This window comes from Arachis stenosperma, chromosome 10 (genome assembly GCF_014773155.1).
Source record: "Arachis stenosperma cultivar V10309 chromosome 10, arast.V10309.gnm1.PFL2, whole genome shotgun sequence".
In the NCBI taxonomy this organism is placed as follows: Eukaryota; Viridiplantae; Streptophyta; class Magnoliopsida; order Fabales; family Fabaceae; genus Arachis; species Arachis stenosperma.
In genome coordinates this window covers 24,518,188-24,590,276 of record NC_080386.1, presented here as the reverse complement: position 1 = coordinate 24,590,276, position 72,089 = coordinate 24,518,188, and the positions used below count along the sequence as shown (strand labels likewise).

Here is a 72,089-nt window from a genome sequence, read left to right as displayed (position 1 = left end):
TAGAGGATGGTTGGAGTTCATTCAACGCTCCATCATTCCCACTAGCAACTGATCTGAAGTTACTGTGGATCGGGCCATCATGATTCATAGCATCATGATTGGAGAGGAAGTAGAAGTTCATGAAGTCATCTCCAATGAATTCTATAAAATAGCCGAAAAGCCCTCCACCATGGCAAGGCTAGCTTTTCCACACCTTATTTGCCATCTATGTTACTCAGCTGGAGTTATCATAGAAGGAGACATATCCATTGAAGAGGATAAGCCCATCACCAAAAAGAGGATGGAGCAAGCAAGAGAGACCCTCCACGGTTCTCAAGAGATGCATGAGGAAGCTCATCATCAAGAAATCCCTGAGATGCCTCAAGGGATGCACTTTCCTCCCAACAACTATTGGGAACAACTCAACACTTCCTTAGAAGATTTGAGCTACAATGTGGAACAATTAAAGGTGGAACATCATGAGCACTCCATCATTCTCCATGAAATAAGAGAAGACCAAAGAGCAATGAGGGAGGAGCAACAAAGGCAAGGAAGGGACATAGAAGAGCTTAAGGACATTGTTGGTCCTTCAAGAAGAAGACGCCACTAAGGTGGATTCATTCCTTGTTCTTATTTCTTTCTGTTTTTCGGTTTCTATGTTATGTTTATCTATATTTTGTGTCTCTACTTCATGATCATTAGTATGTAGTAACCATGTCTTAAAGCTATGAATAAAATCCATTAATCCTTCACCTCTCTTAAATGAAATATGCTTTAATTCAAAAGAACAAGAAGTACATGAATTTCGAATTTATCCTTGAATTTAGTTTAATTATATTGATGTGGTGACAATACTTTTTGTTTTCTGAATGAATGCTTGAACAGTGCATATTTTTTATTTTGTTGTTTATGGATGTTAAAACTGTTGGCTCTTGAAAGAATGATGAACAAAGAGAAATGTTATTGATGATCTGAAAAATCATGAAATTGATTCTTGAAGCAAGAAAAAGTAGTGAAAAACAAAAGCTTGCGAAAAAAAAAGAGAAAGGTGGCGAAAAAAAATATAGAAAAAAAAGAGAAAAAGCAAGCAGAAAAAGCCAATAGCCCTTAAAACCAAAAGGCAAGGGTAAAAAGGATCCAAAGCAAAAGAGTGTGCCTAAGAGCTCTGGACACCACTAACTGGGGACTCTAGCAAAGCTGAGTCACAATCCGAAAAGGTTCACCCAGTCATGTGTCTGTGGCATTTATGTATCCGGTGGTAATACTGGAAAAACAAAGTGCTTAGGGCCACGGCCAAGACTCATAAGTAGCTGTGTTCAAGAATCAACATGCTTAACTAGGAAAGTCAATAACACTATCCAAAATTCTAAGTTCCTAGAGAAGCCAATCATTCTAAACTTCAAAGGAAAAAGTGAGATGCCAAAACTGTTCAGAAGCAAAAAGCTACAAGTCCCGCTCATCTAATTAGAATTAATATTCATTGATATTCTGGAATTTATAGTATATTCTCTTCTTTTTATCCTATTTGATTTTCAGTTGCTTGGGGACAAGCAACATTTTAAGTTTGGTGTTGTGATGAGCGGATAATTTATACGCTTTTTGGCATTGTTTTTAGGTAGTTTTTAGTAAGTTCAAGCTACTTTTAGGGATATTTTCATTAGTTTTTATGTTAAATTCACATTTCAAGACTTTACTATGAGTTTGTGTATTTTTCTGTAATTTCAAGTAATTTCTGGCTGAAATTGAGGGACTTGAGCAAAACTCTGAAAAAGGCTGACAAAAGGACTGCTGATGCTGTTAGAATTTGACCTCCCTGCACTCGAAATGGATTTTCTGGAGCTACAGAACTCCAAATGGCGCGCTCTCAACGGCGTTGGAAAGTAGACATCCAGAGCTTTCCAGCAATATATAATAGTCCATACTTTATTCGGGAATTGATGACTTAAAGTGGCGCTCAACGCCAAGTACATGCTGCTGTCTGGAGTTAAACGCTAGAAACACGTCAGAACCCGGAGTTGAACGCCAGAAACACGCTATAACTCGGCGTTCAACTCCAAGAAAAGCCTCAGCTCATGGATAGATCAAGCTCAGCCCAAGCACACACCAAGTGGGCCCCGGAAGTGGATTTATGCATCAATTACTTACTCATGTAAACCCTAGTAGCTAGTCTAGTATATATAGGACATTTAACTATTGTATTAGACATCTTTTGATCACTTTAGATCTAAGGAACATCTGGGGGCGCATAGTCCTTAGACCATGGGGCTGGCCATTCGGCCATGTCTGAACCTTTCACTTATGTATTTTCAACGGTGGAGTTTCTGCACACCATAGATTAAGGGTGTGGAGCTCTGCTGTACCTCAAGTTTCAATACAATTACCATTACTTTATATTCAATTCTCTTTTATTCTTATTCCAAGATATACGTTGCACTTCAACTTGATGAATGTGATGATCCGTGACACTCATCATCATTCTCACCTATGAACGCGCGTGACTGACAACCACTTCCGTTCTACTTTAGGCCGGGCGCATATCTCTTAGATTCCCCAACAGAATCTTCATGGTATAAGCTAGATAGATGGCGGCATTCATGGGGATCCGAAAAGTCTAACCTTGTCTGTGGTATTCCGAGTAGGATTCCGGTATTGAATGACTGTGACGAATTTCAAACTCTTGAAGGCTGGGCGTTAGTGGCAGACGCAAAAGAATCAAGGGATTCTATTCCAACCTGATTGAGAACCGACAGATGATTAGCCGTGCCGTGACAGGGCATTTGGACCATTTCACTGAGAGGATGGGATGTAGCCATCAACAAGGGTGATGCCTCCAGACGATTAGCCATGCAGTGACAGCGCATAGGACCATTTTCCCGAGAGGATGAAAAGTAGCCATTGAAGACAGTGATGCCCTACATACAGCTTGCAATGGAAAGGAGTAAGAAGGATTGGATGAATGTAATAAGAAAGTAGAGATTCGAGAGGATTCTAGCATCTCCACACGCCTATCTGAAATTCCCACCATTAATTTACATAAGTATTTCTATCCTATTTTATTTTCTGTTTATTATTAATTTTCGAACTCATCATAAACCAATTTAATCTGCCTAACTGACAAATACAAGGTGACCATAGCTTGCTTCATACCAACAATCTATGTGGGATCGATCCTTACTCACGTAAGGTATTACTTGGATGACCCAGTACACTTGCTGGTTAAGTTGAACGGAGTTGTGTCCACACATAGCCAATAGCCATTAAATAAATCTCATGCAAATACAAAGAGGGTCACAATTTCGTCCACCAGGAAGATTCTTCTATCTCAAAGAATTCACTTGCGGATGCAAGTTCATTACTAGGAAAACTTGACTTGTGATTATCATCATCAAGGAAACTTGCTTCTTGAGTTGTTCCGTCCAGTTTTTCATAAGATACCTGCTTTTGGGGTTATGCACTCTCCTCCTTAGCATCGATCGCAAATTTCTTGACGAAATTCTCCTCAATTCTGGATTCCCATGGAGGTTCAGCGTCTCCTAAGTCTTCAACCAACTCTTCTTCTTTTATAGTGACAACTTTCTCCACTTGTTCCAGTACAAAGTCATGCTCCGTACTGTCTACTGGAGTTTCTAGTATCTCCTTCATGCTACGTTCTTCATAGATTGTCCATATGGAGCCATGGGAGTTCCTTGAGTGTCTGAATATTGGGGTGGTAATCGATTTATCGCTTGATTCAATTGGTTAAGGGTTGCATGAAATTTTTCTACTATTTCCTTGAGACGTTCCTTGATAGATTCCTGGGTTGATGGATATGGATATGGTGCATAGGGAAGTGGTGGTTCTTAGGAGTAATTGGATTGGAATTGGTGTGGATATGGGTTAGGGTCATACGGAGGTGAATGCTGGTAGGGGGCTTGTGAGTGTGGTGGTTCAAAGCTGTGTTGAGAAGGTGTTTCATAGGCATATGATGGGGCTTGTTGGTAGCCACAGGGGGTCCATTATATCTGTCATCTTGGTATACACCTCGGAATAGCTCTTGACCATAGTAATTTGGTGGGTGTTGGTTGTCACAAAAGGGTCCACCATAGCTATTGTCTTGACATGCATTCTGAAATGGTCGTGGTCCATGGTATCTTGGAGGGTGTTGTTGCCTAAAGGGTTGATTAGATCCTCGTGGCTCCGTCCATCTTTGATTGTTTTGACCTTGATGCATGTTCTTGTTATAGCTTCCATTCCTTTCAACACTATTAGAACCAAACTCAAAGCGATGGGGGTGAGAACTCATAGTAACTAATAAAAATTAAAAATAAAAACAAAAGTAATTAAACAAGAAAAAGAAAATATTTACAATAACCAATAATAAGGCACACGTTTGTAATTCCCCGGCAACGACACCATTTTGACGATCAGATTTTCCATCAGTAAAGAATTCACAAATAAGTTCGCGTTGTAAGTATAGCTTCTAAACCAACGGAGAATCCTTTCGTGCAAAAGTTTTGATTGTCACAAGTAACAAACCCAGTAAAATTTATAAACCGAAGTATTCAAACCTCGGGTCGTCTTCTTAAGGAATTCCAGGGAGGTGTGTTTTATTATTAGTTATGGAAAATAGTATTTTTGGATTTTTGAAAGGTTTGAACAAGAGAAATAAATTGCAGGAATTAATAAATCAACAGCTAAGAAAACTCTTGGCAAGGTATGAAAATTAGAAGTCCTATCCTAGTTATCCTTATCAATTGTGATGAGAATTGCTCGTTGCTCCCACTTAGTCAACCTCTAACTATGAAGGTAAGTCAAGTGGATAAATCAATATGAATTCTCAAGTCCTAGTCAATTCTCAAAGAAAGACTAGAGTTAGTGGAATTCAAGCCAATTAGCAACTTTCAATTATCAATCAACAAAATAGTTTGATAACTCAAGAGTCTCTAATTACTCAACCAAAGCCAAGAATATAGAAAGCTAAATAAAAATCATTTATCTGAAATACCTCAAATTGTATTAATAAAAGAAATCAAATCTAACATGCAAAAGTTCATAAATTAAATTAGGAAAATAAATAAAAGGAACATTGAACCTGAAAATTGAGAAGTAGAAATCCTAATCCTAAAAGAAATCCTAAATCCTAAAACCTAAGAGAGAGAGGAGAGAACCGCTCTCTCTAAAAACTACATCTAAAAACTAAAATTGTGAATTATGAATGAATTCTCAGTATCCCTTGAGTCTCTGCATGTTTCGTAGCTTTATTCTGTGTTTCTAGGCCAAAAACTGGGTCAAAATGCGGCCCAAAATTGCTCCCAGCGTATTCTGTTAATTCTGTAGATCGTGCATGTCACGCGTACGCATCATTCATGCTTGCGTGTCATTCAGTGTTTTTCCGTGTCACGCGTACGCGTCGTCCACGTGTTCGCGTCATTCGTGCAGACTCCAATCCACGCGTTCGCGTCAAGCACGCGAACGCGTCACTGCAATTTTCTCCAATTCGCGCGATCACGTAAGCCATGCGTCCGCGTCAGTGTTCGCTGGTCATCTCCTTAGTTTCTTATGTTCCTTCCATTTTTGCAAGCTTCCTCTCCATTATCTAAGCCATTCCTGCCCTATGAAGCCTGAAACACTTAACACACGGATCATGGCATCGAATGGTATAAAGGAGAATTAAAATATGTAATTAAAAGATCTCTAGGAAGCAAGTTTTCAACCATAGAACTAAACTAGGAAGGAATTGTAAAATCATGCAAATTATATGAATAAGTGGGCAAGAATTTGATAAAAACCACTCAATTAAACACAATATAAACCATAAAATAGTGGTTTGTCAAAGATCCAGCAAGTCCGTAGTTTTTGCATCCTGGTGAAAGTCCTAGTAATCATTTAATTCCAGTTACATTGAATGCACATAACTACAACTCTTGGAGCAGAGCCATGTTGTTAGCCTTGAAATCAAAGAACAAACTGAAGTTCATTGATGGTTCGATAACAAAACCAAATGAGAATGATCTCTTATTCGAACCCTGGGAGAGGTGCAACACGTACATTGTGTCATGGATAAATCTGTTTTTGAGTCCAGATATTGCAGGAAGTGTCATATGGAATAACAATGCCTCAAATCATTGGAGAGATTTAAGACGCAGATACTATGAATTACAAGAGGAACTCTTTTAATTGAAGCAAGGAGATGCTAGTATAACAGCTTACTACACAAAGCTGAAATCGATTTGGGAGGATTTGGACAATTTCAGGCCCATTCCTAACTGTGAATCTTGTGATTCAATTTGCTCTTGTGGATTGAAAGTCATGAGGGAGTATAAACGTGAAGATCACACAACCAGATTTCTCAGGGGACTTAGTGAACAATATTCTGTTCCTAGATCACAATTGATGCTTATGGATCCTCTGCCTGACATCGACACTCCCTTTTCCATGCTCACACAGCAGGAGCGACAATTTAATGAATCTCAAGAAACCAAAATCTCCCTCAACAAAGCAACACCAAACTTCAATGATGATAGAAATAAAGGAAGAGGCAGAGGAAGAGGAAGATCTAATCCAACTGGAAGAGGAAGAGGCAATAGGATGCAGTGCACCTTCTGCGACAAACCAGGACACACAATTGACACATGTTATAAGAAGCATGGTTTGCCACCTCATTTGAGGCAAAGGCAGTTTAGCAGCATCAATTACATGGCTGCTGAGGCACCTGCTGAGAAGAAAAGTGATGATCTCAGCCAATGCAGTCTAATCGATTGCCAGGAGGAAGTTAATGACTCGTCAAGCCTCGATCTCACTCTACACCAAAGGGAAGCTATCATCAAAATTCTCAAAGGACATGAAGCTCAGCCACAATCTCAAGTCACACCTCAGGTTCAATTTTCTTCAGCCAATCCTCAAATGAGTCAAGGTAAAACCATCATTTTAAAGTACAGTAGCAATATTTCATCCTTTGTTACTGTCAAATCACACCTCTGGGTCATTGACACAGGGGACACTGACCATGTCACATTCAATTTAAATGATTTTGAAACTTACCAACAGGTCAGCCCCATAATTGTTAGAATGCCAAATGGTAACCAAACCATCAGTAACATCATTGGTACCATTAGGTTCTCTAATCAATTATATCTTTCAAATGTGTTGTTCATTGCAGAATTTGACTTCAAACTAATTTCTGTTTCAAAATTAACAAATGGATTAAAGTGCCAAATGCTTATTGATAATAAAATCTGTGAGATCCAGGACCAAACTACTTTGAAGAGGATTGGAGTAGCTAAATGTGGTGATGGCCTCTATACAATGGATAGTCAGTCTTTTAATCATGCAGCACACACAAACAACCATTTCATGCATAATTCACATCACCCACATCTGACTGTTGCAGCAACTGTAACAAGAAATAAAGCACCTGCATATGATGCTCATTCACATACTGCAGCGCATGCACTTTGGCATTTTAGATTATGACACATTCCCCAACACAGATTAGAAATAATGCATAAAACTCATCCTGTTATTGCTTGTAATGAACAAATAAACCCATGTAATTCGTGCCACTTGGCAAAGCAAAAACGATTACCTTTTTCTTACAGCATTACTGAATCCCTCAATTGTTTTGATCTGTTACATGTCGATATATGGGGACCTATTTCAACTCCTTCAATACATGGTCATAAATTCTTTTTAACCATAGTTGATGATAAGAGCAGATATACATGGATTTTTTGCATGAAAACAAAATCGAAAATTGCGGAACTTCTTAAGATTTTTGTAAAATTGGTTCAAACTCAATTTAAAAAGGTTGTAAAATGCATAAGAAGTGATAATGGTCCTGAATTTTCTCTAAAATCCTTCTATGCATCAAATGGCATCATACATCACACATCATGTGTTGAAACTCCCCAACAGAATGGGATAGTGGAGAGAAAACATCAACACATTTTGGGGGTAACTAGAGCACTACTTTTTCATTCATCCATGCCAAAATATTTTTGGAACTTTGCCACAACACTTGCTGTGCACTTAATTAATATACAACCTAATCAATTTCTCAACAATACATCCCCTTTTGAAGTTCTTTTCAACAAAATTCCAAGCTTATCAAATTTAAGGGTTTTTGGATGCCTGGCATATGCATCAACACTTACAAATGGCAGGACCAAACTAGACCCAAGGGCTAGAAAATGTGTTTTCTTGGGATTTAAAGAAGGCACCAAAGGCTTTACTCTCATGGATTTGAAGTCTAAAACCATTTTCACATCTAGAAATGTGATCTTTTATGAAAACCATTTTCCATATTCCACACAAGAAACTGATTTACACAATGCAAATAATGACCAAAAGCATAATGCTCAAGTGCATAATTTTGATCCATTTGCATATAACTTTCCTTTTGTTGATAGTAATTTCTCATCTTCAATGCATGAAACACGCAGCACTGCTCATCACACTCCACAACTGTCTTTTCATCAAAACTTTGACACAAACACTTACACACCCAAACACATAGCATATACTGATCACAACAGTCAAGAACCATGCATTCATGCACCTACACTAGATAACAACATCAATGGTCATTCATTACATGCATCACCGACACCAGATACTAATGCCCAAATTGAACTTAGAAAATCATCTAGGGTCAAACGAATACCAACTTACTTAAAGGACTACCATTGTAAGATAAATAGCACTGTTTCCACTTCCAATGCTCCTAGTAGGTATCCGATCTCACAACACATTTTCTATGATGCACTTAATCCAAAGTACAAAGCTTTTTCTCTGGCCATCACTACCAATGTTATTCCTCGTGACTATGAGGAAGCTGTTGGTCACCCCTGCTGGAGAAAAGCAATCCAAAGTGAACTGGAGGCGTTGGACAAAAATTAAACTTGGCGAGTTGTGAAACTTCCTCATGGCAAGAGAGCCATAGGATGCAAGTGGGTGTTCCGTATCAAATTCAACCCTGATGGGACAATTGAACACTACAAGGCCCGGTTAGTGGCCAAAGGTTTCACTCAAATTGAAGGAGTAGATTTCATTGACACATTCAGCCCAGTGGTTCGCATGACAACATTGAGAGTAGTATTGGCTCTAGCTGCGGCCAAGAATTGGCACATCAAACAATTGGATGTAAACACGACCTTTTTGCATGGAGACCTCAATGAAGAAGTCTATATGAAGCTGCCACCAGGTCTACAACATCCACATGTTGATTCGAATTCAGTTTGCAAATTAGAAAAGTCTCTCTATGGATTGCGGCAGGCGAGCAAACAATGGAATCTAAAATTAACAGAAACTCTGAGCTCAGCTGGCTTCAACAAATCAGAATCAGATCACTCCCTGTACACCAAAATCACTGCTCAAAGTGTCACGATCATCATGGTCTATGTCGATGACTTAGTCCTAACCGGCAACAACCTTAATGAGATTAAATCCATTAAAAGACTGTTGGACCAGAAATTCAAGATTAAAGACCTGGGTGATCTCAAATACTTTTTGGGTATGGAAGTGGCAAGATCCTCAAAAGGAATTCACTTGTGCCAGCACAAATATGCAGTCGACATTCTAAAGGATCACGGTTTTTTGGAATGCAAGCTAGCCAGCACACCCATGGACTACACCTCTGCCTCTAAGTTGTCTCGGAACAGTGGTACAGCGCTTGAAGACAAAACTCATTACAGACAACTAGTTGGGAGGCTGTTTTATCTAACCAACACCATACCAGACATAGCCTATGCTGTGGGGAGGCTTAGCCAGTTCATTGATTGTCCCACCGATGTTCACATGCAAGTAGCTCAGAAGGTGTTAAGGTACTTGAAAGGATGCCCATCAGTTGGCCTTTTCTTTGCAGTAGACAATGATCTCAAAATCACTGGTTTTTCATATACGGATTGGGCAATGTGTGCTGACTCTCGAAGATCCATCACTGGCCACTGTTTTTATCTTGGAAGATCCTTAATCAGTTGGAAAAGTAAGAAATAGAGCACCATTGCTAGATCATCTTCAGAAGCGGAATATCGTGCGTTGGCTCTTGCAACTTGCCAAGCTCAATGGCTATCGTATATCATGCGGGACTTGGGAATGCCAGTCATAGAACCTATTACCAAGGTTGCGAGAACCGGACCGGTCATTGAACCGGTTAAGTAATTGGTTCAATGGTTTAATGGTTTAACCGGAGTTCAATCGGGGTTCAACCGTTTTAATTAAATATATAATAAATTTTTTAAAAAATTAACTTCCCCATATGTGAACTTCTGTAAGTTAATCAAGTCACTTTCCAGAACATCCCAAACATGTACCCAACCTAAGAATCATACTCAACCAAATCATATGAAGCCATATAATAATTTCAATCCAGAATTGTGGCAATGTTTTTATTTTGAATCAATAACAGTAAAACAGCAATTCACCAAAACAAATATAAAATATTAGATTTAAAAATCAATCTCAGCAGAATTAATAAATTATACAATTGAATTTATAACTCAATCTCAGCAGAATTAGTTCAAGATCAACGGACTGAATTCAAATAAAAATTCAAAATATTAATATCTCAAAATTCAGCAGAATCATCAATAATACATCATATGCATGTTCATATAAATTTTAAATTTCAGAGTTATAGAGTTAGGGAGATAGAATCAGGGAGAGTTAGAGACTGAGACTAAGACTTGAGACCTGAGAGGGTTGAAGACTTGAAGTAGAGAAGAAGAGATTTGAGACCTGAGAGGGTTGTAGCAGAGACTAGAGACTCCACGCAAAGAAGAGAAGCAACGACGGCGAGACACGGTGCAGAGCAGAGAAGCAGAAACGATGCCAGAGAGAAGCAGAAACGAAGAGGAGGGAAGAAGCAAAAACCACGCACGAGAAGGAGGGGAGAAGCAGCAATGAACCACGGCGAGAAGCAGAGAAGCGGCGAGGAGCAGAGAAGCAGCGAGGAGCAGAGAAGCGGCGACGACCCACGGCGAGGAGCAGCAACAGAGAGAGCTCAGACAGAGATGGCGACAGAGAGAGAGAGAAGGGAGAGAAAGGTTCGGCGATGAATTTTAGCTCTGAAGTGGAATGGTGGGTAGTGGCTATTCTTCAAGGAGAAGAGAGGATTATGGGTGGTGGCTGTTCTTCGAATTCAAAGAGAGGTTCTTCGAATTCAAAGAGGATTAGGGTTTTCTGCTGGGTGAGGGTAGGGTGGGGGATGTGTTATGCGCTGGGTGAGAGAGAGAAAAGGGTGGGGTGGGAGGTGTTATGCGCTGGGTTTTCATTTTTCCTTTTTTTTTTTGGATGTAAACGGCGCCGTTTTGACTTGGAGGAGTGAACCGGCCTTATTAAAAACCGGTTCACCGGTTAACTACCGGTTCGACCGATTTTTTGTCCGGTTTTTGCAAGACGGTTTTATAGCTTAATCGGATCGGCCAGATGACCGGTTCTCGATTTTTCCAGTTGAACCGGCCGGTCCGGTCCGGTTCTCAGAACATTGCCTATTACATTGTTCTGTGATAACAAATCTGCCATCCACATTGCCACAAACCCCATCTTTCATGAGAGAACAAAGCATATAGAAGTAGACTGCCATACCACGCGCAACCAACACCTCTCTGGACTCACCCACTTAATGCCAGTGTCCTCTTCGAACCAATTAGCTGATTTTCTCACAAAAGCTTTGGCACCTGGCCCCTTTGCAACCAATATTTCTAAACTAGGACTCTTAGATATTCATAGTCCTAGTTTAAGGGAGGCTGTAACTTAAGTGCAAGGAACAAATGCTGAAATTGTGAAGTAATTATTAGTGCCAACTGTTAAGAAATGTAGTTAGTTGTAGTTAGCTTGCTGCACGTGTTAATATGTATAAATGGCTTGTGAAACCCTTACTGTAATAGTTAATTCATTTTCATCAATTAGAGAACTGCACAATGCTAATTCTCATTTCTCTTCCAATTTTACATTCTTTGTAAACACAGCTCCTCCATTTTCAACTTCTTAGTTTTCTTCTCAATTTGATTTCTGCTTCACTTTTGGACTCATACAACAGAGTCTAATGAAAATTTGATCCTCTCTTCCATGAAATTTTACAGTGAACAACTAAAACATGTGAATAATAAATTTATTCTTTTTTTACTAGTAAGAACAGTACTTTTGGAATATCATTTTTTATATTTTAAATTAATTTGTATTAGAATTAATAGATGAAATAATAAAATCAGTCTTATATTAGAGAAATAGTATTATTTTGATAAATAACTATTAAAATTTTGCTATTTATATAATTATTTTGATAATTAAATAATTAAATAGTAAGTTAATCTCAAATCACTATTTATAATATACGATTTTACAAATGTCAATATGATATTTTTTGAAATTCAAAATGAAAACTAGTAGTATTGAAGTTGTATTTTTTTTTTGGTGACCGTATTGAAGTTGTTTTAAGTTTTCAGCTAAAAAAAATTAGCCATGGCATAGCCACGTCATGGCTAACGAAAAGAAAAAGGCTACAATATCGATCAATTGCAAACTCTTTAGTGATTACGTGAAAAATTAAACATTCTATTTTATCTAAAAGGGTATTTTTTTTTTCCATACAAATACAATAATAATCTTCAATTTATTTAATTTTTATTTTATAGGGATTTTTTCCATACAAAATACAATAATAATCTTCAATTTATTTATTTCTTATTCATAGGGATTTGTCTTCTCATACAATAATAACCCCCTTGATCATATGAAAATGATTTATTTCTTCAACTATGGATGTTAGCAACAAACTTAAGTGTCCCTGCCAACGCAATGAGGTTGTTCAGTTTGTGTAGGATGTTCAATTTTGCATCTTTTCTGGCGCACTTCATTTTTGCAAAACCAGATTCGAATAATTGGAGGTTTTTTCGAGTTACATGCTCCTGATAATAAGTTTGTCCCTGTCGCATCCTTAAACAAAAAATTAAATCAAATTAAATACCAATTAAAATGCCATAATAGACACGTCTCATATATGTATAAATATATTGACCATTAATACTCTTTTTTCCTGGACAAGGATCTTTTATATATATAATGTCTATAACTCTAAAGAGTAGTTCTAGAGTTATATTATCTCGTCTGGTTGAATATCATTTTTTAATTTTTATCATTCTAAAATATAAAATAATTAAATTTTATCTTATAGTATTTAAAATCTTTTCATAAATAATATATTTATTTTTTGGATAAAGTATTAAATTGGTCCTCTACATATGGATGTAATCCTGTTTTGGTCCTTAAGGTTTAAAGTGTCTTATTTGAATTCAAAAATGTTTCATTTAACTTCAATGTAATCTCACGTGAGGTCAAAGTTAAATAATTAACGGAATGCCCTACATACCAGCAGTACAAGAATAAGGTCGATAATCTGGAAAACAAGTATAAGCTTCAGATGCACAAAATCAACCATAGATACATCAATACATTTATTTATCATCATTCTCTTTAGTTCTATAGAAAATATTTCATTTAAATTGTAAGAAGAATGATAAATAAATGTATTGATACATCCACAATTAATTTTGTGCCTCTGGAGCTTGTACTTATTCTCCAAATTATCGACCTTGTTCTTGTACTGCTGTCATGTAGGACATTACGTTAATTATTTAACTTTGACCACATGATAGGACTACATTAAAGCTAAATAAATTTTTTTTTAATTCAAATATGACACTTTAAATATTAAGGACTAAAACAAGATTACGTTCAAATGTAGGGACCAATTTAATACTTTTTTCTTATTTTTTTATTTTTTTAAAGAAATTGACAGTAATTTAAAGCATGATTTGACTTGTTTATGAATTTTATTGGGGTTAAAATTAGAAAAAAAATTAACTACTGTTAGCTGGTAAAAATTTGATGGCATGAGTAAAATTAAAATTATTTCAAATGTTAGGGTGTATTTAGTTTAGCATTTGGAGCAATGTTTTGGAAATTGGTTTTGATCGGTCGGTCAAACCGGTTGAACCACAACAAACGAATCGGACAAATGTTAAAATTACCAATTTCAAAAAGCGCAATTGAACCGTCAAATCAATCGGGAATCGGTCGGTCGAACGGAACCGTAATCTGGCCAGTTTTTTGAATAAGGAATAAAATGTCATTGTTTCATTGTACTACACACTAACTAGCCTTAACCAGAATTGAATCCAGATTCAGAGCACACCTCTGCCTCAGTGCCTCTCTCACACTCAGTCTAGGGCTCCTCTCATCGAGCTCCTGGTCGTCCGTCCAGCCACCGCTTGCTACTACCGCCGTCGGAACTTTGAACAGCCACCGTCTGCTCCCTCACTTCCCTTCCATCGTGCAGCAGCCAAGCAACCTTCCTTCCCTTCCATCGCGCCGCCACCGCCGCCGACGCTAGCTCTGTTCCACCGTAGCCACTGTCCCGTTTGAAGGTGCGCCTTGTCTCAGTGTCTCCCTCTTGCGTGCTTTGTTGAAGGCTTCTTCTAACTTCTAGGTAATTTTTTTAACTATAATTGAATAACTTTTTTATCCTGTGAAGTTCTGTGAGCTGTGAATTGTGATTTGTGATTTCTTATATTTTTGTAAATTGTGAACTAAAGTTACTGAACTGAACTGTGAACTTTGTTGAATAATTGTGAATAATTATTGTTAGTTAAGCTGTGAGCTTTATTGTTGTTACTTCACTTACTTGTTACCATCATTGGCATTAGCTCTGTTCCACCGGTCAGTGCTGTTTTCCCGCTTGCTCAGGATCTGCTCTACTCTATTCTAGGTTTTTAGATTTTTTTAACCTTCTTGACCTCTTTCCTAATTGATTTTGAAATTGTTCCAACCAATTCATCATCATTGCTAGAGTTGGCCTGTTGCACTAGGACATAAAATGTATCCTCTAAACTATCATCATCACTTATTGATTCATTTGTAGTTAAATACACATGAAGAGTTTGCTTACCTTTGTTAGCACTCCAACATCTTTTTGCCTGAGATCTTGTAATTCTTTTAGGTAGGTTAAATTTGGGTTTGGGTTTTGGTTTTAGAAGTGAACTTGGGTTTGGGATTTGGTTAAGTTTTGTTGAGCTTCATATTCTGGTTAGGCTTTGGAGTTGGCTTTTGATTATGCTTGACAATGAAAGTTGGGTTGGGCTTCCTATTGGGTTTTGGTATGGGTTTATGATTAGGTTTGGGGTTCACTTGATCACCCATAGAGTTCGAGTCATCATTGGTAGGAGGTTAGCAGTAGATTTGTTTGGGATAGGGTTTGGAGTAGGAGGAATCGGGTTTGCAGTTGATTTGTCATCTAGGATTTGGTTTGAGGTATCCTTAGGGGTGTACTTGTTAGTCTTTAAGTCACCATTAGAAACCTCTTGTGCTTATAATCCAAACACATCACAGCTTATGTCCCCTCCAACAGTTCAGGTGTGAAAACTCTATGTTCAAAATAAACATCGACTACTCCATCATTCTTCTGTGCATGAAAGCACATCTCCTTTATTCATCATTACTGGTTAAAGTTCTCAATCTAATCTCCAAGTTCCTGTCTGCAACCGGCTACCAGCACTCAACTACCTTGTCCTACCCCGGCTCTTGAAATAGTTTCTCACGAAGAAAATATCAAGTGTATCCTCATCTAAATCTCCTAAGCAACTTCTATTGTCAAGTGAGTAAACCAATATTTTATCATCATTCTTCTTAAATGTTCCACCATGATCGAACATAATATCTAGCAATTTTTTCATCTACACCAAAAAAAGTATAACATTTTATCTAATGTAGGCTATTAATAATAGAATCAGCAAACCACAATAGAACACATAATCCAAAATTGTTTATAAATAGCTACTTCATTGACATTGCTATTATAGAAATACCCTTATTTCCTGTGTGAAAATAGAACATTCTGAAAACTCCTACCCACACCACCCATTACAAAAAAATCCTAGCTAATAATATAGTCTCAATAGTTTTTTATCAATCTACATGAAATTTCCAAGTAAAATCCATAATGATGGATACCTCAACACTATAAAAAATAAAACAAAAATATTTTATATACTACATGTCTACTTCTGTGTCAGGGGGTTTCACAAAGAAGCTTTGCTCCTTCCTTCACCAATTTTGAGCCAACGATGACCATGTTCCGACGAACTCGAAATTGCTTCACCATAAAAACCCTCACTAGGAATTGCGAATGCTAGGACTTGGAGCAACGTCTTTTCAGTTCAAAGAATATGAAATGATCTCTTTGAATATAGGGGTTCAGTTTTGTAATTCCTTCATATTTGAAATAATACCATTTTGTTATGGGTTTAGCGTCAAAACTAATACGACGACGTTTCCTATTATCCAGCGTGGTAATTATTTGCCAGGTCACTCCCGTCGGGAAGAAAGATGAACGAAAAATTGGGAAGGGACTAGATTGGTGCATTTTATTGAATCTCGAGGATATAAGTAGTGTAATTGAAAAGTCAGGGACAAAATCGACACATTTTGTGAATTTTAGGGACTACTTTATGGTTCAATTTTACTTTATCTATAATAAAAGTTATATATTATTCTCTCTTAGTTTGCTTATCTATTTTTTATTCTATTGAATTTCTGAATTAATAATACATATTTTGTCTATAATAAAAGTTTGAATATTATTGCATTATTTTATTTATTTATTTATTTATTTATTTTGAGAGATAGAGATAAAAAACAAAATAAAGAAAAAAATGATGCATGATAATGATGATGAAGAGAATGAAGAGAAGATGTAAAAGAACAAGAAGGAAAAAAAATAGATAAAGAAGGAAAAGATAATATACATACGAAGAAAAAAAACGTGTATTTAATTGGACTTAATTTAAAAAGTGCTTAACTAGTTAGCGTTTTTATAAAAAGAATAATTATGTTATAATATGTTTGATTATTTTATGATATCAAATTTGATTATTTTAGATTTAATTATTTTATTAAAAATATATAATACATAATAATTAATTTAGACCCTCAATTTTCACGTTAGTGGAGCAATATTTTACTATGAAATCATGTATGACTTCCGTAAATATATAGTGGCTAAACACAAAGTTTCCGGTGTTGGTGTAACACAACCAGTGAGTAAAAGTTAAATTAGCATTTTAATTTTAGAGAAAAAGATAGATATGTCTCTAATTTTTAAAATTTTTGACAAATATATTCTTGACAAAATTTAAATATAAAAAAAGTTCCTGTCTTTAATAAATGAAAAATAATTTAGTCCTTTCGTCTATTTGTTTTTCATACACCAAACGGAACTGGCTGACGTGACTAAAACGGAATTCAGGTGTCTGTTACGGTGTCACGCTGAAAGGGGAATAAAGTTCGAAGGACAAATAAGTTTTTGACGTCATTTTGCAAATAATGTTCAAAGGACAAATAGGTCCTTGAGAATTTAATTCATTATGCTTCTATATGTATCATATATTACTATCTAATTGAAATATACATATATTATGTATCATATATTACTATCTAATTTAATAAACAAATGTGTCACATGACACTCTTATTAAAATTGAGAGAAATTTTTTTTTCAAAATTAATAACCTCCTTTCTTAAATTCTCTCATCTACCTCTCACCATTTTTCTATTTCTCTCTACTATTTTTACTCTATATATAATTATATTTTATATTAGTAATTTGATAAATCAAAATATGTCATCCGATATTTTTTTACAATTAAAATATTTTAAATGTAAAAGTATATACATTAAATTATTTTAAATTTTAGATAACGAATGTTAAAATTAATTATTAATAAAAAAATTAGACTTTTTCATATAAAAATAATAACTAAAAATCTTATTATTTAATTTTTTATCTACATATATCTTTGTCTTCTTAGCCAGAGACTTTTGTCAACTTACGACTTTTTTGTAAAAGTAGTTTGATTTTATAAATCTTTTGTGTCATGCATAATGTATACTATTAGAACAAAGTCAACTATAATTTTTTTAAAAAAAAATTATTCTCGTAATGTTATTATGGATAAAAATACTAGTTCTAATATAATACACAAATGCACTAATGCTAACTTAATACATGAATGATGCACAAATAAACTAATGCTAACTTGATGCATAAATGAACTGATGCTAACTAATGCTACTAGTATGATGAAAACTGAACTAATGCAATTTAATAAATTCTAATATAATACACAAATGCACTAAAATTGAATTAATGTAATTTAAGAAAAAAAAAGTAGAAACAGAAAAAGCGCAATTTCTGTAATTTTAATACAAATAATTTAAATTGAAGAATACAACAAGTTAACTAGATTTCAAAATACAAGCATAATTTTATAAACTAAATTCTCATAATAGAAGTATAATAGAAGTATAATGAACTAAATTCTCAAAGACCTATTTGTCATTCGAACTTTATTTACAAAGTGACGTCAAGGACTTATTTGTCCTTCGAACTTTATTCCCCTTCTAGCGTGGCACCATAACGGAACCTGAACATCGTTTCAGCCACGTCAGCCAGTTCCATTTGGTGTATGAGAGACAAATAAACGGAAGAACTAAATTGTCCTCCGTTTATTAAAATCATAGACTTTTATGTATTTAAATTTTGTTAGAAATGTATTTGTCAAAAATTTAAAAAATCAAGACCTATCTCTCTTTTTCCCGTAATTTTAATGATGAAGTTCTTCTCCCCTTTAAATCCTTTTCTTTGCGTCTTTCTTGATTTGCCCATCAACCAGTAAGTTTCTTCTCTTCTCTTCCATATTATTGTTGCTCTTTGCTTTTTTTTTTATTTGTACTCTGAACTATGAATTAACAACTTGCAACGTAGATATTATAATTCACACTTATATTATTATGTTTGTAAATCATATTAAAGTTCTTGCAGTAATTTATGTACAACTAACATATTTTAGACCTTAATTGCGCTACTTACATCAAAATCTACCTAGGCCATTTTGAAGATTATGGTATTTAATTTGATTTAATTTTTTGTTTAGGCATGACGACAGGGACAAACTTATTATCAGGACTCTCAGGAGCATGTAACCCGGAGGACCCTCCAATTATCCGAATCTGGTTTGCAAAAATGAAGTGTGCCAGAAAAGATGCAAAATTGAACATCTTACACAAACTGAACAACCTCATTGCATTGGCAGAGACACTGTGTTTGTTGCTATCATCCATAGTTAAAGAAATAAATCATTTTCATATGATCAAGGGGGTTATTATTGTATGGGTGGACAAATCCGTATGAATAAGAAATAAATAAATTGAAGATTATTATTGTATTTGTATGGGAAAAAATCCCTATAAAATAAAAATTAAATAAATTGAAGATTATTATTGTATTTGTATGGAAAAACTACCCCTTTAGATAACAAAAAATGTTTAATTTTCTACGTGATTACCAAAGAGTTTGTAATTTTTTTTCGAGTATATACTCATTTTGCTTCTCAAAGAATTTCAGACTGGACACTTTAGTTTTCAACTAAAATTAATTATTCGATTGGTCCGTAATAATTAATTCTGTCAATCACTTAGGTCCTTTACTCCGTTAATTCTAATGGAGAACAAAATAGTCCCTGACAACTCTAATAGGGGACAAAATGGTCCCTAATCTCCTCTGTTCGAAAACGACACTGTTCTCTCCCAATTTCTATCATATCTCGCATAACACTAACAGTCTAACACTGTAACTTTAAACTACACAATGCACACTCTATAAATTTAATGTTCACAAGAAAAAAATTCTCAACTCGTTGTCGTCATTGCCATCTCCCTCTTCCTCTGCCCTGACATCTCTATGACCACATTGTCGACCACTCCGATCGCTTCTTTCAACTTCTTCTCCGAACCAATGTTCAATAATTGCTTTAGTTTTCATATGAACGGCAACGACGACATTGCTCGTTGTAATAGCTTGGATGCGAGGTCGAAGCTGTCTGCCAACTTGAACTCTGGAAAAGAAGGAATGAAGCACTCGGTGTCTTATTTCAAATGAGAATTTGCATATGATGTCGAAGAAGAATCTTCTCATGATGTCCTAATGTCCAACAATCTATATTACTTGCCGGAGAGTGGAGAAAGGCGTGTCCTTGGAGTATTTGTGGAACTTGGTCTTGAGGATGTCGTGGACGTTATCGGGATTGGAGGTGATGTTATCAAAGACATGGAAGTGGATGCTTTTGGTGGGTGAAGTGTGGAGGATGTGGATGTATCAATCACAAAGATTTAGGAAGTGTGTGGTCCATGACATGTTGAGATAGGTGCGACACGTGTGACAATTACACCATGGCTTAATCTTGGAGTTAAAGAAGAAGAAGGAAAAGATGGAAAAGAAGACTTTGAAGGTGAAGAAGGAGAGTATGAATGTTAGGGTTATGCGAGATATGATAAAAATTGGAGAAGAATAGTGTCGTTTCGAATAAAGGGGTCAGTGATCATTTTGTCCCTTGTTAGAGTTGTCAGGGATCATTTTGTCCCATGTTAGAGTTTTCAGGGACCATTTTGTCTTCTATTAAAGTTGACGGAGCTAAGGACCTAAGTGACTGACGAAATTAATTGTTAGGGACCAATCGAGTAATTAATTTTAGTTAGAGACTAAAATGTCTGATTTAAAATTCTTTAAGAACCAAAATAGATATATACTTTTTTTTTCTTTTTGTTAGTCATGGCATGGCTAACTTTTTTTTAACCGAAAACTTAAAACAACTTTAATACTAGTTTTCATTTCAATTTATTTTAAATTTCAAAAAATATTTTGTCGACATTTGTGGGATCATTGTCATAATTCATAAATAATTATTTAAGACTAATGCATTATTTAATTATTCCATCATTAAGATAATTATATACAGGACGGATCCAAAAAATTTAGTATGGAGGGCTGAATTTTAGATAATTTTTTTTCATTCCATAAAAATAATTAACATATAGTTATTAGAGTTAGTTTTTCAAAAAATTTATTAAAATATATATATATATATAATTATAATTTTTTTTCACAATTTTATTTTTAATATGATAGTTACATAAAAAATATAACAATATCAATAGTACATTATAAAATTATAAAGTACCAATAATTTATAGCGTGTTTAGTTAAAATGATCACATATCTTATTAATTAAAATTATTTCTTTCAAAAATTTTTTAAAATTTGAAAATAAATGATAAATTATTAATTATTCGAAAGACACAATACCTTTATAGAATATAAGATATAAGATATTTTTATAAAAGTTTTTCTTTCAACAATGTTGTTGAGTTAAGAAATTAACTAAATTAATTAGTGATAACAAACATTATTTTTGGGCAAAATAAATAATTAGTGTTGAGTGTTAATAATTATATGTTGCTAATTATTTGTAAATTGTTGCAGGCCAAAATTCAATCAAACAGCCCAAATTGGAATGAAAATAAAAGCATCAAGGCTAATGGGATGGTTAATCAAGTGGAGCCCAAAAGAAACAAATAAAGGAACTAACAGGCCAAACGGATTGCTAAATGGAAACCGATCCAGGCCCGTGTCCATCCCACAAAGCTTCTCATATAAGATTGAATCCTTCATTCCCTCTCACTTGCTTTTACCAAAGCAACGTTCTTCTCTTCTCTGTCCCAGTCAAATCACTGAACTTAGAAAAAGTAAGAAAGAGAGCTTAGTCCCTAAGCTAGTCATGAAAGAAGAAGGAAAGAGAAGGTTAAGCAAAGAAGGGTGAGGTCTAATCAACCATATCAAGAAAAGATCAGAAAGCTCAAGGTAATCCATTTCCTCTTACATGCAACACACTTTCTTCTCTTCATCTTCAACCCTCTGTATCTCTGTTTCGAGCTATATGGAAAAGAGGATTTCTGTTCCTCTCTGCTGTATATCCACGGTCTCAAACATGTCTTGGGAACCAAGTTAGTTTTCAAGGGCTCAGATTAAGTTGACCACTAGAAGACATTTGTGGTTGCTGCTTTATGGCTTTCGGCCAAGATGAAGGAGTCAGAAGCAAAGTTTCTACTCTAAGGTTTAATGAGAAAAAGTAAATCTGTGGGTTGGTGAAGTTCAAGGCTCAAGGTGTTGACTTTGGAAGAAGAACCCAGCAACATGCAAGGAGATAAAAGAGGTTTGCTGTTCATTCAAAAATTAAGGAGAGATAACCAGAGTATTGAGGTTTTGTTCTGAGAAGTGTTCCCTGAAGAAGTTCATCTACTTGGACAGTGCTTTCTTTCAAAGAAGCATTCCGCCAAAAATGAAGAACTGAATCAGAAACATGCAAATATGGTTTATCACATAGCAAAGAGGCTGTTGAAGAGTCAATCTCCTTCATGTTTTACAGATTGTACTTTACTTTTCAATGTTTATCTTTCTGTAATTTCTTGAGTGAAAAGGCATATTGAGAGAGTTAAAGTAAAAGCCATGAGTAGAAAAAGGTTGAGTGATACACTTAAGAGAAAAGTTTAGAGTTATTTTCAGATTTCTTTAGGTTGGTTAAGTGTCTTGTATCTTGTACCTATTAGGTATCCCTTTCTTAGTTGGGTTAGCACTAAGAGTGAATAGTTAGGTGTTAGCATAGCCAATGTCAAGTTAGGTTAGAACTTGAGTGTGAAATTGGTGTATGTAATACTTTTAACTATAGGGAAAATTTCTCCATTGTTGTGGAGGAGACTGGACGTAGGTTGCATAGCACAAGACAACTGAACCAGGATATATGCTGGTGTTAGCTTTTCTCTTCTCTGCTGTGTTCTATTTTCTGATATTCATGAGACAAAAATAAATTGTCTCATAAATTTCTACTGCTGACTACAAACAGAATCAGAATTGAAATTTTTGATTTAAAAGGTTATAACAGCAACTTAAAAGGAAGGCATATATTCAACCCCCTTTCTCTAAGCCTACCACAACCTTCAATTGGTATCAAGAGCTAAGGTCTCAAGAATCAAGCCTAACATCTTGGAGCAAAGATCTAATGGCGAACAACTTGGGCACAACCACAGTTGCCTACACTCTCACTAAAGGCCAGTCCAACAACCGGCCACCTTTCTTCAATGGAAAGAACTATGCCTACTGGAAAGAAAGGATAAGGATCTTCATCCAATCCATTGACTACAACATATGGAAGATCATTGTGAACGGTCCAAAGATCCCAACAAAAATAAGTGCTGATGGAGTGGTGACTCCAAAAGAGGAAGCTGAATGGAATGAAGATGACAAGAAGAAGATAGAGCTGAATGCAAAAGCAATCAACCTTCTTCATTGTGCTATCAGCTTTAAAGAGTACCAGAAGGTGTCTAGATGCAAAATAGCCAAAGAAATCTGGGAAAAACTCCAGGTTACACACGAAGGCACTAAACAAGTCAAAGAAACGAGGATTGATATGCTGCGAAAAGAGTACGAGATGTTCAACATGAAGGATGGAGAAAGCATTGATGAAGCGTTTGAGAGATTCTCAATCATAATCAACAACCTTGATGCTATGGGTACAAACTATGCAGAACAAACCTTGGTGAGAAAACTCCTTAGAAACCTCACAAAAGAATGGGAAACCACTGCCACTGTCCTAACCGAGAGCAACAACCTAAGCCCCATAACCTATGATGAGCTGAGAGGAAAACTCCTTGCCTATGAAACCACACACACAAACACCGACTCAAAGAAAAAGGGAATAGCTTTTAAATCAGAAGTAGAACCAAAAGAGAGTGAGTCTAGTGATGGTATTTCAGATGATGAACTATTATTTTTTGCTAGGAGATTTAGAAGGATGATGAAGAACAAGGGCAAGTATAAGGGTTCAAGCTCAAAGGAACACAAGATGGACTTAAGCAAGGTGACTTGTCATCATTGCAAGGAGGCTGGACACTTCAAGCTAAACTGTCCAAAGCTCAAGAAGGAGGACAAAGCCAAGAAAGAAAGGAAAAGAGTGCTCATGGTAGCTTGGGAGTATCTTGAGAACGACTCAAATGAGGAAGAAGATTCTGAAGGTGAAGACAAAGACTGTCTCATGGCTGGAAACAATAACTTTGATGAGGTAAATTACTTTGACTTGTCTATGGATGATTTACATGCTATTATTGATGATCTCACTTCAAACACCTCAAAACTGCTTGACAAGTACAATGAGTGCAGATCTGAAAGAGATGTGTTAAGAGTTGAAAATAATTTTTTTAAAAGAAAAAGTGAAGGAAACTGAATGTGCTTTGGACATTATTAAAGAAAACAGATTTCTAAAATCTGAACTGGAAAAACTAAAAGGAAAGCACATTGTGGATCCTTCTCATGAGTTAATTGCTGAAAATGAAAGATTAAATGATATGATTAAAAGGTTGAATGGTGACTTAGCAAAATTTGCTCAAAGTTCTAGTAATTTGGACAAATTACTTGCAAGCCAAAGACCATTATTTGAAAAATCTGGTTTAGGTTATATAGCCAAGGAAGATGCAGTTTTTAATGATTCCTCTATAAAATTTGTGGCTTCTTCATCAAATATTAAATTCACACCAATCAAATATGGTCTTGGACATGTTCCAACAGTTGAAGAAAAATTTGATGAAGTATACACAAGTGAAACTGAACCTTCACCAAGAACCGAACCTAGTTCGAATAGACCAGGTTTGGGGTACATTTTGAAAAATGAGGTTGCTTTCAAGAAACCACTTTTTTACAACAAAACCTCACATTCGAGAAGTCCAAAAGTTCAAAAAAATTCTGGTGAAAATGTTTTTGTAAAAAGGAACAATTTTAATAAAAATCAATTTGTTAAAAGAAATGCACCTCCTCCAAAAACCAAAAAATTTCAACCTTTCTATCATTTCTAGCAAAGCAACTCACCTCAATTTCAACGATACACATCAGAAAATCATTGTGTAAATTGCAAGAAATTTGGTCACTCATATGCACAATGTTTCATTGAAAAGAGAGTTGTAGGAAATAAAATTTACAATGTTGTTTGTGATTGCAATGCACTTGGGCAACCAAGATGGATTAACTTCAAAGGATCCAAATTAATTTGGATACCTAAGGCTGCTTGAAACTCTTCATGCAGATTTGTCTAGCATCCAAAAATAAAAAAGGACATGTGGTACATGGATAGTGGATACTCAAGGCACATGACTGGAAGGTCAACTTATTTCATCAAACTAAACAAGTATGATGGAGGTTTTGTGACCTTAGGAGATGATGGTAAATGTAAAATCATTGCTTTTGAAAAAGTAGGTAATGAACAATCTACTTTCATTGATGATATGTTTTTGGTATGTGGCATGAAACACAATCTTTTGAGCATAAGTCAGCTGTGTGATTTAGGATATTTAGTGATTTTTAAAAGACTTGAATGTTGTATTGTTGATGAGAAAACAAATGAAGTATTTTTTGTTGCCAAGCATTTTAATAATGTGTATGGACTTACTCTTGATGAGCTAAAGGATCAAAATGTAGCTTGTTTTCACTCTAAAGAATCTGAAAAGTGGTTAAAATAAACAAACTTGTAAAGAAAGAATTAGTAAGAGGTCTTCCTTTGATAAAATTTGACAAAGACATCACATGTGATGCTTGCCAAATGGGAAAACAAACAAAAAGTTTTTTTAAACCTAAGGAAGACATCTCTACTAAAAGACCACTTGAGTTGCTACACATTGATTTATTTGGTCCAACAAGAACTCAAAGCCTAGGTGGTAAACACTATAGTTTAGTGATTGTGGATGACTATACTAGGTTTGGTTGGGTTTTATTTCTTGCACACAAAAATGAAGCATTTTCGGCCTTTGAACCTTTTTGCAAGAAAATTCAAAATAAAAAGGATTTAAAAATCTCTTCTAAAAGAAGTGATCATGGAACTGAATTTGAAAATAATTTATTTGAATCCTTTTGTGAGAAATTTAGAATATCTCACAACTTCTCTTGTCCAAGGACACCACAACAAAATGGTGTTGTAGAAAGAAGAAATAGAAGCATATAAGAGATGACAAGAGCTATGCTTTGTGAGAGTAATGTTCCAAAATTCCTTTGGGCTGAAGCAGTTAACACGGCTTGCCACATTTTGAATAGAACTATCATAAGAAATTTTTGGAAAAAAATCCCTTATGAACTTTGGAAAGGCTACCCACCAAACTTAGACTACTTACACATCTTTGGATGCAAATGTTTTATTTTAAATAACAAAGATAATTTGGATAAATTTGATCCAAAGGCGTATGAGTGTTTGTTTGTAGGATATTCCACAACTAGTAAAGCATATAGGGTTTATCATCAAGATGCTAGAATTATTGAAGAGTCCATACATGTTACATTTTGTGATACTAACTTGGTGCAAAGTATTTTGGAAGATTGTGATGCAGAGAATCAAGTTCAAAAGGATAATGAAACCGCTCAGAATAAAGAAATTGGAAATTTTGGACTAGCTGAACCAGATGCTGCAGCTACTGAAAATTCGAGAGACAATTCCATTTTGTCTCATGAATCTGAAGAAAATCCTGAAACCAGCAGTATCCAGAATCCCTTGGTGACTGAATTTGCCTCCAAGTCCACCAGACCTTGTGAATGGAGATTCTTGAAGAATTATCCTGAGGAATTTGTCATTTGGGACGTAACTCATGGAGTGCAAACTCGGTCTTCCACTAGAAAGACAAATGAAGGATCAAACATTGCCCTTCTTTCTCAAATAGAGCCTCAAAATGTTAATGAAGCCCTTAGTGACCCTTCTTGGGTTTAAGCAATGGAGGATGAGCTTCTTGAGTTTGAGAAGAACCAAGTGTGGACTTTGATTCCAAGGCCAAGTGGAAAGAAAGTGACCGACACCAAGTGGATATTTCGGAACAAGTTAGGAGAAGATGACAACATTGTAAGAAACAAAGCAAGGCTGGTGGCACAAAGATATGACCAAGAAGAAAGAATAGACTTTGATGAATCATTTGCTCATGTTGCCCGAATGGAAGCAATAAGACTTCTCTTAGCTTATGCTGCATTTTGTGGTTTTAAATTATATCAAATGGATGTGAAATGTGCATTTTTGAATGGTGTAATAGATAGAGAAGTGTATGTGGAGCAGCCACCTGGTTTTGAAAATAAACAGCATTCTAATCATGTTTTCAAATTATCTAAAGCTCTCTATGGTTTAAGATAAGCTCCTAGAGCTTCATATAAGAGACTTAGCTCTTTTCTTTTGAAAAATGGTTTTCAAAGAGGCACCACAGACACAACTCTATTTATCAAGAATTCTAATGATTCTTTTATTTTAGTCCAAATATATGTTGATGACATTATTTTTAGATCAGCCAATGAATCCCTTTGTTCTGAATTTGGAAAACTCATGACAAGTGAATTGACATGAGTATGATGGGTGAACTTAATTTTTTTCTTGGGCTGCAAATTAAACAAACTAAAAATGGTATTTTCATTCATGAAGAGAAGTATGCCAAGGAATTAGTTAAAAAATTTGGTATGAAAAATACCAAACCCATGGAAACTCCCATTCACCCTAATTCTAAATTAGATTAGGGAGAAACTGAGAAAGATGTATATGAGACTAGGTATAGAGGTATGATTGGTTCTCTTATGTACTTAACTTCCTCTAGACCCGACATCGTGCAAAGTGTTGGATTGTGTTCAAGGTTCCAATCCAAACCTAAAGAGTCACATCTTTCAGCAGTTAAAAGGATCATTAGATATGTTCATGGCACATCCAATTTTGGTCTTTGGTATCCTAAGATTGATAATTTTTCTGCAGTTGGTTATTGTGATGCAGATTTTACTGGTGATAGAGTTGATAGAAGGAGCACTTTATGCCTATGTTGTTTCCTTGGAAAGTCCTTAAATGTTTGATCAAGTAAGAAGCAACCAACAGTGGCCTTATATATGGCAGAGGCAGAGTATATAGCTGCTTCTTCTTGTTGTTCTCAGCTTTTATGGTTAAAAACACAACTTGCTGATTACAAATTAAATGCTGAAAATATTCCCTTGATGTGTGACAATATGAGTGCCATCAATATTTCTAAAAATCCAGTTCTACACTCTAGGACTAAGCATATTGAAGTGAAATTTCACTCAATAAGAGAACATGTCCAAAAGGGGGATATTAGTATTCAATTTGTTAAATCAGAGGAGCAATTAGCAGATATTTTCACAAAACCTTTAGCTGAGGATAGATTCTGCATGCTTAGGACTTGTCTAGGAATTTTGAGTTATGATTCTTTATTTGAAAAATGCTGATGTATTTGCTGGAGCTTTTTGTCTCATAAACAGGTATGAGACAATTATGGGCAGGTGATGAACGTTTTCTTTAAATCAGCATGTTCTGGGCTTGTTTCAAGTGAAAGTTAATCTGGGCCAACCTCAAAATCAGATCTAGAGTGGTCCAATGTGTTTTCTTAAATCCAACCATCTCAGGGTCCATATATGTATGTTACAATTTTTGTTTGGTTGTTGTGTTTGTTGGGCTGTGTGCTTAATTTTTTTGAAAAGATTTTCATTTAATGTTCTTGATCCAAAAAGATTTTCAGTTTGATTTATTTTTTTAAAAGCTTTTCAAAATTTAAAATTAATTTCCTGTTTTAATTTTCAAATCAAATAAAATCTTTCTTTTATGAGGTTAGGTCTTTTCATGTCATTTCAAAAGGTGATACAGTTGCATGGCTTTGGAAATCTACTTTTGGGTACGGTTACCAACACTCCCTCTCCTCCCTCCATAACTTCTCCTCAAACCCTTCGGTTTCTTTCCACTCACTCTACTGTTTCTCTTCCCTCAAAAGCCTAAATCTAACCAAATGGGGAAGAAAGTTATTGCTAAAAGAGCACCGCGAGAAAAGATCCATAAGCTTCCAGGATATCTTAGACCATCAACTCGCTCTCAAGACCCTACTTTCACTCCCTCACCTTCTCCTCCTACGTCTCCTCCTTGCTTTGCTCCCATGGCGCGGACCAAGACCACGCCTCGATTCCTAGTCCCTACCAAGCCGACGCCACCACTTAAGGCAACGCCATCCAAACCAAGCTCCTCGAAACCTAGTTCATCCAAGGGTAAGCATCCTGCTGTTGAAGAACATGTTCCTGAGACAACAAAACTTAAGCCAAGGTCTGTTCTTGTGCGTTCACAAAGAGGTAACCCTCATTTCCCTCTCAAATCTGTTAGAGAACCAGACATTGATCCTTTTGCTCACAAATCACACTTCATGACATCTCACTCAAACTATAACCTCCATCGTTTCAAATCTGTCATGAACCACGATTTTTATGAGGGAGTTATTCAGTATCGTACTCTGTGTCCCTCTTTTCTTGTGGATTTACCTACTTTAAAAAATAAAGGTTTTCCTTTTGTTGAAAATTTGGAATTCTTAGACTGGAATTACCTTTTCAAAATCAAAAAACATGTGTATCCTCTGTTAGTCAAAGAATTTTATGCAAACATGACTTACCATGAAGGAAGTGTGCACTCTTATGTTAAGGGCAGAGACATTATTTTAAATAATGAAACTATCAGTGATTCTTTGAAGTACACTAATGTTGGGTCGTGTGCTTATACGTCTGTAAAGTGGGATGAAGAAGTTGGTATCTCTTACCATGATGCTTTGGCTCACATTTGTGAACGTGTTTCCTTAATTGATGGCATCACACCCACTCACAAAGTCGTAGGATATGAATGTGCTCAGTTGCACTGAATTGTCAACCACATCTAACTTCCTCAAAGTGGTTCATATCAAAGAGTTTCTTACACAGACACACTTGTTTTGTATGCCCTAATCACTAAAACAGAAATCTCTTTTGCCTATTTGATGGCTAGATACATGTTTGATTCTGTGAGAAGTGAGAAAGATAAAGCACTACCTTATGGCATGTTTTTAACTTGCATATTTGAGCATTTTGGTGTTGACCTATCAAATGAGGATTATGAAAATAGACATTCATACCTAAAAGAGGGTGGTTCAGTGAAACAGCAAAAAGTACCAACTCGATCTAAGAGAGTGGTTCTAGATGATGATGATGAAGAGTTCATTCCGGATGACTCTCCTCCTCTTTCCACCGAGGGTACTTCCATCTCTACTGGGAAGCAATCCGCTCTCTGCTGAATGTTGTCAAGGATGTCGTCCAGGAGTTTATCTTCTAATCCAATCATATGATTGCCATGAGCAAGGAACAAAGGAAGCTAGCTAGCAAGCATGAGAATTTTCTTCGAAAATCAAGGGATAGAGTGACTGTATTTATGAAGTTCATTGATAATCTGAACCAGGATGAAGATCAGGCCACTGAGGATGAAGAAGAAGCTGGTTCGGAGGGGAATGGTTCTGATGCCTAGGATTTGTCTCATGAAAACTGCTGCTACTGCTCTCTTTTTGTCTCATGAATTTGTTTAGTTTGCTACTATTGAACTGTTTTATCTTGGATGACTGTAATAACTCTAAATACTGCTGCCCTTTTGTTAATTTAGTTAGAACTTTAGACTATGATCTAACCTTTTCTTGCAGGGTTTATTTTGATGATTTTGTTGATCGAGCTTATTATCCGCCCTTGATGACAAAAGGGGCAGTAATAGCACTAAGATAATAGGATGATAAATGTGTCCTAGGAATTTTTTGGCATTTGCTACAGCTACTAGTATTTTTTTGGGATTTTAGTCTGATTGCTGCATTAAAACTTGATTTCACATGCTGAATCCTTTTGCTACTGATATTAGCTTGATGTTGGGCTGATTATGTGGTGTTGCTTATTTGATATCCCTTAGACAAGATAAATGTGTATAGCCCTTTATTATGCTCTCTTTTAAGTACAATGTAAAACAGGAACAAAGAGGAAAGCATAAATCCAGGGGGAGCTAATCTTGAAAAGGAAAGGGGGAGCAACATAAAAGCAAATGACAAAAATCAAAGGGAGTTTCTAAACCTTACTCAAACTCAGTTCCTTTTGATTCTTGCTTAAATATGTTTGTCATCAAGGGAGAGATTGTTGAGTTAAGAAATTAATTAAATTAATTAGTGATGACAAACATTATTTTTGGGCAAAATAAATAATTAGTGTTGAGTGTTAATAATTATATGTTGCTAATTATTTGTAAATTGTTGCAGGCCAAAATTCAATCAAACAGCCCAAATTGGAATGAAAATAAAAATATCAAGGCTAATGGGCTGGTTAATCAAGTGGAGCCCAAAAGAAACAAATAAAGGAACCAACAGGCCAAACAGATTGCTAAATGGAAACCTGATCCAAGCACGTGTCCATCCCACAAAGCTTCTCATACAAGATTGAATCCTTCATTCCCTCTCACTTACTTTTAACAAAGCAACGTTCTTCTCTTCTCTGTCCTAGTCAAATCACTGGACTTAGAAAAAGTAAGAAAGAGAGCTTAGTCCCTAAGCTAGTCATGAAAGAATAAGGAAAGAGAAGGTTAAGCAAAGAAGGGTGAGGTCTAATCAACCATATCAAGAAAAGATCAGAAAGCTCAAGATAATCCATTTCCTCTTCCATGCAACACACTTTCTTCTCTTCATCTTCAACCCTCTGTATCTCCGTTTCGAGCTATATAGAAAAGAGGATTTATGTTCCTCTCTGCTCTATATCCATGGTCTCAAACATGTCTTGGGGACCAAGTTGGTTTTCAAGGGCTCATATTAAGTTGACCACTAGAAAACTTTTGTGGTTGCTGCTTTATGGCTTTCGGCCAAGATGAAGGAGTCAGAAGCAAAGTTTCTACTCTAAGGTTTAATGAGAAAAAGTGAATCTGTGGGTTGGTGAAGCTCAAGGCTCAAAGTGTTGACCTTGGAAGAAGAACCCAACAACATGCAAGGAGATAAAAGAGGTTTGCTGTTCATTCAGAAACTAAGGAGAGATAACCAGAGTATTGAGGTTTTATTCTGAGAAGTGTTCCCTGAAGAAGTTCATCTACTTGGACAGTGCTTTCTTTCAAAGAAGCATTTCGCCAAAAATGAAGAACTGAATCAGAAACATGCAAATATGGTTTATCACATAACAAAGAGGCTGTTGAAGAGTCAATCTCTTTCATGTTTTACAGTTTGTACTTTACTTTCAATGTTTATCTTTCTGTAATTTCTTGAGTGAAAAGGCATATTGAGAGAGTTAAAGTAAAAGCCATGAGTGGAAAAAGGCTGAGTGATACACTTGAGAGAAAGCCTAGAGTTATTTTCTGATTTCTTTAGGTTGGTTAAGTATCTTGTATCTTGTACCTATTAGGTGTCCCTTTCTTAGTTGGGTTAGCACTAAGAGTGAATAGTTAGGTGTTAGCATAGCCAATGTCAAGTTAGGTTAGAACTTGAGTGTGAAATTGGTGTATGTAATACTTTTAACTATAGTGGAAATTCCTCCATTGTTGTGGAGGAGACTGGACGTAGATTGCATAGCACAAGGCAACCGAACCAGGATATATGCTGGTGTTAGCTTTTCTCTTCTCTGATGTATTCTGTTTTCTGATATTCATGAGACAAAAATAAATTGTCTCATAAATTTTCGCTGCTGAGTACAAACAGAATCAGAATTGAAAGTTTTGATTTAAAAGATTATAACAACAACTTAAAAGGAAGACATAGATTCAAACCCCCTTCTCTAAGCCTACCACAACCTTCAAATATAAATTTAGAAGAAAAATAAGTATTTTTTGTAAAAAAAGAATACCTAAAGTATATAATGTGATTACCAAAATATAACTACGTAAGTTATTATTAATATAATAATATAAAATTTAAATATGTTAATATAAAATAAACAAATGTTTTTTTAAATAAATATAGAGATTATTATGTAAAAATTAATTTGAAAGTTACAAAGACTTGAGGGTATAATATTAAATTAGTTAAGTGAAAAATATTAATAAATTAAACAATTATGACATAAATCTATCACATAATAAAAAATAATACATATATAAATACTAAATTATATAATATTTTTTAATTTTTTAAATACATATCTCATATATAAATATAGTTTCTAAAAATTTTGGGAGGGCCGAAGCCACTACTCGCCCCCCTCTAGGTTCGTCCCTGATTGTATAAGTGGCAAGACTTTAATAGTTATCTATCAAGATAATACTATCTCTCTGATATAAGACTGATTTTATTATTTCATCTATCAATTCTAATATAAATCAATTCAAAATTAATTTACTTCTTGTAAGTATAAAAAAAGGTTAAGTACGATGTTGGTCTCTAAATAGGGGTTAAAAATTTTTTTCATTCCCAATCTTTTTTTGCTTAAAAAATCGTCCCTAAGGTTTAACTTAGTTTTAAATCGTTCTACCAAAATTTTTATTTTTATTACCCAACTACCCTTAACTAAAAAAATATATATATAAAAAAAGAAAAAACAAAAAAGGGATTAAAGGGAATCATGCTTTGGGGGAGGGGTTCAGGGAAGAAGAGGAGGAAGGGAAGGTAGGGAAGGGGAAGAGAATTTGCCGCCGCTGCTCCTCGTCATTCGGTCTTTGCCGCTGGATATCGCCGCAAAATCTCGCTGCTACTCCTCTTCCTCGCTCGGCATCGACGCCAACAGATCTGCGAGGGTGGACGTTGTGCACCGCTTGCCGTTTTTGCTCCTCCTCCTCGTTCGGTCACCAGTCGTCACTACTCCCTCGTTGGCCGTTTCTTCTCCTCGGCAGTTTCTGCTCCTTGCTGTTGCTATTAATTATATTGTTGAATTTGTTTGTTTGTTAATTACATTATTTCTGATTTTGATTCTATTATTGTTTTTAATTCTAATTTCATTATGCTTCTGGTTGCTCTGCTTCTGCTTCTGGTTGCTTGTGCTTCAGGTTCTAATTTTGCTTCTAATTATATTATTTTTGCTTCTGCTTCTGATTGATTGTGTTTTTGGTTCTGGTTTTGCTTTTAATTTCATATTTCTGCTTCTGTTTCTAGTTGCTTTTTTAAAATGTATATTACATTGTTTTATTATTGTTGTTGCTGATGCTTTGATGAAAAAGAAGAAAAAAGAGGAAGAGATAATGCTGGGATGGAAAAGAAGAAAAAGAAGAATAGAAAATGAGGATTTTGGGGAAGAAGAGGAAGGGTATTTTGGTCCGAAAAATGATTTTAAAATTAAGTTAAACTTTAGGGACGATTTTGTAAGCTAAAAGAGGTTGAGGACGAAAAAATCTTTTATCCCCTACTTTAAAAACCAGAGTCGTACTTAACTCTATAAAAAATAATACTCCAAAAGCACTCTATTGAATTAGTCTTATTAGTAAAAAAAGAATAAATTTATTACTCGCATGTTTTAGTTGTCCACCATTAATTAAATTTACAAAAAAACACAGATATGATATATTTATTAGCTTTAGTTATCCTAATTATTTTCTACAGAGTTTGGTGGATATTATAATACTATTGTTTGGAGTTTTAAAATTTCATCAATTTTAAAACTAAATATTTTTAAAATGAAAAGACTATTAATATAAAATATTTTTAAAAAGTATCATTTTAACATTACTAATTTTTATTATTATTTAATGAATTTTTTAATAAAAGAGTCGTATTATCCTAAAATAAAAAGATTGAGGACTGAAATATTCATTCTTTTGGAAAGAGCGTCTTGTCCTATTTAAAAATGGACAAAAACAGAGTTGGGTCTTTACTTTTTTTTTAATTGTATATGAATCTGATTGCTTTCTCTTTTACCAGCTTATGTGAGCTTTATTGTATATTAATCATTTAATTTTCTTGAATTGTATATTAATATGTAATTAGGGGTGTTCAAATTCAAACTAATCCAAATTAAACCGTTTATCCAATCCAATTCAAACAAAAAAATGATTAAAACCACACAAATTCGGATTTGATTGGATTCTATTTTTTGCAAACAGTTGGATCGGATCGGATTTCGAATCTTTTTTCATAACCGATCAAATCTAATCCAATCGCACAATTAGCTATAATATTATTATTTTATTATTATATTTACAATTATACTTATAACATGTTTAATTTGTCATATATTTTTATATTATTCATGTATTATTATTATTTAATAAATATTTTATGTTTAAAATGTGATTTATTTATTTTTTTAACTAACCTATAATTTTATTTCTACTGTTATGTTATCGTTGACTTTTTAAGATATTGTTGAAACTTGTTATGTCATTGTTAATTATTTAAAATTTGATATTGAAACTTATTATATGTATTTAATTTTTTAATTTATAAAATCGCAAATCCAATCTAATCCAATACACTTAAAATTGGATAGGATTTTTTTAAAAAACCATCCAATCGAAATCGTACTACAAATAAAATTAGTGTTCGGATCGGATGAGTTTTAGATTCAAAACCGATCCAAACCGTACTGCGACACCCTTATTTGTAATGAGTAATTTCTCTCAATTGAATTTTTGACTATTTATCATTTTATTGTATATTGATCTGTTTGGATTAATGTTTTGAAAATCGAACCAGATTGACCAATTCGATCACCGATTAAAGTATAAAACTATTCTGCAAAAAATTGATCAGGAAACTGGGTAAATCATGGTTAATCAGTGAACCGTCAGAACCAGCCGGATATTTTCGTGGTTCCCGCTTCGGTGCATCAATGAAAAACGACGCTGTGTTGCAATCAGAAGGAAGAAGAACGAAGAAATACCCCACTTCCTTTCTCTCACTTTCTGAAACCTAACCCTAAGCCCAGCCAGCCACCATCACCGTCCCTCATCGCCAAACTCTTCTCCTTCGGTACAGGGTGCTGTTGCCGCCGGTGGGGACAAAGCGTGGGTGCCGTCGCACTCTTCTTATCGCAGAACTCTTCTCATCGCATCGCCGAACTGTTCTTAGTTCTCATCGCTCCTCTTCTCGTCGCGGTCGCACGAAGGACGCGTTGATCCGGTGGCGTTGCCGTCGCGAAGGTTGATCGGTCGGTCGCCGTCTCTTCGTGCGCTCTCTCTGTGTCCGAGGCCAGCATCCCTCTTGGAGCTGTCTGTTACTCTCTGTCCGAGCTCAATCCTCCTCGTCTGTTGCCGTCACTTCCCATTCCTCCCTCGCCGTCACTTGCCTTCCTCCGTGGCTGCCAGTAAGCACTGCTGCTCCAATTTATTTTTGCTTGTTTTTGTACTTTTGTTTGGTTTTCTGATTTCTGGTTAATTTCTGCTCATTTTGAGTTAGTGAATTTCTGAGTTTGTAAGCCTCCATCCCTCCACTGCTTCTTCAGTTTCATTTTGGGAGTTAATTGCTATTTTTTTGGATTTAATTATGTTGATTGTTGATTGCTGTTTTCCTGGGTTACTTGTTTTCTGAGTTATTTTTCTTCCTTGTTCATTGTTATTAACAGGGCTGGGTTGTTGTTATTTTGTTCTGACTTCTGGTTTAATTATAGTTGGCTTGTTCGTGACTAAAATTAGTTAAACTTAAAAACTTGTTTTTATTGTTGTTTCTTCTGGTGGCGGATAAGTGTTATCCTTTATGTGCTTCACTGCATTGTTAAGTTTTGTTATTTTTCTGATTTTGACTTGTTGATGGTGCTTTCCTGGGAATGAGTGTGTCAATATGTAATTGAGATACTTGTGCTCTTCAATTGGATTCGGCTCTGATTGATGCTGGAAAAAGAGTTTTCAGTTGAAATCCCGGATGAGAAAACTGATAAGCTTGTTTGCTCTGCCAATGTTGCAAAATACATAGCCTCATCTAAAGCTGACCAGAAAATTGTTGAAAGCCCTGAAATTTCACTGTGTTATTTTCTTGGGGATGTGGCATTCTAAGTTATATGAACCTGTGTTAAGTATGTTTAGTAGTATATATGACTTGATGTTAGTTTCCTTAATAGTGTACTTTATATGGGAATGCCTTAATTAGTCTGAAGAATACCAAATAATTTGCTCTTAACCAATATTGATCACTTGCGTTAGTTTACTTTGTGATGATTATGATTTGTGATGAGGAGCGTACATGTGCATTTTGATTTTTTTTAATTATAAACTTTGATGTTTGAAGTTGTTTGTAAAATTTTAATGGTAAATTATAGATAATTTATTATGTGACATTTTGAATTTTATTAGCTTACAATTCATTGAATTTAAATATTTGAAATTATATAAAATTTTCAATAATTTTATTTTATATTTAATTAAACTGGTTGAATTTCGATTGAACCTCGGTTGAACTATTAAACCATTGAACCAGTCACTTTATTGGTTTATTGACCGGTTCGGTTTGCGTAACCATAGTTTTGATCAATTTTATGAAAACTAGACAGGACAGGCCGGTCGAACTGGTCCAACTGCGAACTGGCAGCATTAACGGTCCGGCCAGCCATGTAAAACTGTGATAAAAAATCGGTGGAGAGCTGCTGAACCGACCTAGAGCTGGCTGGTTGGACCGGACCGGCAACCTGCCGGTTTGAAGGAAATGGCGCCGTGTTGAAGTTTAATGGGGGAAGAAAAATGTGAACCTTATCTTCTCCTTCTCTTCAGTTCAGACTTAAGAGTGTTGCCACCGAAACCCTAGTTTCTCCACCACCTACTACTCATGGTTAATATTAGAAAAAGTTTATTAGCCTTTGTTAAAATTATGCTGAAAATTATGCTAAAATTATACTCATTGATACTGCCCATTGTTAATTTTTTTTGTTCTGTGCTGTGCAAAAAATAATTTAGCTGAAATTATGCTCATTGCCACCACTAATTGTTTAATATTTGAAAAATTTTATTAGCTTTTTTTAAAATTATGCTGAAAATTATGCTGAAATTATGCTCATTGTTACTGTTCATTGTTAATCTTAGAAAAAGTTTATGCTGAAACCTTGTTAACTTGTTAATCTTTAGATATATTTTTTTGATATTTGACTTTTGAATTTGTATTTTGATAAGATCATAAGACTTTAGTTGATATAGTGTTTTAAATTTGAATGACATTTTAAGATTTATATTAGACTATAGTTATGTTTCAGTATGCTTATTTATATTTTATTTATTAGTTTATTATAAAACGATTTTTCCGGTTGGACCAGTAAAGTAGTGAACCAATAATTATAACAGTTCGATGACCGATTCGGTTTTCAGAACTATGGTTTTGATGCTAGTATTCTTGTGACCAAGGTTATGTGATTGTTCTTTATTGTATATTAATCTGTCATTGGCAATTGCTGTCAATTGGAATTTCTTTTTTAGTTATTATATATTGATCTATTTTGATGCTGGCATTGTGAAGGTTAGGCTCCCTCATCTCATGCCACTCTTGGCTCCTCTGTATGTGTTCACTTCTCAAATTGGTGTCCATTTCCAAACTCAACCTCGTCTCGTTTCCAAGGTTCTTTCATTGCAGAGATGGCTTCACCATGCACATGCAACTCCCATACACTTCCACAAGAGCAACAAACTTGGCACTTCCACTTCCGGTTTTGATTTCGATTTCGACATTCTAATCCGAGTTTGCAGGGACATCAACATCGCTAAGAGGCTTCACACTCTTCTTGTTGTGTTGGGAAAAGCTCAAGATGTTGTTTTGTCAACAAAGCTGGTTAATTTGTATGCATCTCTTGGGGACATCACATTCTCTCGCTCCACCTTCAACCAGCTTCAGAGAAAGAATATCTTTGCCTGGAATTCAATGGTGGCTGCTTATGTTCGCAGCTGCCGGCGCCATGAGGCATTGAGCTGTTTCAATGAATTCTTGTTAGTATCTGGTTTAAGGCCTGATTTTTATACCTTTCCACCTGTGTTGAAGGCTTGTGTGAATCTAATTGATGGCAAGAAGATACATTGCTATGTTGTGAAGTTGGGTTTTGAACGGGATGTATTTGTGGCTGCCTCATTGATCAACTTGTATTCGCGGTTTGGTGCTTTGGATGTTGCATATGAGCTGTTTGATGAAATGCCTGATCGAGATGTGGGTATGTGGAATGCAATGATTTCTGCGTTTTGTCAGAATGGGAACGCTGACGAGGCATTGCATGTCTTGAATAGGATGAGAAGTGAGGGGCTGAAGATGGATCCTGTTACTGTGTCGAGCGTACTTCCTGTTTGTGTGCAGTCGGGTGATATTGTTAGCGGTATGTTGATTCACTTGTATGTGATAAAGCATGGTTTGGAGATGGACGTGTTTGTATCAAATGCTTTGATCAATGTGTATTCAAAGTTTGGAAGGCTTGGGGATGTGCAGAGGGTTTTTGATCACATGGAAGTTAGGGATCTGGTATCTTGGAATTCTATAATTGCTGCATACGAGCAGAATGATGATCCAACTAGTGCACTCAGGTTGTTTAAAGAGATGCAGTTTGTTGGAATTCAGCCTGACTTGTTGACAATTGTGAGTTTGGCTTCAATCTTTGGTAAGTTAAGTGATCGAAGGATAAGCAGTTCAATTCATGGATTCATTATTAGGCATGAATGGCTTGAAAAGGATGTTGTGATTGGAAATGCACTTGTGAATATGTATGCAAAATTGGGAGCTATGGATTGTGCTTGCACGGTTTTTGAACAACTTCCTGTTAAAGATATAATATCATGGAACACTTTGATCACAGGTTACACGCAGAATGGTCTTGCAAGTGAGGCAATTGATGCTTTCAACATGATGGAAGAGTGTACAAAGATAATCCCCACCCAAGGGACATGGGTGAGCATTCTCCCAGCATATTCACATGTTGGAGCTTTGCAACAAGGAAGGAAAATTCATGGAAGGTTAATTAAGAACTGGCTCTACAAGGATGTCTTTGTGGCTACCAGCCTAATTGACATGTACGGAAAATGTGGGAGGTTAGTTGATGGCATGTCATTATTCAATGAAATTCCACGGGAAACTTCAGTTCCTTGGAATGCCATAATATCGTCTCTTGGGATTCATGGGGATGGAGAAGTAGCACTCCAACTTTTTAAGGATATGCTAGCTGAAGGGGTAGAGCCAGATCATATCACATTCGTATCTTTGTTGTCGGCATGTAGTCATTCTGGGTTAGTGAATGAGGGTGAACGCTGTTTTGATTTGATGCAGAAAGAGTATGGAATCAAGCCAAATTTGAGACATTATGGTTGCATGGTTGATTTGCTTGGAAGAGCTGGATATTTGGAGAAGGCGTATAATTTAGTGAGTAGCATGTCGATGCAGCCTGATGCGTCGATCTGGGGTGCTCTTCTAAGTGCTTGTAGAATACATGGAAATGTAGATTTGGGTACCTTTGCTTCAAGTCGTTTGTTGGAAGTTGATTCTGAAAATGTTGGCTATTATGTTTTGCTATCAAATATGTATGCAAATGTTGGCAAATGGGAAGGAGTGACTAAAGTAAGATCATTGGCCAGAGATCGTGGTCTGAGGAAGATTCCTGGATGGAGTTCTGTTGTAGTGGGAAATATAGTTGAAGTCTTCTACACTGGGAACCAAACCCATCCTAAATGCACAGAGATATACGAGGAATTAAGGGTTTTGGCGTCCAAAATGAAGAGCCTCGGTTATGTTCCGGACTACAGTTTTGTCCTGCAAGATGTTGAGGATGACGAGAAAGAGCAGATTTTGATGAGTCATTGCGAGAGATTGGCAATGGCATTTGGTATTATCAGCACCCCACCAAGAAGTCCCATTAGGATATTCAAGAACTTGCGTGTCTGTGGTGATTGCCATAATGCAGCTAAGTTCATATCCAAAATTACTGAGAGGGACATTATTATGAGGGATTCAAATCGCTTCCATCACTTCAAACATGGGATTTGCTCATGCAGTGATTACTGGTAGTGTCGCTAAAGTTTGGGAGTTTGAGAAGGATGTCCTTAAATTAAGACCTTGTATGACAAAGCAGGCTTTGGTTGCTCATTGCATTGTAAACTTGATTTTTATTGGTGACGATCTACTTTGATGTAAGAGTATGGTCTTTTAGGATTGAAAGAGAATTGAAGCAGTGGTGAAGCCTAATGAAGTCTTTTCTTTGCTCACACAGCAAGACATCTGCATGATAGAGTTGCTCCAAATCTACAAAATTTGTTGGCTGCTACAAATAGTGATAACTCCAACAACCGAGATGGCACTACGAGAAACACTTCACTTGGGAGAGGTGGCTTTGGTAGAGGAGCATGCGACAGAGGCTGTGGTAATTCTAGTAGAGGAGGTTACACCAAAATCTGTTCCTTCTGCAACAAGGTCGGTCACTTGGTAGATGTATGCTACCAAAAGCATGGGTTTCCTCCCCATATGAAGCAACAATCCAAAGAAGTCAGCATCAATAATATGACTCCCAAAGAGAAATGTGATGATAAAGGCAGCCTAACCTCATCTCAGTTTGCAGATAATAACAACTCCAAAGTTTCATTATCACTAGAACAAAGGCAACTCTTAATGTCCCTCCTTCAACAAGATGACACACAGCTTCAAGGTGCCAATCCAATTGAAGAGTGGCATGAGATGAGGGAGTCTAATCTTCACAACACCAGCATCAAAATAGATCAATATACAATAAAAAAAAAATCCAATTGACTTGCCTATTACAGATGAATATACAATAAAGAACAATCACATAACCTTGGTGACAACTCAAAACACTAGAATCAAAACATATCAATATAAAATAAATAGTCAAAAATCCAAATGATAGAAATTATAAATTAACAGTGCGGTTTGTCTCTTTCTTCTCATAGTTGATGCAAAGCATTGCTTGCAGCCACTATAGCCACTCCCAATTCCCAAGGAGTCAAGAACTCACTATACTCTACTGGTGTGTGGTTCTCTCTGTACCTTCTAACACCAGAAGCAAAATAAAAGCTGGAAGAAGCTTTGGTTTGGGGAAATGGCTTCTGGATTGGTACTATCACGTCCTGTTACTTTTGTAACTGGCAATGCCGAAAAGCTTGATGAAGTTCGTGCCATCTTGGGCCAGTCCATACCATTTCAGTCCCTCAAACTTGATTGTAATACTTCACTCTTTCCCTCTAGTTCTTTTAATTTAACCCTTTCTTCTGTTTGTTTTTTGTTTTGTTTTTGAGTTGCAAGGAGAGCCTGAAGATATCTCCAAAGAGAAGGCTCGTTTGGCTGCTCTTCAGGTATTCACTCACAATCTGGCTTTCACTGATTCCATTATGTGTTATTTTAGGGTCGAATTTTCTTTTTTTCCTCAATTTTTTAACCTTTCTGATGGCTTTTCAAATGTATGTTAAGGTTAATGGACCTGTGTTGGTTGAAGATACTTGCCTTTGTTTCAATGCCATGAAAGGTCTTCCAGGATGGTATAATTATCTTATTTTACATGATTCTAAGTTGGGAATACTATTCAACCTGACACTGCTTTTGTTTGAATGTTTTTAATTTTTTTACAGGGCCTTACATGTAAGTTCTATTTCACATTTTATCATCATCTTGAGGTACTCTCCTTTTGGGTTCACGAAAAGTGTTGTTTATTTTATGTCTGTTCTATAAGACTAGTACCTTGATACTATGAAAATAAAAAAATAAGGAAAAGGACAATTTCTCAAAATTGGTTGATAATATGGTGGTAGATCGACAAATGAAAGCAGGGGGTCATTCTATAACATTTTAGGAATGGGTTCCCTTGTATATAAGGATAGTTGCTGAATAAGCACTGTGTCACATTGTTCATATCAAAATTTAAACCCACTTTTATTTGTTGATCATAAATCTGTGATGGTAGTACTGTCTTGGTAGTGGAAATCACTATATGCTACCAATTTATATTTGATTCACCATTTGGGTATGATTCATTTGTTCTAGTAAGATTATGACCATATACATCATCCAAATGGTTAAGAAAATGTTTTATCTTGTTAAGAAAATATTTTACAAGAGTGCTATGCTTTATTATTCACTGTGTGTTGTAGAAATGCATTTTCACTGCAACAACAAACTCATCTTCCTACAAACTCGGGTTTGTTACATGGATTTTCGTTTGGCTTTGGGCTTGATATTGTATCATAAATCCACTTATATCTTTCTATCCACTAATGTCAGTTTTAGACTCCACCTAGGGAATGCATAGCTAATCCAATCCTTTCCACATTTTTGACATTTCTAATCATATTCATCCCAGTTTCTCTGCCCATCGATTATGATTGTCTTTGCACATGATTAGAATTCTGCAGTCCAACATTCTTTGATTGTAATTCAGTAAAAGTTTACCTTCTAGGACCTATTCGAATCAAATATACCAGCCAATAAGAGTGATATAGATAATAAGGCAGCAAGAATAAGAATAACCTTGGCAGGAAAAGCTGTTAACAAAGGTTGAACATTTACAGATCAATAGAAAGGGGGTGGAAGAGTCGGTTAGGGCCTATTTGTGTAAAAAGAATTTAAGCGCTTGTGTGTGATGCGTTATTTTACAACCCACAAACTAACCGGCAAGTACATCGGGTCGTACCAAGTAATACTTTACGTGAGTAAGGGTCGATCTTCAGAGTCGATCCCACCGAGGATTGATGGATCAAGTAACAATAGCGTTTGATAGGATTAGTTAGGCAAGCAGAAAATGGTTTTGAGATATTCAAAGAGCATTAAACAGTACTTTAAAAATTTCAGAATGCAAGCAACAATGAGTTGGGAATAAAATATTTGAGAAAGCAGTTAAGGTTTCAGAGTTATCTATTTTTCGGATTAACTTTTATTACTAATTAATTTAATCATGCAAGATTTAATTTCATGGCAAACTATATGTGACTAGACCTTAATTCCTTAGACCTTCCTAGTCTCCTCTAAAATTCATTAACTGCCAATTCCTTGGTCAATTAATTCCAATTAGAGGGTGATGATCAATTTCTAGTTTATATGCCAAAAGAATCCTAATTATCCAAAAATAAGGGGATTATATGTCACGTATCCCATTAAATACAAACAATTAGAAATTCAGTATAATATGTTTTCAAGCTGTTGTTCAAGTAAAGAGCTTTTTCAAGTTTTACAAGAACTCAATTAGAACATGGGTCATACTTCCGTTCCACCCATATTCATAGAATAAAGAATGAAAACAATTATTGAAATATAAATCTAAACATGAGTTAAATTAAAAAGATCAAACGAATTAATTCATGAAAATAGACAGAGCTCCTAACCTTAACAATGAAGGATTAGTTGCTCATGGTTCAGAGAGAAAAAAATAAGGGTTCTGGTAACAATGTACTGTGTTTTTTTCTGATGGCATTTAAATTCCTATTTATAACTAATCCTAATAAATTTAAAATCTAATTATCTAAAATTAAAAATAATATCTTTTCCTGAAAATAAGATTTGAATTTAAATTCAAATTAATTAACAAGTATTCAGCTGATGGGTGGGGACCACTTGATTTGTCCATTCTGCAGCTTTTAATCTGTGTTTTCTGCGCTGAAAACTGGGTCAAAACAGCCTAGAAATTGCTCTCCAGCATTTTCTGGGCTTTTCTGCACGTGGCGCATGTCACGCGTACGCATCGATGGTCTTTTCTGCGAGTCACGCGGACGCGTCGGTCACGCGGACGCGTCGCTGAGCAAATCTTCAATTCACGCGTACGCGTCAGTCACGCGTACGCGTCGCCATGGATACTTCCAGATCACGCGTCGCTTCTCGCAGCCATCTCCTTTGATTCTTGTGCTGCAGAAACTCCATCAAGTCTAGCCGAATGCTACCTAAAATAAATAGTATTGCACAAAACTCAAAATAGCATCCATTGTGGCTAAAATATAATTAATTCTTGATTAAACTCAACAAATTAGATGCAAATTCATTAGGAAAAGATAGAAAAAATGCTCACGCATCAGTGTGTAAAGAACTAAATTTGCAACTGAGTTCTTTTGTGTTTGGATATGCAGTGACAGCCGCTTCTTTTTAGTGTTTTAAATACTTCTTAAGAAGCTAAATATTCTACTACTAAAAAATCACTAGAAGAGTTTTTGGGAGGGTTAAGATGTATAATCGAACATGGAAAAATGTTAGAAATGTGAATTTTAACTTTTAAGTTATAACAACTATTGAATGTATAGCTAGCTGAACAACGTAAGTCTTAGACTTAGTCAATACCAAAACTAGTTTTTGATCACTAAGATGTTGGATTATTTTAATATATTATTCATATGTGAATCTATGCTGACGTCACCTAGTGGGATAAGACTTTGTTGTTGTTGTATTCATATGTGGATCTACCTGAGGTTATATGCAATCTTTTGTCATAGTCTAACGAGTTTAATAAATCATGCAGCAAATGGTTTTTGCAGAAGATTGGTCATGAAGGTTGTCCGTAAGCTGATTTATTCTGATTTAACTTTTACTTCTTTGAGTGCCTTTCTTCAGGATATCTCAGAATCTGATCTACTCATTTCCAACTTATTTTCCAGGTCTCAACAATTTGTTGAGGGCATATGATGATAAATCAGCTTATGCCTTATGTGTATTTTCCTTTGCGATTGGCCCAAATAGGGAACCTATCACATTTGCTGGAAAAACTCCGGTATCTCTCTGAAATCCCATGTGGTGTTTTTGTCTACCATATATTATACACATTTTCTTTAAATTGACCGTCATGTTTTAGTAAACAAACATGAATCTAATTATTTCTTGAAGTTGCAAAAGTAAATAAATTCAGTTACGGAGTTCCCATGCGTGACTTGATGTTTTGCTAACTCATGTTTTGCTGTCATGATAGGGGAAGATTGTTCCTCCAAGAGGACCCACTGATTTTTTATGGGATCCAATTTTTCAACCTGATGGCTATGAGCAAACGTAATTCAAATTATTCTCTTGTTTTTAATTCTTTTTTATAACAAAGGTCATAGAGCTAGAAATTTCTCTGAGGAAGCATGTGGTTCGTGAAAAAGTTTTAAATTCCTGGGAATCTTACGTTGTAAAATCATTTCGATGCAAGGGTTTTGTGTAAAATTTCCATAAATGTAAAAACATTCTTCTAACCACACGTCCTATTTGGGGGAGAGGGATGGAAGTCAAGACACCCTAAGCTCAAATAAGATATGCAAAAGATAACCGTTGTGTTCAAATTTCACTAGTCTGCTTAAGCAAGAGTCGGGGGTTCGAATCCTGCCTTGTGCATGCAGCAACCCATTCGTCAGCAGCAAACCCTTAAATGGAGCTCAGTACTTCGGCAAATTAGTCCTTGGCCTGTCGGGTTGAGAAATACCTTGGGAAACAAAAAAAAAAAAAATAAAAAAAACTGTGTTCAAACTTCAAACTCCTTTTTATCATTCTTCTTTGTTACAAAATGCTAATCTTTTAAAATTTGTCCCTTGTAGGTATGCAGAGATACCCAAGGAGGAGAAGAATAAAATTTCCCACCGTTTCAAATCTCTTGAATTAGTGAAGCTGGATGTGCATTTCAGATCAATAATGTCTGGCAGAGCTTTTGTTGCCATTGAGGTTAGACTATAGGTGCAAGAAATTTTTGAAATTTGGTTTAGTTTTTGGCTAGTTGCCATTTCTTTGTTAGACTTGAATATGGAAAATGATATTTGAGTTCAACAATAGAAGAATCAACGATCTCTGAAATTGACAGAAAACTTGGATCTCTAGCAACTTGGAAATCATTTGAACGTATTAAAAGGTAGCTTTCTTATCTTTAAAAGAAAAAAAATTCTAAACTTTCAATGTAAATTAGGCACATTGTATAATTTTTAAAAACTTGTGAGGCTTTAGATTGTCAAGTTTTATCCCTTTTGGTCATGTAACACAAACCACTCACTACAGTGCACATCCCAGCAGTGCCAGGGTGTGGCTGCTTCAAGAGGCAATGTGTAAGGGATAGAGCTCCTAATGGATCTAAATTTTATAAAAGGAAGAAGTTGAGTAATACTCCAAATTTTAATTACCAAATTGGCCTCTAAATTTTTATTGTTCGATAAATCAGTGTATATCAGATTGTTCATTTATATAGATCGATTAATTTGAGAATTTTAAAATTAATTTAATTTATTTCCTCAACATATTAATTTAATTTAATTTAATTTATTTCCTCAACATATTATTTATGTCTGACTTATTTACTTCACATGGTCCTTTCAAAAAGACATGAATCCTTTTTACAAGCTTAGTCTAATCTAATGATAATTGATCAATTAGGCCTTTTAAATAAAAAGATAGATCTGTCACTAGATCAGTCAACAACCTTTATAGAGGTTAAGACAAGGGACCCTGAAATATATATATATATATATACAAGATACGAATAAGAAGTTTACGTCTTTAGTTTGTTGAAGTAAATAAATATATCTGTAAAAGTTAATAATCATGCCTATCAATTGACCATTTTCTTTTATCAAACATGTATAATAGTAATAAAAAAATATTAATTGTATACTAAAATTAGTCATTTATAATAATTATTATATATTTATGTATAAATACATGTGTAGTTTAATTTATTTTTAATATGTATTTTGTATTTTAATTTATATTCTATATTAGTAGCTGATTTGGTCTATATCTAATATAGTTGATAATAATATACTTTACGTATAATAATAGCATATATAGCATTATTCAAGATAATAAATAGTTTTTAACTCAACCAATTATCTTAGGTTAAATTTTAGAAATAGAAAAAATATTTTTGGGATTCTAATAATTGAAAATAGATATTTTAAAGGAAAAAAATTAGAAACTAACCTTTTTTCTGTCTCCTTTATCTATAGTAGATTATTTATTTGACTTTTGCTAACAATATGTTTGATTTTGTTTTATGTATATATTTATTTGTCTAATTTACCGTATTTTGTGAAATTTTTTGTGAAACGTATTATTTAGGCTTTTTTAACGGTACATTGAAAAGAGTGATAATACTATTATGAGAAGAAATTATGTATTAGAATTGAAAGGCAAATATTAGTTTGATTCAGAAAATTGCTACTATACTGTTATTCATAGTTATTAGAATTGGATTCGACCGACTGATTCGATCGAAAATTATAGGTGGATTTGTGCGCTTCTATTGTGCTACAGCTGATTGCTTCACCATCCATGGACCCATGCGGGTTGAAGAGCGATTTGATATGAACCGGACAGTTTTTAACGGATTTGATCACTATTGACTGACCTAATTGTAAGTGTGATTAAGATATTAATTTAAATCGATCAGACTATCAGTTTATTGATTTTTTTAGTTAAATCGATCGATCCAGTCCGATTTTAATAATTATGATTAGCAGTATAGTTGATAGTTTTCTAAATCAAACTAATGTGTACCTGCAATATAAAGATTAACAAGCATAAATTGACCTTTGAACCAACTTTGCATTTGTTATTATATGCGCATATTAAGATATGCTAGTGTATGCTTTTGTACACTGTACGAGATAATTAATAAAAATATATAAAGTTTTTTATTAAAGTGTTGAGTTAAGAAATTAACTAACATAATTAATGATGACAAATATTAATTTTATTGGGCTAATTACTCAATTAGTTTTGATCATTTTGTTTAAGTGATGCAGGTCAAAACTCAATGTAGCAATAGCCCAATATGAAACAAATTGAATCGGCTGATGGGCTATCCAAACAAGAAGCCCAAGGAAAAACAAAGCTAAGAGATGATTTAGTTGGGCCAAATAAATTAAAGCCAACCCAAGCTCGAATTGAATTCTCTCAAGCTGATCTCTCCAAGTTGTTGCCTCCAAAGCAACGTTCACTTTTTCACTTCGGTCAGAACTCAGAGGAAAGAGAGAGAAAGCTTTGTTCTTCAACTATTCACCAAAGAAGAAAGAAAGAGAAGGATTAAGCAAGAAAGGTTGAGGTCAAATCACCAAAATCAAATGATATCAAGCTAAGTCAGAGGCTAAAGGTGATTCATTTTCTTTTACGTGCATCTTACTTTCTTCCCTCCTTCTCCAACTCTCTGCTACTTCATTTTGAGATATATGGAGAAAGTGATTTCCGAAACACACTGCTGTGAATCAAAGGCCAAGATTGTTTCTTGGAGACCAAGTAGTATCTCAAGGGTTCAGATGTTGGATTGCCATTAAAAACTTTTCTTCTTTGCTTTTTTGAGTCATTCGGTCAAGAAAAAGGGATCTGTTTCAACTTCCAATTTGGGAATTAATGGAAAAAGTGAAAGGTAAGTTGGTGAAGCACAAAGCTCGATGGTTGACTTGGAAGAGAGAAACTCAACAACATGCAAGGATATACAAAAAGAAAATTTTTGTTCATACTGAAGCAAGGAGAGAGAACCAGGGTTTGAAGTTCATGTTCTGAGAAGTCTTCTCTGAGAGAGTTCATCAACTTGGATAGTGCTTTCTATCAAAGGAGCATTCCACCAGAATGAGGAACTAAATCAGAGTCAAGCAAATCTGGTTCATCACATAGCAACAGAGGTTGTTGAAACAATCAAGCTCCTTCATGTTTTACATATTGGAGTGTTCATTTTTAATGTATATCTTTCTGTAATTTCTTGAGAAGTAAAAGGCAAAAGAGAGAGCTCAAGTAAAAGCCAATGAGTGTTTAAAAGGCTGAGTGATACACTTGAGTGAAAAACATAAAGTGATTTTAGATTTCTTTAAGTTGATTTAGTGTCTTGTTTCTTGTACCTGTGAGGTACTCCTTTCTTAGTTGGGTAAGCACTAAGAGTGAAGTTTTAGGTATTAGCATAGCCAAGTCAAGTTAGGTTAGAATTTGAGAGTGAAAGAATTGTGTCAATCCTGTGGAATTGGTGTATGTAATACTTTAACTATAGTGAAAATTCTACCACTGTTGTGGTGGAGACTGGATGTTGGTTGCATTGCACAAGACAACTGAACTAGGATACATGATGGTGTCAGCTTCTCTCTTCCCTTCTCTGTTCTATTTTTTAATATTCATGAGACAAAATGAAATTGTCTCATAAATTCTTCGCTGCTGTGTTTAAACAGAATTTAAGTGAAAGTTTATAAGTTTCATTCAACTAAAAGAAGGTCATAGATTCAACCTCCCTTCTCTAAGCATTCTACAACCTTTAATTGGTATCAAGAGCCAAGGTATCAAGAATCAAGCTTCACCGCTTGGAGCAAAGGTCCAATGGCGAACAACTTGGGTACAACCACAATTGCCTATTCTCTAACTGAAGGACAGTCAAACAATAGGCCTCCCTTCTTCAACGAGAAGAACTATGCCTACTGGAAAGAGGGGATGAGGATATTCATCTAATCCATTGACTACAACATACGAAAGATTGTTATAAACGGTCCCAAGATTCCAACAAAAATAAGTGCTGATGGAGTGGTAACTCCAAAAGAAAAAACTGAATGGAATGAAGATTACAAGAAGAAAGTGGAGCTGATTGCTAAATCCATCAACCTTCTTCACTGTACTATAAGCTTTGAAGAGTACCAAAAAGTGTCTAGATGCAAGACAGCGAAAGAAATCTGGGAGAAACTCCAAGTTACACATGTAGGCACTAAACAGGTCAAAGACAGCCAAAGTTTTGAACTTCACCATTTTCCTGAATTTTTTGGCAAACAACACAAATTCATTTTCAGAGGAGTCATCATTGGATTCATCATCCAGAGGGTTAGTTACAGAAGAAAATGCAATTCCTTTCTTTTTTGACTCTTTTTTCAAATAAGTGTTTTCAAAAGCAAGAAGGTTTCCTCTCAAATCATCAAGTGTCATGGAATCAAGATTACTGCTCTCAGAAATAATTAAAGCTTTTGTTTTCCACTCTTTGGTGAGACATCTCAGCACTCTTCTCACAAGCACAAAATCAGAATGTGTTACTCCCATAGCATCCAAGCCAACAGTGATGGTGTTGAACCGTTCGAACAGTTCATCAATGGATTCTCCTTCCTTCATTGTGAACATTTCATATTCCCTGTTTAACATGTCTATCCAAGTCTTCTTTACGATGGTGGTTCCTTCATGAGTGATTTGTAATTTGTCCCAGATTTCTTTTTCCGTTGTGCATCGTGATACCCGTCGGTACTCCTCGAAGCTGATAGCACAGTTGAGTAGATTTACAGCCTTGGCATTTAGCTCTACTTTCTTCCTATCTTTCTCTGTCCAGCTTGCTTCTGGTTTAAGACTGACTACTCCTTCAGCACTTGTGTTAGTAGGAAACTGTGGTCCTTCTAGAATGATCTTCCAAAACCTGTAGTCCACTGCTTGCACAAAGATCTTCATTCTCTCCTTCCAATAGGTATAATTTTTCCCATTGAAAAGAGGTGGTCTGTTGCTTGACTGTCCTTTTGTGAGATTGTAGGACACCAGATTTGAGCCACTGCTTTCTGCCATGAGGATCTTTTCTCCAATCTGCAAAGCTTGATCTCTTTGAGACCAAGCTCTGATACCAATTGGTGGTTTCAGTGGCTAAGAGAAGGGGGGGTTGAATCTTAGCCCCCTTTTCTTGATTACACTTTCTGGTCTTTGAGGAGACATTTCTGTTTTTGTCTCGTCCCTAGCCACGAGACTTTTTATTTTTGTCTCGTCACTTGGCACGAGATATTTTTGATTTTAGCTCCTGTACGACAAAAACAGAAATGGAGTAGTAGAGAAAGAAGATTACACCCAGATATATCCTGGTTCAGCTGCTAAGTGCAATGCAGCCTACATCCAGTCTCCATCACAACAATGATGGAATTTCACTATAATCATCCAGATTACAAACTGTAAAGTGCTAACCCAACTTACAAGGAAATTCCCACAGAATCATGAAACACAACATAGATGAACAAAGGAACTCTAAGGACATCTATGACTTTTTTTTTAATTTTGCACTCTCTGCCTTTTTCCGCTCTATGGCTTTTTCTTACAAAACTCATTGTTTGCCTTTTTCCATGAGACTCAAGACATGACAAAATTAAACAGAAAAATTACAAAATAGAATACATTGAAGGAGAAGAAAATCTGTAAGCTTAGGTAGCTATGAGACTTCTGTGCCTTGCACTCTCAAACTTTCTCTCTTGCATCAAACCGTGACTGTTCACCCCTTTTATAGAGAAGTGAAGCCTTCACAGTTGAAACAAAAAACCAAGCTTAACTTCTTTTCCTTCAAAACAGATCCGGTTCGGCCACAGAGAGAGAAGAGGTAATCATGCAAAACCCAACATGCAAATACCTCTAGTTCTTCCTTGGTCATCACTCTTCATCAATCTGAGCGCTCCATCCTTGGCTTGCTCTCCAAGATGAATTTCTGGCCCTTGATGCTTCATGATGATGATGACTTCATCTGCTCCAATCTCTACTTCTTCCATCACTTCGCCGCTCTAGCTACTTCCTGTGGTGGTTGAGCAGAATCAGAGACAAGCCATGCTTCCATGAATCTCCTCCTTGCTGGCCGAATCTCCTTCTTTCTTTTTGAGTATGAAGAGCTCGAGATTACCTCACCAAATCTTACCACTTTTGGTGATAATCTCAGCCACATCATACTTTTATTTTGTTATGTTTTCTTGCCATCATTAGTTCGATGGTCTTGATGCATGCAGCTTCTTCTTTCTTTTGGTAGCTGAACATAGCTTCCATTGTTTCCTGGGTAATAACCGAAAAGAAGAGAAGCAAACAGAGAGAGAAGATTGAAACTTGAAAAGCATTGAATTAGGAAAGAGAATGAGATTAAATGAAATTATTCTTTCCTTGCTGAGTAGCGTGTAGCCATAAGTGCTACAATCAAATCAAGTGTCTTGTTTTCTCTCTCATAGTTCCCATGCAGTAAATGACAATGTAATGAATTTTGGAATTCATCACATGGTGAAATGCTTGGATCCGTTGGAAGCATTAAAGCTTTGTTTTCTTTGCTTCATGGATTCGGACTATGCATGTGGAACAATTTTTGGGCTTGTATTAATAATGACTAAAATTGGCCCAATGATTTCAGCCATGAGCAAATGATAACATTTGCTTTTCTTTTTCATTTGTTTTCGGATCATGCATGAGGAACTTTCATCAAATATAAAATTGGGCTTAGTTGCAACAACATTTAATTCTGGCCCAATAGTAACATTTACTTTCTTGATGAATTTTTGGATCATGCATTGAGCAAATAGGAAAGCATTTATTTGGGCTTGTAGTAATAATAACTTAATCTGGCCCAATATAAACATGCATTGCAAAATTATTTTAATCAACATTTAATCCAAAATTAATTTTACAATTAATTATATTAATAATGTTTAGTCATCACAAATATTAATTTAGAGTTTTTCAAACTCATCAATCTCCCCCTTGATGACAAACATTATTAAAAAATTGAAATGGAAAGAAATTAAAGGTTAGAGTATAGGATCCTCCCTTTGAATGTTTTGAATTTTTCTCCCTTTCAAATTGTCACAAGGCTCCCCCTTAATATATGTCATTTTTACCAAGGGAAGCTTTATACCTGTAACAATTTAATCAAGCTTCAAGTAACAATGTTATTTAGCATATTCATTCCATGATGCTAAATGCTTGATTTATGAGCAGATTTGAATGATATACTAAACCTTTTTTTTGCTATCACAAATTTAATTTTCTGCTCAAACACACCATAAACAATCAAAAACTGTTTTTGGTAGAAAACTTGCTGTTTAAAAGTATTTTTCACTAAATCAGAGCAATCTTGGTAGGAAAAATATTTTTCAATCATGATTTAATCTTTCCAAGCACACCATCTTTCATCATTAAGAACTACCAAAAATAAATCCAACCAAAAATCATTTTATCAAGGTAAGTTAAATGTATTATAAACACAATAAACACACATTTTACCAAGATAAACATAAAATAATGGCAGCAATCAAGATAAATCGAATGCATTCTCAATTAACATAAACCGAATGCATTGTTTATTTATCAACAGAGGTGATAATGAATTTTCACAAGATGAAAATTTCATCCCCTGTTTTCAAATCCCTTGTTCCAGTTTTAATTTTTTTGCTTATTCTCCCCTTTTTGTCATCAAAGGGGCACCTGCAATCAAGATTTTGTCATAGAAAACAGGATATGTAAGATATAACCAAACAAAATAGAGTATCACAAAGTATCTCAGAGTTATAGCAGTATCTTAACACAAAATAGAGAAACAGATTGAGCCTAATTAAGCCAATATCCTAAACTTAAACAGAAATTTAATCATCAGACAAATGCAGATTAGATTCTCCTTCGTCTTCTTCATTATCAACTCCCAAATCGTTCTCCAAGTTTTCCAGCATTAGACCCACTCTATCTTTGCATCTCATCTATGCTCTTTCAGTTTCATATACTAGTTTACGTGCAGCCTTATGAGATTGTACCATGACTTCTGACATATTTGAAAATTCTGTGAGAATTTTTTTGATAGACTTGGTGGTCTTGGAGGACTCAGGTCTGCCCTCAAACTCACTTTCTGAAGCCATGGTTTTCTTGCTTTTGGTTTCTTTCACTGCTCTGCCTCCTTTGACCATTGACACTTTGTTCTCTACTTTCTCATTCAAAAGGTCAACTTTAAAGAATTCAAAGATACTGGTTAAGAACATACCATAGGGCAGATTTGCCTTTTTGGTGCTCTTGACCGAGTCCCACATATAGCGGATCATAATATAACCAAAAGAAATGGGAGTAGATGTAATAAGTGCAAATAAGATGAGGGAGTCAGAATATGTTACTCTATTGTGAGACTCGCTTTGAGGAGTTAAGATGTGGGTGATGATCCTGTGAAGCAATGAGTTGATGGAGCCTAAAGCCTTGTGAGTAGGAACATTTCCATCCAAGCCTGAGAAACGCTCACATATGTGTTGAAGAACAACCGTATGGGTGATGCCGATCTGTGAGTCCCACCTTTCGGCCATGTATGCTCTCGGCCCTTCATCTTTGTATCCCAAGGCAGTTCCAATGGTGGCAGTGTCAAGAGTGATGTGAACTCTTTTCACATATGAATGGATGGTGCCATCAATAAGTCGCATGTTGGCGTAGAACTCACGGACCAGTCCTGAATAAATTGGCTTCTGGATTTGAAGCAGAGGAGTCCATTGAAGCAGTTCGAAGAGAGGAGAGACATTTATTCCCTTGTTGGCGAGAGTCTCAAGGTTGACAAGGTACGTAAGACAGAGATGACACTTTTGTATGACTTCTTTATGGAATTCATAAGAAGTGCAAGAATTGAATCTGGCAGGATCATAATGGGAGTGATTCTTGGCAAATTTATTTTTGAACTCCAAGGATTCCAGATTTTCCGGTTCCATGGTGTTGTGTAGAACGAATCCCTTTGATTTCTGACCACTCTTCCCAGGTGTGGCTTTCTTCGGTGATGGTGGTGGTGATGCGATGGGTGAGGTGTGAGATGATTCTTCCTCAACACTTGGCTCTTTGTTTTTGCCTCGGCCTGAACTTTTGTGGGCAATTACTTTCTTTCTCATGGTGGCAGTATGTTTGGATGGTGGTGAAGGAGAAGATGAGGATGTAGAATGAATATGGATATAAGTGTGGGTCTGTGGAGATGGGGTCTTTTGAGAAAGGCGAATGCGTTCACTCTTTCTAGAAGCCATTTTCTTTCTCATGATGAAGAGAAGATATGGAATTGGAAGAAGAAGAAATGGCCGAAGAGTGTGGAGAGTGGAGAGAAGTTAGAGGTGCATTAAATATTGATTGGAAAGGGAAGTTAATGATCATCATGGCGCGGTTATTAACCGAGGGGTTTTCAAGAATTTGAAAAAGTGGTTTCCTAGAATCAAGGGATTAGATGGAGAGAGAGATTTGATTTGACAATAACCACTTCCAATAGGATTTGATATGACAACAAAAAGATTTTGATCATCATAAAATGAGGGATCAATCAAAAGTCAAGGTGGGGTCAAAGAGATTTTGTGGGGCCCATGAGGAATAAATTCTGCGCAGCCTCCCCCTTAATTACAGCTTCTCCAACATGCTTGTAATTTTATCTCGTCCATTCCTATGAGACAAAACTGAGCAGAGTTAGAATTTCACAGATTTTCAACAAAACTTAAATCAAACATTCCCAAGCTTTTTCTTAGAGAACAGAATCTGTCTTCACAGAGGGGTTTTGTAAAAATGTCAGCAAGTTGATCTTCAGATTTTACAGATTGAATATCAATAGTACCCTTTTGCACATGTTCTCTAATAAAATGATGTTTGATTTTAATGTGCTTTGTTCTTGAGTGAAAAACAGGATTTTTTGAAATATTTATAGCACTCATGTTATCACAAAATAATGGTATACTATTGATTTTTAATTTGTAATCTTCCAACTGCTTTTTTAACCAAATTAATTGTGAACAACATGCAGAGGCGGATATGTATTCAACTTCAGCTGTGGATAGAGCTACTGTGGCTTGTTTTTTGCTTGACCACATGTTGAGTGAGCTTCCAAGGAAACAACACATGCCGGAGGTGCTCCTTCTATCCACTCTATCTCCCGCATAATCTGCATCACAAAACCCTACTGCACAAAAATCATCAGATTTTGGATACCACAAGCCATAATCATATGTTCCCTTAATGTATCTAATAATGCGCTTAACAGCCGAAAGATGGGATTCTTTTGGATAAGATTGAAATCTTGAACATACACCCACACTTTGAACAATACCGGTCTAGAGGATGTAAGATACATTAGTGAGCCAATCATTCATCTATACCGTGTTTCATCCACATCTTTTCCATTATCATCTTTTTCAAGTTTAGTGTTTGGATGCATTGGTGTTCCCATAGGTTTAGAGTTTTCTAGGCCAAACTTTATGATAAGTTCTTTTGCATATTTTCTTTGGTGAATAAATGTACCACTAGGAGTTTGTTTAATTTAGAGGCCAAGAAAGAAAGTAAGCTCTCCCATTAAGCTCATCTTAAACTCACTAGTCATGAGTTTTCCAAACTCTTCACACAAGGACTCATTGGCCGAACCAAACACAATGTCATCCACATAAACTTGAACTAGAAGAATATCATCATTAGATGCTTTAATAAATAAAGTTGTGTCCGTGGTTCCCCTTTGAAATTGATTTTCTAATAGGAAGGCACTAAGCCTTTCATACCAAGCTCTTGGAGCTTGCTTAAGGCCATAAAGGGCCTTTGAAAGTTTGAAAACGTGATTTGGAAAATCTTTATGTTCAAAACCGGGGGGTTGGGCCTGGTGCACGAATTTGTGATCCGCACAACTAACCAGCAAGTGCACTGGGTCGTCCAAGTAATACCTTACGTGAGTAAAGGTCGATCCCACGGAGATTATTGGTTTGAAGCAAGCTATGTTTATTTTATTATTCTTAGTCAGGATAATAATTAAAATTATCAGTTGGAATTATTAGATTGGAAAAATAAAAAAGAATAAAAGCGTTACTTGTTGTGCAGTAATGAGAAATATGTTGGAGTTTTGGAGATGCTTTGTCCTCTGAATTTCTGCAATGTAATATTCAACTCAATTGTTTGTAAGGCACGTCTACGGCAAGCTGTATGTAGGGTGTCACCATTGTCTGTGGCTACCTCCCATCCTCTCAGTGAAAACGTTCCTATGCTCTGTCACAGCACGGCTAATCAGCTGTTGGTTCTTGATCATGTTGGAATAGGATCCATTGATCCTTTTGCGTTTGTCATCACGCCCAGCAATCGCGAGTTTGAAGCGCGTCACAGCCATTCAATTCTTGAATCCTACTTGGAATACCACAGACAAGGTTTAGACCTTCCGGATTCTCAAGAGTGGCCGCCATCAATTCTAGCTTATACCGCGGAGATTCTGATTAAGGAATCTAAGAGAAGCTCATTCAGTCTGATGTAGAACGGAGGTGTTTGTTAGGCACACGTTCATGGATTGAGGGAGGTGATGAGTGTCACGGATCATCACCTCCTTCACAATTAAGCGCAAATAAACATCTTAGATCGGACCACACACACGTTTGAGTGAAATAGAAACAATTGCATTAATTCATCGAGACGCTGCAGAGCTCCTCACCCCCAACAATGGAGTTTAGAGACTCATGCCGTCAAAGTGTATAAAGTTCAGATCTGAAAATGTCATGAGGTACAGAATAAGTCTCTAAAAGTTGTTTAAATAGTAAACTAGTAACCTAGGTTTACAGAAAATGAGTAAACTAAGATAATTGGTGCAGAAATCCACTTCTGGGGCCCACTTGGTGTGTGCTGGGGCTGAGACTAAAGCTATCCACGAACTGAGGCTTTTCTTGGAGTTGAACTCCAAGTTATAACGTGTTTTGGGCGTTCAACTCCGGATCATGACGTGTTTCTGGCGTTTAACTCCAGACAGCAGCATGTACTTGGCGTTCAACGCCAAGTTACGTCGTCTATCTTCGCGCAAAGTATAGACTATTATATATTGCTGGAAAGCCCTGGATGTCTACTTTCCAATGCCGTTGAGAGCGCGCCAATTGGACTCCTATAGCTCCAGAAAATCCATTTCGAGTGCAGGGAGGTCAGAATCCAACAGCATCAGCAGTCCTTTTTCAGCCTAACTCAGATTTTTTACTCAGCTCCCTCAATTTCAGTCAGAAAATACCTGAAATCACAGAAAAATACACAAACTCATAGTAAAGTCCAGAAATATGATTTTTTCCTAAAAACCAATAATATTCTACTAAAAACCAATTAAAACATACTAAAATCTACATGAAATTACCCCCAAAAAGCGTATAAAATATCCGCTCATCACAACACCAAACTTAAACTGTTGCTTGTCCTCAAGCAACTAGATAAATAAAATAGGATGAAAGAAATTAAGAAGTAATAATATCTAAGAGTTTTAAATGGAGCTCAGATTCTTATTAGATGAGCGGGGCTTGTAGCTTTTTGTTTCTGAACAGTTTTGGCATCTCCCTTTATCCTTTGAAATTCAGAATGATTGGCATCCATAGGAACTCAGAATTCAGATAGTATTATTGATTCTCCTAGTGTAGTATGTTGATTCTTGAACACAGTTATTTTATGAGTCTTGGCCGTGGCCCTAAGCACTTCGTTTTCCAGTATTACCACCGGATACATAAATGCCACAGACACATGACTGGGTGAACCTTTTCAGATTGTGACTCAGCTTTGCTAGAGTCCCCAGTTAGAGGTGTCCAGAGCTCTTAAGCACACTCTTTTGCTTTGGATCACGACTTTAACCACTCAGTCTCAAGCTTTTCACTTGGACCTGCATGCCACAAGCACATGGTTAGGGACAGCTTGATTTAGCCGCTTAGGCTTGGAATTATTTCCTTAGGCCCTCATATCCACTGATGCTCAAAGCCTTGGATCCTTTTCACCCTTGCCTTTTGGTTTTAAGGGCTGTTGGCTTTTATTCCTTTTGATCCAATGAATTCTTGTAAATTTTTTTTTGACTGCTTTCTCTTGCTTCAAGAATCAATTTCATGATTTTTCAGATCATCAATAATATTTTTTGTGTTCCTCATTCTTTCAGGAGCCAATATTCATAAAATTCAAGATAAAAATTATGTACTGTTCAAGCCTTCATTCAGAGAACAAAAAGTATTGCCACCACATATAGTTAATTGTAATTTTTATTATTAAGAACTCGAAAAAATAAATTACTTCTTAATTCTAATTATCTACTATTTTATTCATGCCTGATGATGATGAGAAAAATAAATTATAACTTAATTGGAAATAAAACCAGAATAGATATACTAATTACTACTACTACTTACTATATATCTCCTAAGGTAAATTTCTATAAAAACACTATCACAGAGGTAAAGCTAAAAATTGGAACTCAACAACCTGTTGTTTTGAGAAGTAGATGTTCCTCTAATCTGTGGGGTGCTTTTCAAGGATTAATTTTTGGCGCTTCAGCTCCCTTAGATCACGCCCTTGCTTGTAACACCCTACCATACAGAGTCTTATGCTTAAGTCATAGTTCAGAGATGGCAAGGTATTACAACCTCTAAAATAAAAATTTAGTACGTATAGTAGTTTGAATGATTGATTATAACTAGGAGCCTTTGTAGAAAAAAGGGGTAAACAAAAATCGCAATTCAAAGCGCAACACTCCGATCGATAACGTAACGAACAAGGATAACCAACGCGTGATTATATATATACAAAGGAGTGTCAAAAACAGGAATATCAGGACTCAAGATCCGGCTGCGAAGATCACCGGTCCGAGCATAGTAATATATACATATGATAAAAATAAGGAAAACCCCAAAGGAAACCCAAAGGGACACAAATACATAAAACATATTCTCCAAAATCTCCCATAAGAGGAGTCATCACAGTTTGTATTATTTAATGGAGATAAAAGTATCTAAGCAAAACATATAAACCAAAACATAGCCCCGAGAACAAGGATCTTCGCAAATATAGAAGTCTCCAGCATGCCTCAGCGGGAAACCTCACGTCCTGCATCTGAAAATCACAAAATCCGCATGGGTGAGAACCAGAGGTCCCCAGCATGGTAACAGCTTCCACATATATAATACATAATAATGGAGGAAAGCCGAAGGCAATCCTAGAACTTCCTCCAGATAATATCAAAGCTTATAAACAAGCTAAACCATATAAGGGCATCTGACTAAAGATTCTTTAGTCTAACTAATACTTCCCTTTCCAATTCCTTCAAACCTCCCATCCACCAGCAGGAGTATAATGTAGCAAACACAAATATATCAAACAAGAAATATACAAATAGGAGTAATTAAGGCAATTAGACAATTAGCAAGTAATATGCAGTCAAATAGGCAATCTCAAACAATTCATATAGTATGCATATGATGAATGCCTGTCCCTAGTGGCTGATGATATCATCTGTCGGTTATAGAGCCAACCCGACAAGTCCTGGTAGCTAACCCTTGGACTGTCCCTCTGTCACGCATCCCCAACTCGAGTTATACTCATCATAAACTTGATCATAATCATGATCTATATCCATCACCTTCACTGGTGAATATTTACGGGGGCGAGCTCATCCGGGTCTTTCACAGTGCCCGGCCACACTTATGACATAGGGTCAAAAGAGCTTCGAGTCTCAACCTGGAGCACGTGGTGGCTAGCCACTGCTACTACCCAGGGAAACTCGTATCTCCGATAGTGGAAGTGCAAATCACAATTATCAATAATTCAGCATAAACAATATTCATAGCATACACAGCTATTCCGGCTCACGGTTCAATCCAGAACCAGCCAATATCCATAGCATACACAGCTATTCTGGCTCACGGTTCAATCCAGAACCAGCCAATTCATAAACAAATACGGCCTTTCGGCCCATGGCATAACAAGCACTTCCACCACCATCCTCCACATCTCACATAATCATCTTCGATCCTCATTGATCATTCAATTTTCCCTTGCTTCACTCGCAAGTTACCTCATTCACTAGCCCCTTTTTAATAGCTAGGCATGTCATAAAGATTTAAGACATAAATGGTGAGATCGGAGGCTTAGAAGTATGAGATTTGGCTTTGAAAACTCAAAAATCAACTTTGGAATGAAAAACAGGTCCACGCGTACGCGCACTCCACGCGCTCGCGTGGATGGCTTCAAAACTCCTCGACGCGCAAGCGTCATGCACGCTAACGCGTGGATTAAAAATCTGCCAGTCGACGCGCACGCGTCAACCACGCGTACGCGTGGGTGTTCTCGTGCCCCAGGCACAACATTGGCACAGTTCTAGCATAACTCTCTGGAAAATGGCTGGGCATTGGGTGCAGCAAAATCGGCGCGTCCGCGCACATCACACGCACGCGTGGATGGCGTTTTCTGGAAGATCGGCGCGTACGCGCCAAGTGTGCTTACGCGCAAGGGGTTATTCTGCTAAAAATTTTCTAAGTTAAAAGCTGCAGAATTCACAGATTTAAACCCCAATCTTCCGATGGGCATAACTTCCTCATTTTAAATCGTTTTTCACCCGTTCTTCGAACGGCATGGGCTTCCCGGATCCAATTTCAATTCTAAATAGATTTGGCACAAAACGGAGATCCGTAGTCCAAGTTATGGCCCATAAAAGTATGCCCAAAAACCATATTTTCATATAAAACCACAATATGCCATTTTCAAAACAAGCCATTTTCAACTCTTTTCAAAATCAATCAAAACATGCCAATTTCATCCCTTTTCTTTGAAATCAATCAAAATATATCAAATTCAACATCAAGCCTCCTCAACTCACACATTGACACTTTACCACAATTTACAAAATCACTATCTCATCATTTTAACCCACTTCACCCAAGTGGCTCAAACTCAAACATATTGACATATCCTATACTCCTCCCCATGCCAATTCTCAACAACACCAATTCCAATAAATCATCATTGTACACAATCAACATCATACATACCATCAACATGGTTCAACCCACAATTCAACCATAACCAATCATCAAGCATATATCACAACATGCATATTTCTCATACATCATACCACCAAGGCATCAATAATCATCATCACATATATGACCACATCATGTATCTCAACAATTCAATAACATCAACCATTCAATGCCTATCTTAGGGCCTCTAGCCTAAGTATTTCCTACCACATTACATTTTAGATACGGAAAACCGAAACCATACCTTAGCCGACTTTCCCAAGCTCCACCGGAGCACTTCCAAACGACTTATCCACAAGCTCTCTAGGCCTCAAGACCTCCAAGAACAGATTTTTCACCACCAAACCCTTTTCAAACTTTTCAAAATCACCAATCAAGCTCCAATATTCACATATACACAACCTAAGCCACAATCATCATACCCATACACAACATCTCAATACCCAAACATCATAGAACAACAAAATTACACTAGGGTTGAGAATCTTACCACACCCAAGGTCCAAGGAGACAAGATTAACCTTCTCCTTCAAGAGAGTTGGGTCCTATAACATCAAAGAACCCAAAATCTCAACATTTCACCCATGAAACTCGAAAATAAGGGCTGGAATTTCGAACAGCAACACGTGGCTTACCTCAAGATTGATTGTATGGGTTTTGTAGAGCTCTCCGCGGTGAACGCGTGGCCGCAAACGGAGCGGCAATCGGAGCTCTAGATCAAAAGTTATGGTGGTTTGAAGATCAAGTGAGAGAAAGAACTTGAGAGAGTGTTCTTCCCTCCATGGCCTCCATTTTCAGCATGTGAGTGTGTTTAGTGAGGAGAGAGAATGCTGAAAACTAGGTTTTTGGTTTAGTTATGTTGGGCCAAGGGACCACTTTGGGTCCGTTTGGCCCGGTTTGGCCCGTTCGGTCCAATCTTGGTCCGAATTCTATGAAATTGGTACTAAAATTCTCGTCTCAATCTCCTCTATCACATTTAGCCATAAAAAATCACATTTTAGGCTTTCTAGAATAAATTCTCATTTATGGGTTAATTAGCCGTTAATTAACCGGGTTTTACATTCTACCCACCTAATTGGGAATTTTGCCCACAAAATTCAAATGCAATTACCTGAGAATAAAAGCGGATAATCCGTTCGCATCTCCGACTCAAGTTCCCAAGTGTGTTCCTCAACACCGTCTCGACTCCAAGCCACTTTCACTAAAGAAACCTATTTTTCCACGCAACCGTTTGATACTAGTATCATCAATTCTGACCGGAGCCACTGGAAGCGTCAAATCTTCCCTTAACTGAACCGACTCAGGTTCCAACACATGGCTAGCATCAGGAGTGTACTTTCGAAGCTGCGACACGTGAAACACGTCGTGCAGATTCGAAAGATGAGGTGGTAGAGCCATCCGATACGCCACCGGTCCAATCCTCTTCAGGATCTGAAATGGACCAATGTATCTAGGATTCAACTTCTTTGCCTTAATCGCCCTACCTACTCCCGTAGTTGGAGTAACCTTAAGAAAAACATGATCCCCTTCCTCAAATTCTAAGGGCTTTCGCCTCTGATCGGCGTAACTCTTTTGACGACTCTGCGCCGTAAGCATCCTGTCACGGATTTTCTTGACTTGTTCAGTAGTTTCAGCTATCATTTCCGGTCCCAACAAGCTTTTCTCTCCAGCTTCATACCAACATAGCGGAGATTGACATTTCCTCCCATACAAGGCCTCATACGGAGCCATTCCGATGCTCGCATGATAACTATTATTGTATGCAAACTCCACTAACGGCATATACCGATCCCAACTCGCCGGTTGGTCCAAAACACAAGCTCTCAACATATCCTCTAGTGTTTGGATCGTCCTCTCAGATTAACCATCTGTTTGAGGATGGTAAGCCGTGCTCAAGCTTAATCGGGTTCCAAAAGCTTTCTGAAATGCACCCCAAAACCTTGAAGTGAAACGAGGATCTCTATCAGAGATTATAGTAGCAGGTACACCATGAAGTCTCACAATCTCCTTTATGTATAACCGTGCTAGCTCCTCAAGGGTGTAAGTCATACGAATGGGTAAAAAGTGAGCTGACTTCGTCAGTCGGTCCACAATCACCCAAATAGCATCAAAACCAGCCCTAGTCCTTGGCAATCCCGACACAAAGTCCATTGCAATACTTTCCCACTTCCATTGTGGAATCTCTAAAGGTTGCAACATCCCGGAAGGTCTTTGATGTTCAATCTTTACCTTTTGACAAGTTAAGCACTTTGAAACATATTCCGCCACATCATTCTTCATACCCGGCCACCAAAACATCGCCTTTAAATCATGGTACATCTTAGTACTTCCCGGGTGAATGGAGAATCCACTTTTGTGTGCCTCCTTTAAGATATCATGCCTCAAGGTGCCAACATCCGGCACAATAATCCTACCCTTGAATCTCCATAACCCATCTTTTTCTTCCGACACTCTCCACTGTTTTCCTTGCTCAATAGCCGGTATCACTTTCCATAACGCTTCATCATTTTGATGGGCCTTTAGGAGTTCGGACTTAAAGTCACTTGAGATTTCTAATCGGCTCAAACACAAGGTTCCGGATACTTCTCGAGTACCAATTTTCAGACTCTCGAATCCCTTGAGCAACTTCTCCTCTTGGAGCATCATCCAAGCCGCATATAACGACTTCCGACTTAACGCATCCGCCACTACGTTCGCCTTCCCCGGATGGTAATGCAACTCAAAGTCGTAGTCCTTCAACAATTCCATCCACCTTCTCTGCCTCATATTAAGCTCTTTCTGATCAAAGAGATACTTCAAGCTCTTATGATCAGAGAAAACTTGGAACTTAACCCCAGAGAGATAATGCCTCCACACCTTCAAGGCAAACAAAACCGCAGCGAGTTCCAAATCGTGCGTAGGGTAACTAACTTCATGAGGTCTCAACTGTCGTGAGGCATACGCCACCACATTACGATGCTGCATCAGCACGCACCCTAGACCCTTCAATGAGGCATCACAATACACCTCAAATGGCTCATTCGGCTCGGGTAACACTAACACAGGTGCAGTGGTCAACTTTTTCTTCAATGTCTGAAAGCTCTCCTTGCACTCAGGAGTCCAAACAAACGGAGTGTCTTTGCGGGTTAACTTTGTCATTGGCAAGGCTATCTATGAAAAGCCCTTGATAAACCTTCGGTAATAGCCAGCTAAACCCAAAAAACTCCTTATCTCTGTTACGGTGGTTGGTTGCTTCCAATCCATCACAGCCTCCACTTTAGTTGGATCTACGGCTATTCCCTTCTTACTCACAACATGACCCAAAAACTTCACCTCATTCTTCCAAAACTCACACTTAGACAGTTTTGCATAGAGTTTCTTCTCCTTTAGAATCTGCAACACGGTCCTCAAGTGTTCCGCATGCTCTTCTTCAGTCTTGGAGTAAATCAGTATGTCATCAATGAAGACAACAACGAATTTATCCAAAAACGGACGAAAAACTCTATTCATGTAATCCATGAATACCGCAGGAGCATTCGTCAACCCAAAGGACATTACAGTGTACTCGTAGTGACCATAACGAGTCCTGAAAGCGGTCTTAGGGATATCCTCACCCCTCACCCTTATCTGGTGATAACCGGATCGCAAATCAATCTTAGAGAAAACTCCAGCCCCTTGTAACTGATCCATGAGATCATCAATCCTCGGCAATGGGTACTTATTCTTTATTGTAACCTTGTTTAGCTGCCTGTAATCCACACAGAGCCGCATACTCCCATCCTTCTTCTTCACCAGTAACACTGGAGCACCCCACGGAGAGACACTTGGTCGTATGAAATTCTTTCCCAATAAATCCTCTAACTGAGACTTTAGCTCGTTCATCTCTAACGGTGACATCCTATAAGGAGCACTTGAGATTGGTCCCGCCCCGGGCACCAACTCAATAGCAAACTCAACCTCTCGGTTAGGTGGAAACTCATCAATATCATCGGGAAACACTTCCGGAAACTCACACACAACCGGAATCTGTTATAACCTTTGATCATCACCCGAAACACCCGCGGTTAACAACATGATACCCTGACATTCGATTCCAGAACAGTTTACCATCATCGAATTCAAGTAATAATTATTCACCACGACCGGCCCTTCTGTATCTTCCGGCATAAAGAACACCGACTTTGTAGAACAATCTAGCAGAACATGGTTCTTAGATAACCAGTCCAATCCCAAGATAAGATCAAGACCGGTCATCGGCAAGCAGACTAAATTATGAACAAAATCACGCTGCTTGAACCTAAAGGAAACCTCCGGGCATCCTAGCCTAGTTACCGTGGCTTCATGGGTAGCATTGTACACTCTTAGATCATAACCTAAGGTTACAATCTTCAATCCTAACTCATGGGCTTTCTCAAATGCAATGAATGAATGTGATGCTCCCGAATCAAATAAAGCATTTAAAGTTTGACCAACCATTTCAAAGTTACCTCGAATAAGTGTCTCGGATCCCTCGGCACCTATAGCTGAAGTGGTGAACACCCGACCAGTCTGTTGTGCCTTTCCAGCACCTTGTTTCTGCCTCTCCGGACAACTTGCGGCTTTATGCCCCGCCTTTCCACAATTGTAGCACAAACCCCATCCGGCCTTGCATGGTGCTCCCGGATGGTGACTTCCACACCTAGTACAAGCTTGATCATTCTGAGGTTGCTTCCCAAACTTCTTCCCTTGGAAATTGTTGTTGTTGTTGGGCCTCCTGAAAGAGCTTCTCCTCTTGAAAGACGAACCTCTAGGTGCAAAGCTCTTCCCTCGGTTTTGTGGGAATGAACCTTTGTGACTCCCTTTCTCAGCGGTTGCCCTTTTCACACACTCTTCAGCAACCCTACACTTGTTCACCAATTCGGAGAAAGTCCTAATCTCCATTAGTCCCACTGAACTGAAGATATCACTCCGGAGTCCTCCTTCATACTTAACACACTTCCATTCCTCATATTCCACCGGAGTCCCTTGGCACATACGAGAGAACCTGAACAGCTCCTCAAACTTGTCAGTATACTCTGATATGGACATAGTACCCTGCTTCAGCTGTAACAATTCAAGTTCCTTAGCCGTCCTAGCAGAAGTCGGAAAGTACTTCTTATAGAACTCTTCTTGAAAGACATTCCAGGTGATATAGTCATCACCCTGTTGCAAAAGACGTCGGATGCCTCGCCACCAATGCGACGCTTCACCGACAAGCATATAGGTAGCAAACTCGACACGCTGTCCTTCAGGCACCACTTGCGCTTGCAACGCTCGCTCTATAGCCTGAAACCATGTGTCAGCCTCAGTCGGACTAGTAGTCCCCTTGAACTTAGGCGGATTAACCTTCAAAAAGTTGGCCAGTGTCATCGGGCCTTGAACTCCACCTCCATCATTACCATGGTTGTTCATCTGTTGACCAAGAGCCTCAGCAGTGGCTTGCATAGCAGCAGCCATGTTCTCCAATGCAGCCATAAAGTTCACCGGGTCGTTAGGGTTATTCTCCGGTGCACGAGCATTCGTACGATCTCTCGCATTACCTCTACCGCGTCCACGAGGCGCCATCTGGTTCCTATACACACCAAACAATCGATATTAAGTTGATCAGTCTCAATATCGGAAGTCTAGTGCTTCAAAGTCCCAAATGCATGCTCATGAACGTTTATGCCAATTATATCAAGCAGATATACTAATAGCACATAACACACACACAGAGAATGCACAGAAGCATAGTCAGTCCATCCCTCAGGCTCTACAGGAACGAACTGCTCTGATACCATAATGTAACACCCTACCATACAGAGTCTTATGCTTAAGTCATAGTTCAGAGATGGCAAGGTATTACAACCTCTAAAATAAAAATTTAGTACGTATAGTAGTTTGAATGATTGATTATAACTAGGAGCCTTTGTAGAAAAAGGGGGTAAACAAAAATCGCAATTCAAAGCGCAACACTCCGATCGATAACGTAACGAACAAGGATAACCAACGCGTGATTATATATATACAAAGGAGTGTCAAAAACAGGAATATCAAGACTCAAGATCCGGCTGCGAAGATCACCGGTCCGAGCATAGTAATATATACATATGATAAAAATAAGGAAAACCCCAAAGGAAACCCAAAGGGACACAAATACATAAAACCTATTCTCCAAAATCTCCCATAAAAGGAGTCATCACAGTTTGTATTATTTAATGGAGATAAAAGTATCTAAGCAAAACATATAAACCAAAACATAGCCCCGAGAACAAGGATCTTCGCAAATATAGAAGTCTCCAGCATGCCTCAGCGGGAAACCTCACGTCCTGCATCTGAAAACCACAAAATCCGCATGGGTGAGAAACAGAGGTCCCCAGCATGGTAACAGCTTCCACATATATAATACATAATAATGGAGGAAAGCCGAAGGCAATCCTAGAACTTCCTCCAGATAATATCAAAGCTTATAAACAAGCTAAACCATATAAGGGCATCTGACTAAAGATTCTTCAGTCTAACTAATACTTCCCTTTCCAATTCCTTCAAACCTCCCATCTACCAGCAGGAGTATAATGTAGCAAACACAAATATATCAAACAAGAAATATACAAATAGGAGTAATTAAGGCAATTAGACAATTAGCAAGTAATATGCAGTCAAATAGGCAATCTCAAACAATTCATATAGTATGCATATGATGAATGCCTGTCCCTAGTGGCTGATGATATCACCTGTCGGTTATAGAGCCAACCCGACAAGTCCTAGTAGCTAACCCTTGGACTGTCCCTCTGTCACGCATTCCCAACTCGAGTTATACTCATCATAAACTTGATCATAATCATGATCTATATCCATCACCTTCACTGGTGAATATTTACGGGGGCGAGCTCATCCGGGTCTTTCACAGTGCCCGGCCACACTTATGACATAGGGTCAAAAGAGCTTTGAGTCTCAACCTGGAGCACGTGGTGGCTAGCCACTGCTACTACCCAGGGAAACTCGTATCTCCGATAGTGGAAGTGCAAATCACAATTATCAATAATTCAGCATAAACATGCATGAATTCTCATCCATGGATCAACATCCATATCAGCCATCCGGCTCACGGTTAAGTCCATAACCAGCCAATATTCATAGCATACACAGCTATTCCGGCTCACAGTTCAATCCAGAACCAGCCAATATTCATAGCATACACAGCTATTCCGGCTCACGGTTCAATCCAGAACCAGCCAATATCCATAGCATACACAGCTATTCCGGCTCACGGTTCAATCCAGAACCAGCCAATTCATAAACAAATACGGCCTTTCGGCCCATGGCATAACAAGCACTTCCACCACCATCCTCCACATCTCACATAATCATCTTTGATCCTCATTGATCATTTATTTTTCCCTTGCTTCACTCGCAAGTTACCTCATTCACTAGCCCCTTTTTAATAGCTAGGCATGTCATAAAGATTTAAGACATAAATGGTGAGATCGGAGGCTTAGAAGTATGAGATTTGGCTTTGAAAACTCAAAAATCAACTTTAGAATGAAAAACAGGTCCACGCGTACGCGCACTCCACGTGCACGCGTGGATGGCTTCAAAACTCCTCGACGCGCAAGCGTCATGCACGCTAACGCGTGGATTAAAAATCTGCCAGTCGACGTGCACGCGTCAACCACGCGTACGCATGGGTGTTCTCGTGCCCCAGGCACAACACTGGCACAGTTCTGGCATAACTCTCTGGAAAATGGCTGGGCATTGGGTGCAGCACAATCGGCGCGTCCGCGCACATCACGCGCACGCGTGGATGGCGTTTTCTGGAAGATCGGCGCGTACGCGCCAAGTGCGCCTACGCACAAGGGGTTATTCTGCTAAAAATTTTCTAAGTTAAAAGCTGCAGAATTCACAGATTTAAACCCCAATCTTCCGATGGGCATAACTTCCTCATTTTAAATCGTTTTTCACCCGTTCTTCGAACGGCATGGGCTTCCAGGATCCAATTTCAATTCTAAATAGATTTGGCACAAAACGGAGATCCGTAGTCCAAGTTATGGCCCATCAAAGTATGCCCAAAAACCATATTTTCATATAAAACCACAATATGCCATTTTCAAAACAAGCCATTTTCAACTCTTTTCAAAATCAATCAAAACATGCCAATTTCATCCCTTTTCTTTGAAATCAATCAAAATATATCAAATTCAACATCAAGCCTCCTCAACTCACACATTGACACTTTACCACAATTTACAAAATCACTATCTCATCATTTTAACCCACTTCACCTAAGTGGCTCAAACTCAAACATATTGACATATCCTATACTCCTTCCCATGCCAATTCTCAACAACACCAATTCCAATAAATCATCATTGTACACAATCAACATCATACTCACCATCAACATGGTTCAACCCACAATTCAACCATAACCAATCATCAAGCATATATCACAACATGCATATTTCTCATACATCATACCACCAAGGCATCAATAATCATCATCACATATATGACCACATAATGTATATCAACAATTCAATAACATCAACCATTCAATGCCTATCTTAGGGCCTCTAGCCTAAGTTTTTCCTACCACATTACATATTAGATACGGGAAACCGAAACCATACCTTAGCCGACTTTCCCAAGCTCCACCGGAGCACTTCCAAACGACTTATCCACAAGCTCTCTAGGCCTCAAGACCTCCAAGAACAGATTTTTCACCACCAAACCCTTTTCAAGCTTTTCAAAATCACCAATCAAGCTCCAATATTCACATATACACAACCTAAGCCACAATCATCATACCCATACACAACATCTCAATATCCAAACATCATAGAACAACAAAATTACACTAGGGTTGAAAATCTTATCACACCCAAGGTCCAAGGAGACAAGATTAACCTTCTCCTTCAAGAGAGTTGGGTCCTATAACATCAAAGAACCCAAAATCTCAACATTTCACCCATGAAACTCGAAAATAAGGGCTGAAATTTCGAACAGCAACACGTGGCTTACCTCAAGATTGATTGTATGGGTTTTTTAGAGCTCTCCGCGGTGAACGCGTGGCCGCAAACGGAGCGGCAATCGGAGCTCTAGATCAAAAGTTATGGTGGTTTGAAGATCAAGTGAGAGAAAGAACTTGAGAGAGTGTTCTTCCCTCCATGGCCTCCATTTTCAGCATGTGAGTGTGTTTAGTGAGGAGAGAGAATGCTGAAAACTAGGTTTTTGGTTTAGTTATGTTGGGCCAAGGGCCCACTTTGGGTCCGTTTGGCCCGGTTTGGCCCGTTCGGTCCAATCTTGATCCGAATTCTATGAAATTGGTACCAAAATTCTCGTCTCAATCTCCTCTATCACATTTAGCCATAAAAAATCACATTTTAGACTTTCTAGAATAAATTCTCATTTATGGGTTAATTAGCCGTTAATTAACCGGGTTTTACATTGCTCTTCCTGTTCCTTAAGCAGTTTGCAAAGCATGCTACTTTGATTGTTTTGTTCTTCCTTTATTTGGTCCATAGCTTCTTGCAATTTGGAAATAGAGGCCTCAAGATGTCCCCAATATTCGAATTGAGGGAGTTCTGGGAGGACTTCCTGTGCTCTCCTCTTGATTGAATCATCCTGCAGCTGTTGTCTGTCCATTGATATTCTAGTGATTGGCCTTTCAACTGAGATATACTCTGTTATTCCCATCTTCACTCCCGCATCTTTGCAGAGCATAGAAATTAAGCTTGGATAGGCCAATCTGACGTCCTTGGAATTCCTGTTTGCTATTTTGTATAGTTCACATGAAATCAGTTGATGGACTTCTACTTCTTTTCCCAACATGATGCAGTGAATCATCACTGCTCTTTTAATGGTAACTTCAGAACGGTTGCTGGTGGGCAGTATGGAACGCCCAATGAAATCCAGCCAGCCTCTGGCTACTGGTTTGAGATCTTCTCTTTTGAGTTGAATTGGGGTGCCAGTCGTGCTGGTGGTCCACCTGACTTCAGGGATGCATATATCCTCTAGAATCTTGTCTAGACCTTTATTTACCCTCATCATTCTCCTATTAAAGGAGTCTGGGTCATCTTTCAGTTGAGGAAGGTTAAATATCTCCCTGATCTTGTCAGGATGGGTATGAACAATCTTTCCTCT

At 36.9% G+C, this 72,089-nt stretch overlaps 2 protein-coding genes across 4 annotated transcripts; both read left to right on the top strand.

The window, feature by feature from the left end:
• Positions 1-35,322: 35,322 nt before the first annotated feature.
• On the top strand, positions 35,323-49,554 carry LOC130955033 (pentatricopeptide repeat-containing protein At4g33990-like). Of its 3 annotated transcripts, XM_057881807.1 has the most exons (8): positions 36,327-37,383; positions 38,062-41,876; positions 41,992-42,194; positions 45,017-45,055; positions 45,153-45,265; positions 45,461-45,537; positions 46,062-46,369; positions 48,247-49,554. In XM_057881807.1, the coding sequence occupies exons 1-2, from the start codon at positions 37,381-37,383 to the stop codon at positions 40,576-40,578; spliced, it is 2,520 nt and encodes an 839-aa protein (XP_057737790.1). In that variant the 5' UTR covers positions 36,327-37,380; the 3' UTR covers positions 40,579-41,876; positions 41,992-42,194; positions 45,017-45,055; positions 45,153-45,265; positions 45,461-45,537; positions 46,062-46,369; positions 48,247-49,554. The 3 variants fall into 3 exon arrangements, with proteins under 3 accessions (XP_057737791.1, XP_057737790.1, XP_057737789.1); XM_057881808.1 differs by lacking the exons at positions 36,327-37,383; positions 48,247-49,554 and adding an exon at positions 35,323-35,929 and having other exon boundaries at positions 46,062-46,668; XM_057881806.1 differs by lacking the exons at positions 45,017-45,055; positions 45,153-45,265; positions 45,461-45,537; positions 46,062-46,369; positions 48,247-49,554 and having other exon boundaries at positions 41,992-42,059; positions 42,150-44,993.
• Positions 41,624-46,197, top strand: LOC130956886 (inosine triphosphate pyrophosphatase-like). Its single transcript, XM_057883832.1, has 8 exons — positions 41,624-41,692; positions 41,820-41,876; positions 41,992-42,059; positions 42,150-42,159; positions 44,802-44,814; positions 45,153-45,265; positions 45,461-45,537; positions 46,062-46,197. The coding sequence occupies exons 1-8, from the start codon at positions 41,624-41,626 to the stop codon at positions 46,195-46,197; spliced, it is 543 nt and encodes a 180-aa protein (XP_057739815.1).
• Positions 49,555-72,089: the final 22,535 nt, after the last annotated feature.

Coding starts and splice junctions, on each gene's coding strand:
- LOC130956886 (XM_057883832.1), top strand. CDS start 41,624: ATGGCTTCTGGATTGGTACTATCACGTCCTGTTACTTTTGTAACTGGC. Junction 41,693..41,819: donor ATGCCGAAAAGCTTGATGAA/GTTCGTGCCATC, acceptor TTTGTTTTTGAG/TTGCAAGGAGAGCCTGAAGA. Junction 45,538..46,061: donor CCTGATGGCTATGAGCAAAC/GTAATTCAAATT, acceptor TGTCCCTTGTAG/GTATGCAGAGATACCCAAGG.